At 37.3% G+C, this 72089-nt stretch overlaps 1 long non-coding RNA gene across 1 annotated transcript; it reads right to left on the reverse strand.

The window, feature by feature from the left end:
- Positions 1–11339: 11339 nt before the first annotated feature.
- On the reverse strand, positions 11340–46022 carry LOC123480686 (uncharacterized). Its single transcript, XR_006656765.2, has 4 exons — positions 45696–46022; positions 23118–23243; positions 14512–14647; positions 11340–12101 (listed from the first exon to the last, which is right to left on the reverse strand). It is a non-coding gene; the product is annotated as an uncharacterized lncRNA (long non-coding RNA).
- Between the last annotated feature and the right edge of the window lie 26067 nt (positions 46023–72089).

Genomic DNA, 72089 nt, shown 5'->3' on the forward strand with positions numbered 1-72089 from the left:
AAGGATAAGATTAATGGTACCACAATAGATAAATCAAATGTTTTTTTTTTTTCATTCCTCTTTTTTGTCTTGGAGTTAGATTTGTCACTATTCATTATTTTATTTTTATTACAAGTACTCTTGAAACTTGAATACTTGTACAACAGTCTTTGTTGCTTTCCTCCTTTTGCTCTGCACTGACCCTCCTGAGCATTAGATCTCAGCCTAAAGGCAAGGTTTCCATGAATGTCCTCTTTGATTATCTTCTCTTCTGTATTGCTCCCTGGACCAATATAGAATCTACATTCATTATTTCATCATCTAAGTAACAAAAATTCTCAACTCATCTTGCTCGCCATTTCCACACATTCCTTTCAAGCTCTAGAGAGTCAAACCTCAGCTCAAAATCTTCCTTTCTCAAATGTGGTTTGTCTCCAGTTTTCCCAACCCAAGTTATAACAAACTCAAGAGTTTATTTTGAAAATGGCATAGAATACAAACTCTTGCCACACATTTCTTTACATTAAATATCTCAGTTATGGTATATTCACAATGTTTTGTGAGCTATTTGGAAACTGAGTAAAAATAGAGTTATTCATATAAAACATAAATTCTCATGGTGTTGCAGACAGATTTTCATTTTTGGTGCAAATGATCATCATTTAGGACAAGTTCACAAGCAAGTTTATAGAAATTTTTCTCAATCCAAGTATTCAAATCATTAAGACAGACTCATTTCATATAAGACCCATAGATTTAAATTTCTTAAACTCGTTTAGTAACTTATGCTATATTAATTTTAAAGCATACTCTCTTTGGTGTAATTGGGTTTACATGCATGGTCTGTTTTATTGATTCTTTTACACAGTTCCGCATATTCTACTCCGACGTATCATTTACCTCCTCCCCTATCTTATACAAATCACCCTTTAATTTTCTAAAATAAAAAAAATGCAAAAATTAAAAAGCTTTAAGCTTTCTTTGTACATCAACCAAGTTTTACCTGCAATTTCTACAAAGTGCACACACATAAAACACACTTATTTCATTTTATGGAATAATATTTTAATCAAGATTCAGGCATATTAGATTTTATTCTTCACAACTGTGATAGTTAGGGGTTTACCTGAGAGCCATTTGGTCCTTTGCATGCAGCTGTAACCAGGTTTTGTAGAAAACTAATCTGTGAATCAATGCTTTTCTGCAGTTTGGGATTTCAATTCAGGACCACTAGCTAGCCGCCAGGTTTTCAGCACGATTACATTTATCTATATTTAAAGTACAAAGAAATCAACATACCGGAGAGTAATTGCTCTGCTGCCAAAGGGAAAGAGATTAGGAAAACTGTGAGTTCCAGGAAGAAACCGCCTGGGTAGTAATCCCTTTTATTACCTACTCTAAGCCCTAAACGATTCTATCTCTAACCTAACAGATAATTAGTTCATGAACTGTAAGGTCAGAGGTCTTTAGCAAGAATGTCAAGAAATACAACTATTAGAAAATTTCTATATTCCTAAGGTCACGTTATCCCTTTGGAAAGTTTGTATTTGACAGCACTGAGTGTAAGCAGATGCTAATGCACACAGCAGGGGAGAACGATCACTAAAACCATTCATTTACTAGGTGAGCCCTTAAGGCCTCTTCTAACTTTAAAATTCTATGTCTATGTCTAAATTAGGGTTATTTTTATTTGAATTGACAAAGCTAATCATATGTTTTAATTATGTTCCCTCATCAAATGACCGTGTGTGACATCAGGGAATTATGTTAGTAATAGGAACACAAAACTCTTCTGGGGAACTAGGGTCATGGAGCGGGCAATATTTGGGTAAGTGACGAGATCTCATAAAACAAGTTTGCTGGCAGAGCCTGTGCTAAGTCTTTTGTCAACTGGGCAGGGGGAGTAGACAAATTTATAGACAAGGCCAGATGGAACAAGAATCAGCAGAGGTAAACATGGTATAAGTAGGTAAAGCCAACTTAGGTTTCATGAAAAGGTAGACAAAGCAAGCTCTGGGGATGTGAGTCTAATCTTATTATAATTTTTTTTTTAGATCTCAGCTTTTTTCTACTTATGTGTTACTTCTAAGATGAGCTCCCTTAAACTTTTTAAATTCTAGATGATGAAAGTAATTTCAGATCCATTTCATAAATTCTTGATAATCATGCATAGAAATAATTCTAGATCATATGGCCAAATTATGAACACGTCATGAAAGTTGGGTTTGGGAGTGGGGTGGGTGTTAAAATTCCCTGAACTATGTAGTTACTAATAATTTAGTGACTTCTCTGTCTTCTTTTTTTTTTTTTTTTTTTTATCATTTTCTACTTCTAGGACTCAGACCTCCACTGTGGAGCTAAGATGGAATCCCAACAATCAGGTATTTGGCCAAAAACTACATTGAGTGAAAACAATTAGCTTTAAAGAGTGAATAAAGAGTTCTACTCATGCTCTCTGGAATGCCATAGTTCCTCTTTACCTCTATAAGGCCACCATTTCTCAAATCCCACTTCTAATATTAGAAAATTCAATGATCTTTCTTGATCGAGATAGCCTCCTCTAACTCTTCGTTCTGTGGGGGCAGAAAATAATTTTCCTCTTACCTTTCCAAATTCTTCTGGCTGGAGTAATAATGAAATTAACATGAGACAGATTAACAACAGAAAATGACCAACATGTATTATATATCTACACATGGTGTTTCCCTAAGAATATGAGAACTCCAGACGCATCAGGCAGTTGAAGCTTGCATACCGCCTTGAGCTGAGGAGAAGGGGGGAGAGGATTGTGGTTTGGGATTTCCAAGGGCATGAAGGCAATTCCCATGGAGCTGGAAAAGTAAATATTTGGTCAATAAATGTTTAACAGAGGGACACCAAGAGGACTGATCAACTTACATTTAGTCCATATTAAACTGTATTCATCTTGGTAACATCTCCTTCCTGCAGCAGGGTCTCTCTCTAAATTCTTGTGTGCAGTTTGGAAAAGGTCAAAGATTCTTCAGGTCTTTTGTTTCTTAAAAATAACCAGCTTCAAATAATCAATGTTCCAAAGAGGAATGTTTTATCGTGGCACAATAGCTCCGCCAAGGGGATTAGCTCTCCTCCCTTCCCCTCTCCAGGACTGCACTGTTGAGAGGCAGAGGGGGAGGTGCTTGAACTAGAAGCTTGCCAGTCTAACTAGGGAGCAGATCCATCAAGCCTGCCATAGCTTGGGAAGTTGATTGGCTATTTTGAAAAAGCTTCTGGTCTTTTGTAAATGCAAGATATATAATCCCAGGGGAACAAAAAAGCTCTTTCTCTCTTTGCTTCTCTCAGTGACCCACACTCTCCCAGATTTTTCACACACACTCTATTGTGCAGGAGTAAGTGGCCATGTGGGTCTACCAGCTACTGGGGCTCGCAGCAGATGGTGCTGGTTCCAAAGGACTAAGCTTTCATATGAGGCAGAAATTCTGGACACTGGCTTTTGTTTTGGCCTTGCTGAAGACAAGGTTGGACTTTTTCCCTGGCAGGATGGAGGGAGATGGGACCTTGGTAACACAGGGACGGATTTGCACTGGAATAAACCATCTTGCCGCACCACAATCTCCCATGCATGGGTCCTTGGAATGTTTTCCTTGCGATCCCCTGGAAGAGGAGACTTCCACCAACAAACATGTTGGTAGATATTGAGGCAGGAATCTGCATGCAAACAGTTTTTCTCTGCAGATCTTGCTGTTACCCATTGCCTTAATTTTACGTGTTATTTACCATAATGAAAGTAATGCTTTAAAATTTATTTTGGCTGAACTTTAAACAAAACAACTGACAGATAAGAAAATAATTTAAAGCGCTTTATGCCCATTTATATTATAGAAAAAGAGAATTAAAAATTTAAGAAGCATACAAAGACCTATTAGAGTTAATATTGGGAAGGGGAGAAGGGGGGAAACAAAGAAATGTTTTCTATTTTAAATAGCTCACCATGACAGCAATGTAAATGTTCATTTTAATAACGTTATTGTGAGAAGAACTTTAAGTAGCAGCATATTACAATTCCTCAAAAGAGAGGGTGCTTGGGGAAAAGAGGAAAGTACCAACATGAGAACTGAGGAGTAAATAAAGAAATTTAAACGGTAAAATTGGAGGAACCCAGGGATGGATAAGACATGGAAAATGAGAAAATGTGAGGAGTAATTGTGAGTCTCAGGCTTCTAGTTTTGATGCCAACATAGATGCCAGACCTATGATAATAAAGATATAGAAGAATCTCCCTGGCTGGTGTAGCTCAGTGGATTGAGCGCCACCCTGCAAACCAGAGGGTCATTGGTTGCATTCCCAGACAGCACACAAGCCTGGGTTGAGGGCCAGGTCCCCCAGTGGGAGCGCACTGGCGAGGCAACCACACATTGATGTTTCTCTCCCTCTCTTTCTCCCTCCCTTCCCCTCTGCCTGACAGTAAATAAATAAAACTTTTTAAAAAATGTTTAAAAAAAGATATAGCAGAATCCAGATCTGTTGTGTGTAAGGAATTCGGTTTGGAATGTTGTAAATTTAACATACCTATGTGTATTTCCAGCCTGTTTTGCTGGAGCAACATGTATTCAGTTGTCTGTCCATCCCTCCCACTAGTTCATCTCTCATATCCTTCACGATCAAAAATGCCAAACTGGATTCATGAGATCTCTTCACACTTCCTATTCCAAGTTTCCAGTGTCCCCAGTCCTGGCAAAGGGCTCCATCGCCCACCTAGTGGCCCAACCTGAATGAGGGCACTTCCTTCTCTTTACCCCGCCTCCCCATCTTCACATGCACGCGGTCACCAAATCCACACCCTTGATACAATTAAATAGTCAGTTTTCCTTTCCCCAATTATAAATCTTCATTATTTCTCATCGAGATTTACTGCTACTTTGCTAGATGAATAGGTGTTAACTGAAACACCTGGAACTTGCCCTCCTCTCCCATTAAACAATTTCCTGCTTTAACCCCCCATCACAAATCAACTCTGTACTTACACCTGGAACTCAGCTAAAAAGTACTTCTATTGGGAGACCCTTTCTAACTTCAAAGCTAGGGTAGGTTGCTCATTTCATGTTCCCATGGAACCTTTTTCTAACATTTAACACCTCTAAAATTATGTGCACAGTGTTTGTCTTTTCAACTAAATTCTATAAAGACATACTCTGTGTCTGTCTCCTGTCCCTCTGTTTCCCCAGTGCCTGGCAATAGCAGACGTTCAATAATTTATTAAAGAAAGAATGAAAAGAGGAGAAGCAATATAACAATGGAAAGGGTTCAGAACAGGCATCTGCCAAGATGTGCTCCTTTGGCATGTGGACTGAGGTGAAGACGGTTGAGACACTGAGGGCTCAGAGAAACTCTGACTTTGCCTTTAAGAATTTAAATGTGGGTCCTGACTGATGGGGCTCAGTGGATTGAGTGGCAGCCCACAAACCAAAGGGTCACTGGTTCGATTCACAGTCAGAACACATGCCTCGGTTGCGGACCAAGGCCCCAATTGGGAATGCATAGTCTCTCCCTCTCTATCTCCATTCTTCCACCATGCCCTAGAAATAAATAAAATCTTAACAAAAAATTTAATTTGGGTCTGTGCCAATAATAAGAGTTATCACCAGAAATAACTTTTTTATGTCCAACCTATACAGCAGGGAAAAAATTCAATTACTGAACATCTGTTTTTATCATCCTATGAATGACCCTCCTCCTCTCTGAAGATACAGGGCATCTTACCCCATCAGTCCTTAGCTCAGGATGTCACATATGCCTTATTTTACCTTTCTGCCTCTGAATCTTCTGATATGTATATAATTCTATTCAGTCATTTTCTCATGTTTGTGTCTCATGTCAATTTAATTATTAGACCAACTGAAAGAACCTAGAAAAGCAGATAAAAAATTATTTCTCCTCTACATAACACCAAATAGTTTCCATTGGCTTTCATATGATGAAAATTTTTGGTGATTTATGCAAGAGCAATTTCAATGTGGGAGTTGTACCAAGAGGCATGAAAGGTAAATAAAAGAAAAATAAATTAAATAGTTCACATACACTTCCAGGAAGCGACTGACATTTTAGATGAGTTGGAAGAAGAAATTTTAACAATTGATTAAAATGAAAGTACCTTCTGCTCGTTGAAAGCCATCCACTGACTTGCATGATTGAGAGCTGGCATGCTTGCAACCTTGTAAACAATGAGATCAGCAAGAAGCGCTGCAGTAATGTTTTGTTAAATTTCATTGAAAATGAAAATATCAATCGCAGATTCTCCTGATTCCCAGCTAGAGCAACATGGGAGTTATACCATCATTACTCATAATTATAATGCATTTGATAATGCTCAAGTGATTTCCCATAGTCCAAAAAAACGCTACAACACGGTAAGGGTCTGACATAGACATAAAGTAGTCATATTCGGATTAAAAAAAAAAAAAACTGCAAGGGCTTTAACCCCAAAAGACACAGAACAATCGCAGCTTCCCAGAGCCCGCGCAGTGGAGACATGTCTGGAGGTTAGGTCTGATCTGCTTTTCTCCCTGGGAACTTCACATTCAAGGCAGCTCCCAGATCCCCCCAAGCTACTCCTGTCCCAGGAGTCGAGAGAATAGCACAAAGCATAATTGATATTTCTTTTCCATTAAAGTTATTTCCAGGACAAAGTGATCTTAAAAGTAGTTTGTACAATAAATATTGTTCTCCTTTATTTAAAAAAAAATTTGTGGAGCCTGTTCTTTTACAAGGGAATTTTAATGTGTAACTACAGCCCTTGTCCTCCAATAGAATAGTGTTGAATGTAGATTAACATAAGTCACTCAGAAACAGAAAATCTAAATAAAAGAGGGTCATTTAAAAATAAAATATTAGCTCATTTTGAATTTTGTCTCTCTGTGGATCTGGGCTAGATAGACACTCCTTTTAAAATCGTATATTAAGGGATTTCAATTTCATTCAACATTCACTATCTCAAAGGGAGAATTAAAATGCAGCAGAATTCTGAGTATATTGGAATGAGCAGAACAGTGTTACTCAGGAAACAGTCAATGGGGCTAAGTTTTCTGCATAATGAATATTTTTAACAATCGTGTGGAAATGAAATGAATTAAGTGCTATCATTTAATAATGCAGAAATGTGACAATGTGATTGCTAGTCCTATTTCTAACATTCAAAACCTAAGGGTGGGAGCAAGGGAGTAAAGGCCATTCAAAGACTTTCAAGTGGGTACAACTCCTGTGATTAGGACATTCAGTGTTCAAGTTTGTCCTACTTTATCTACCAATTATCTTTACAATTTCTCTCATTAACATGTTTTTATTTTAATGTACAAATGCAGATAAATACCTATTTTCCTCAGTATGGACTTGTTGAAACCAGGAAACTAGATCGTTTAGAGTCTTCAGCCAAGCCAAATTGGCGTATCGTATTGGAAATCGTGATGATAATTTCACTATCTATACAAATCCTTAACATCAAGTGCGGGCAATGTGTGACTTAGTATATACTTCTCATATCAAATAAGTTTTGGAGTTATTGAAAAAGAGATAACAGGCCCAAAATGCAGTCCCTTGGGCTAATCTCCAGATGAGCACACCAACATTTAATACTGAAGCTAATTTCAGTTGTAACCTCTCCCAGGAATGTAATCTTTAACCAGGTAATCTAGAATCACCTGGTCAGTGCTAGGGAGGTAACCTGCCTGATAGACCGTTTCCACCCTGCATAGGAAAGTGATCTTGTCTGAAACAATACAGTTTGCCAAACTACCTTTTCCCGCCACCTTCCGTCTATAAAAGGCTTTCATTTTGCACAGCTCTTGGGAGTGCCTTCCTGTTTGCTAAATGGGATGCTGCCTGATTCATGAACCCCTGAATAAAGCCAATAGGATCTTTACATTTACTTAGTTGAAGTTTGGTTTTTAACAGCCCAGCTTACCAACCTGTAGATAAAAGAGTTGTTAGAGAAATTCTTCGAGAATTTTTGTTGGAATGGAGGAATATTGTCCCCTACATGGTTTTGAAAATTACGCTCTGAGTTCTTTATATTGGCACAGAACTATTTTGTTAAGGAGAGTATGCTGAGTCAAGGGAAAAGATGTTACTGTGAAGATACATGTAGAATACATGAAGATACATGTATATACACGTAACAGCCATCCCGAATCTGTAGAGCTGTGCTGCAGTGTGTTACCAGTTTCCTCTCTCTCACGGCATATCTGACGGCGACTGCCCATTTCTCTCTCCCCACAACACTCTCTGGCTTAAGAACAATTTCTTTTCCACATAATTATGATGTGAATACATTCCACTGTGTAATTTTTAATCCTCTTTCTCATCACCAGTCATCTGATAACCTTGTATCACTTATTCTCTCCGATTTAATTAGTTCAAATTTCATTGAGAGTAATTTGTTTGTTCATCTTTTATTAAAAAAGCACCTGACCAGGTTTGGGATTCATTGTTCCGGGATTAAGTATTTGTTCTGGATTAGTCAGTGGTATCAAAGGTGATATAGGGTGATGTATGATAAAAAATGTGGTCACCAAGCTAATTATGCATAAAATAGATTAGTTCGATTTTAAGGGTAGACATCTTGATAAACTTACCTATTGCAAGAAGAAGGGATAGACTTATCAGTTCCTGTCAGTTAAATGAATTTCATGTAATTTTATTTAGATGAAATAAATGGCAATATTAAACAATAAAACATTTTGAATGAATGACCAGTTTCTATTATAAAAGACCTCTCCGTTTTTTGCTGTAATCAATTTTAAAACATTGAACATTCATATTTTGTATGTAAAATTGTAAAATATAAGTTACTTGAGTAACTCTATTTCCCTTCATCGTTAATCAAAAACTATGTTCCAAAGAGCGTACTGAGGGTGTGGCTGACCACCCTCTTTGACGAAGAGGTTAGAGTGGGTATAAACCATGGACCTAGTCCACCATCCAATAGAAGCCAGGAAAAGAGAGGAGACTATACCAGCAGAAATGCTGCCAGCAAAGAGAATAGGGGAAATGGGATGAAATGAGGGAAGGCAGTTGGAAGGACTTCTTTGACTTCATAGGACATGAAAATAAAGTTTTTCTCCTGTAAATTTGTGTTAATCTCCAGGAAAAGGGGAGAACAGCCCTGACAGTGATTCAGACATCATTAAGGCCAGTCGGCCTGAGATGGGAGCAGCAGAGTTGGGGCCACCTACAGTCCTGGGGTGTAAGCCCTGCCCAGCCAAATGTTATCATTTATATCTATACTGATATAATATTATTTTCCTGGCAAAAGTGTTAACAATCTATTTTTTCTCCTTTGTACCTAGAACTACAGAATCCAGACTTGCTTTATAAATATTAAATATTACAAAATACTTCATATTATTGTGAACAGAGGGAGTTTTCTAGTTGAATAAAAACTTGGCAGAGAATGAAATTATTTTTATTCTAGTCCTGTCTTTATCATTAATTATCTGTGTGATTTTCAGTTGGGCCCTGACATTCTCTCTGCCTCAGAATTTTTATGAGGACAATAATCCTTAATCTCTATATTTCCTAGGGCTGTTTTGAGCAAAATAACTCTGGTAATACAGTAATTTGGAAATGTGGTGAATGATAACATATAAGATCTATTATTACTGGTGTAATTTTAGTAGTTACAATAAATTCATCTGAGTAATGATAGTCATAGTTAAATATAGCTTCTTCTCTGCTGGATATGCAATTAAATTTGTTGTGAGCCTGTGAATGTTTTTGCCTTTTTGGTACTTTAGTGTTGTCTTATAGCTTAAAAATATTTAGAGCAGAAAGTGTTTTTGAATTATGTAAAAATTTACATTCCAAAGATAAAGACGTTTTAGCTTTATCTTCAGGAAAACTACTTATAATTGTTTGTTTCCCACCTGCTAATGTCAATTAAGGTATAAAGGATGAGCTGTGAGTTTGATTTTACATTAATCATGAAAACATCACCTTGACATTTAAAGGGAAAGAAAACATTTTAAGAGACTGCAAATGAACACTTCAGGTATTTAACCATCTTCTTGATGGAAAAAAAATGCTCTTCTTTTGTCTTTGAACTGTAATAGAGTAACAATTAAAAATGATTTAAAAAAATGTCGACTTTCCTCTCTATAGTAACATGCCAGAGCATCCTACACTGATGTGGGGTGAAGAAGCCAGCTCTTGATTCTGCAAATCATCATCAGGTTTTGCAGTAAACTAAAGCCATTTTTTTATCTTGCGAGATAGATCAGCAGTGTGAAGTAACTTTCAAAAAGTCTGCTTTGGGAATGAGGAAATTACGCTTTGGGGAAAAACGGTAGACGAAGCATGGAAGAGGTTGGAGTGGGCGGGTGACGGGGAGGTGAAGGGAGGTATGGGAGGAAGTCTGGAAACCGTATGCATGACTGTAGGCTGAATATCGTATTGTCCCAGCCTACGCTGATACACAGACAGGGTGTGGCAAAAATAACGCCCCTATTTTATTACAAAATCTTGTATTAAAAATCATAGGCATGTCATTCTGTAACATAACAATATCACACTCAAGCACAACATACAGCATTATAGGTGACATGTTCAAGTTGCTGTACATCTGGTGTGAGGCACCCTCCCAACCACATTCAAGCAAGCCTTGCTTCTGCTGGACTCTGTGTATATCGATTTGCTCTTATATACACTCACGTTTATTTGCCATTATCAGTTTGGTTAAACTGTTAGTACTAGAATTACAGTTGCTATCAGTTGAATATCTATATATTTTTTTAAGAAAAGTTTTAGCACCATTTAATTAATTAAACAAGGAGACCACTAGCCTGAGTTAGCTCTAATGCCTGGCAGCCTATTCAGTAAACCCAATACTAAGGCTGTAAATGCCTCCAGGATACAATTTGAAACCTAAGGACAACCAATAACAAACAGCCAACTAGGCTATAAACTACATGGTCAATTCATCATTTTCTTACTTTGCTTCCATCTTTTCTTTATAAAAGTCTCGCTCTCAAACCCCTATCAGTAGAGTACTCCTAACAGTTTCTAGTTTGGTGGTGCCTGATTTGAATTGGTTTTTGCTCAAATGCACTCTTTGTTTAATGCCTCAGTTTATCAATTAAAACTACTCTGTGAATCTAATGCTGATAGGAGGAACTGAGACGTTGCAGAGCTGGAGGAGGAAGTTGTCCATGCAAATCTACAAACAAAATATATTCAGATAAAGTGATCGTCCTTGGCACATATTAGGAAGATTGCTCATCGGAGTCCCCAAAGCAATGTTATATATGCTTAGTTTTGAAAAGGATAATCATTTACACATTCAATATGTTCACAAGGACAAAAAATGTAAACAAAATGCAAAATGTGTTCATACAGAAAGGGAGATCATATAAAATATCAATAACAATTACGTTTGATCATGAAACTATTTAGTCTTTTTCAATTTCCTTTTTGAAATTCCAATAAGTTATATAAAAAATACAAATTATTCTTACAATTGAAAAGAGAAAAAATTATTTAGGTAAAACAAAACACTGTGTGTACCAAAAATTGAGTCTACTTTTTAATCTTTTGATTCTTTACTTTTAGCTTCCCTTAGGTTACTATAGGATTTGCATTAATACAGACTAAGTTTCTTAGAACTGAAAAATGTTCAAATATTTATTTATTTAATGGTATTTATTAAGTAACATATATTTATAGTTACTGTTTTAAAGTACTTGGGATAAACTAAAGCATGAGACAGTTATGGTTCATTTACTTACAGAATTAAAGTCTAAAAAGATTATGGAAATTATAATTACAATAAATAGTACAATCAGAAAAGTAAAATATAAGACTATAGGAAAATAAGGAGTTGTAAGAAATATGTAAGAAATGACAAATATTTGAGATCCTTAATGTATAAAAAGCTCATAAAAATTGATAGCAAAAGCACAAAAATGTCCATCTTAAAAAAAAGCCAGTCAGGAATAGACAAAATTATGAGTAATGAACCTGGAAAAAGAGTCCAATGTTCAATTTCATTTTACATAAATACAGTGAAGAACAGCTCTCTCAATATCTCTCATTCTTGCTCAGTTGGCCAAGATAAGATCAATAAGGTAGCTTCAGTCTGGCTCCCTCTCACAAGCTTTCTGGAAAGCAATTTAACATTTAAAAAATTACATTACAAAGTTTGTTACAATATAAATAGATAATTTTTCTCATAAGTACCTAAGTACAAATTAGTCAGAAATTCAAACCGACATTTCCAACAAAGGCGTATAATACAGACTTAACGTGACTATTATAATTAGTGTGCTCTTTGCCTGCAGTTTCCTGTCCTGATCTTCTCCGCATTCCTGAGACATTCATCTCTGGGGAGGAGGAAAAAAGAGACAAAGAAGGTTGAAGGACATTGAAGCAGAGTCTATGATTTAACCTCTGGCACCCAAAGCAAGTTTTTTGAGAGTGTGTCAGACAAGTCCTTGAATACCAGACTTTGTGAAGAAAAACACATTTTTTTCTGAATTCCTAGGGGCGTAGCAAAAGGCAGGCTTCAGGGCCATAAACCATGGAGATTTTTTCCACTTGAGAAAACCTTTCTTCTGCCCTGAATAAGCCAGGAGGCAGCCGCAGGTACAGAAGAACCTTCAGAAGTGACGATATTGTTAACATCCTGTTGCCCCCATGTGGCCATCAAAGGACCTACAACCTAACAGGTAGCAGCTCTTCATCCCAAAATGACAGTGACACCTTGTCCTGCTTTAGTTGCTGGGAATCCAGACCCAGACCCATTTAGCCATTACGCTACAGAAACCAGGGAGACCCAGAGGACACCACATGCATCTGAAGAACTCTTTTCCACTTCCATGAAGAATCAGTAAGTGAAATCCCCTTGAAATCAACACAGAGTAAGATTTGATTTTTTTTTTTCAGAGAGCAGGCGCCACATTTAACAATCTTTTGTATTACTATTTTTGGCCATTTCCACCATCGGTTGTGGTCTTATTCCTGATTACAGTGGAATTGAGTAAAGTTATTTAGGTCTTTTATGGATTACCTCTTTACCCAGAGAATTATCTTTTTAAGGCTATAGTTGATAGGTTTTCTTTCTCTCTGTTTTAAAACAGTTCTTACAAATGAATACATTTTGTTTTATAATAAAATTTAGACATGCTCACTACATCCTTTATGTACTTGTTGACTTTGAAGCATGAATTATTAAAAATGTATTTAGGATGCAATTTTTCCCTTTGACAGTAAGACATGATGCAAGTATTTTACACTGTCCTTTCTGAGTAAGGTATTAGTAACACTTAACTTTGAGTTTCCACATCAGGATTTCAGTGTTCCATGCTACACGACTCTTCAGTGACAAAGGTTTCTGATGCTGCTAAATAATAGTACTCACTTCTACTTGATTGCATAGTTACATGTCACAATAGAATAATTGATTTCATAGTCATAAGTCACAATAAAATATTACTGAACACATGTTTTCATATATATTATACCATAATGAATACTTGAGCTTAATAAAATACACCTAAAATTGCAACATCATAATGAGTTGAAATTCATGAAGTAATGATAGTAACTTCTCATATGCCAACACTAATACAAACAACTTTTCTTACACTACTGAGAACTATACTTATTCTTGTGTGCAAGCTGTCTGTTTTAATGAAAATTTTCATTATCAGTTAATGTATTGGTTGTTATACAATATTTGTATACAAAGAAACATTGGAAAAATATGAGACCTAATCAAATGAATGCCAGAGTCACTAGAGATAAAATTTCATCTATCCAAAAGGAGAATTAAAAATGTGTCCTTGAAAGATGAATTCTCCCCATTTTAAAACAATGTGGACAGTAGAGTCTGTTCTACCACAGATTAATATCTGGTGATTACATAGCCCTTAGCCTTCTGACTTGAGGGATGGACCTCATCTCTTCAAACACAGGCTTTGATTAAAGGCAAGATTAATGAAAACCATTTTCATGGTTCTTTCCTGCCCATTCCTGAACTGACATACACATTTAAATTCCATTTATTTCTCTCTCTTAAGTGCCCATACCTCCTACCCTGGCAACATATTGCTGCTGTTCTTTCCGTCTCTGCGGTAACTCAGACCCGGTGAAAAGGGTGCAGGGAAGCATTGTTTCAAAACTAATTAGAAAAAGATAAAGAACAAAAAAGTTTCATGGAAGAATAAGCCAGAAGGAACTTGGATAAGAGAGAGGACTCAGGGGAGTCCTAAGTGGAACAGCTGGGAAGGTCTGGAAACAGCTTGCTAAGCTGTAGCATACAAAAAAGTTCTGGAAGAGCCCAGAGATGTTAGATCAGTATTCATGGGTTTGCAGTCCAGCTCTGTCACTTAGCTGTGCGCCACCTCCACAGGACTCCACAGGACTCCACAGGACTCCAGAAAAGCATAGAAGTTGAGCTCACTGACAACCCTGCTACATTTCTCAGAGCTTCAGGAGATCTCGGGATCAGCCAGATATTCACAGGGCCTCTAAGGTGGGTGAGAAGAAGGTGGAAGTAAAGGAACTAACCGAGAGAACTGCCCAGACCTGCAATGGCCGCAGCTTGGACAGAAATCCGAGAACGCAATGGGGACACCGCAAGACGGGTTTTTCATAAAGGTATTATTGAAGGTTAAGGTTCAGGGCTCCGAACTTGTGTGAGTTCCTGCAAAGATAAGGAATGTGTTGAAATGACCTTACTATTTTCCAATATTCTATTTAATTGAAGGAAAGTTATAAACAACATAATGTGCATACTTAAAGTATAAGTTTAATGAATTTTGATAAATGTATACCTTCATGTAACCCCTGATCATATCAAGATACAGAACATTTCTATCACCCCAGAAAATTCTCTGTGCCCCTGTCCATTACATCCCACACTCAAGAGGCAAACACCCTTACTATTTGCTTTATTTTTTTTCTAGATTGTTTTGTCTGTTCTAAGTGTATGTATTTCCATATAAATTTCAGAATTACCTTGTTAATGTCTTCAAGTAGACTTATAACTTGGCAGGAATTATACTCTAAATTCTGTCTCCTTAGTACTTAGTATAAGTTAGTATCTCTACTCAGTTCTCTCAGCCTTCAAGCTGTTGCAGGTCTGCCTCAATGTATGCATAGGTCAAGAGTAAGTCAAGGTTCTAGGAGGGAGATTATTTACAAGCTTGAGCCCCAATTTACGACCTCCTCTTTAATGTTGTTTCCTTTCTCTCCCAGGCCTTTTTTATTGAGGTATAATTGGTATAATGTTACATTAGTTTCAGATATACGATACAATGATTCAATATTTGTATATATTTTGAAAGGATCACAGTAAGTCTAGTTAATATCTGTTCCCTTACATAAGGGTTTTTTCTTCTGTTGAGAACTTTTAAGGTTTTACTAAGCAAGTTTCAAACATGCAAATTTATTTACTATAGTCACCATAGTGTGCATTACATCTCCAAGACTTATTTATTTTATAACTGGAAGTTTGTAGCCCTTGACCCCCTTCACCAACGTCCCTCACTTCCTGTACGGCTTGTTTCTGGTAAGCAGCGACCTATCCTTTAGTCCTTTTTGCAACCCACAGACAAGTCAGATCGCCTAGTATTTGTCTTCCTCTGTCGGACTTTCTATGGACACTTAGGTTATTTGCACATTTTGGATGTTGTAAATGAAGCTGCAGTGAACATAAGCATGCATAACCTTTTCAGGTTAGTGCTTTAATTTCCTTTAATAAATACCCAGAAGTAGAATTGTTAGATTGCACGGTAGTTCTATTTTTAATTTTGTGAGGGACATCCATGCTGTTTTCTAAAGTGGCTGCACCAGTTTACCTTCCCACCCACAGTGCACACAGGTTCCTTTTTCTCCATGCCATCACTACCCCTATTTTTTGTCCTTGATGTTCACCATTCTAACAGGTCTGAGGCAGTGTCTCATTGTGGTTTTGATTTCACTGGCCTGACGACTAGAGACATTGAGCACCTTTTGATGTACCTGTTGGCCACCTGTATGTCTTCTTTGAAAAAATGTCTATTCAGATATTCTACCGATTTAGAAATCAGATTGTTTGTTTTTTGCTATTGAGTTGTATGAGTTCTGTATATATTTGATCCCTTACCAGATATATGATGTGCAAATATTTTCTCATTTGGTAAGTTGCCTTTTTATTTTGCTGGCATTTTCCTTTGCTGTGAGGAAGTTTTTCAATTTGATATAGTCCCACTTGTTTATTTTTATTTTGGTTTCTTTACTTTTGATGTCAGATTCAAGAAATCATCAACACCCATATTAAGGAGATTGCCACCTGTTTTTCCATAAGTTTTATGGTTTCAAGTCTTGCATTCAAGTCTAATCTATTTTGAGTTAATTTTTGTGTATAGTGTAAGATAGTGGTCCAGTTTTATTCCTTTGCATGTGGCTATCCGGTTTTTCCAACACAATTTATGACGAGACTGGTCATTCCCTAGTGTATATTTTTGATTCCTTTGTTGTTAGCTAATTGACCATATATCCATGGATTTATTTCTGGGCTTTCTGTCCTATTCCATTGATCTATGGTATCTGGTTTTATGCTGATACTATATTGTATTGATTACTATCAGTTTGTAATATCATTGACATTAGGGAGCGTGATACCTTTCAAGAAAGGGCAAAGCTTTGGGGGGTAGTTTGCAGGTATTGAACACTCATTTATGACTTTCTCTTTTCTTTTTCACTATCTGGCTTCTTTTGATCTTGAACTCTGAACTCACAGGTCTTTACTGTTTACTTGCTATTTTACAGGTACTGGTTAGTGGAAAAAATATGGATAGATCTGGATTTCTCTCAGTCTCTTTCCCTTCTTTCAAGGACTATATACCTCCTGGTCCTTGTTTTGATCACCCCACAGTATCTTCACAGTTACTTTTTAAATATAGTTTGTCTAGCTAGGATGCATAATGGTCTTTGAATGATGCTGCAATTTGTATGTGATACTCTGACATTCTTCAGAAGCTGGACCTGCCGTCTAGTTTCCTATTCACCGAATGAACAGATTTTCACTGCAATCCGTTAAGAATGTCGCCCCTTTGCACACCGACTTGTACTCCACCACCCTTGCCCTCGTGTAGGGCAGCATTAGGGTGGTGGCTGACATCTCAGGGGTCTGGCAAAGGGAATGTGGAGTTGGCAATACCTATGGTTGGAATTTACTGTGGTAGATTTAGATGATTTTTAAATATATTATATTATTACTAGCATCCTGTGAACGTATGGCTCCCAGGAATATTCTTACTGCCCACTGGACTTTCCTCCGATGATATAGTAATTTCAGTGTGTAGTGCTAGAGGTTCTCTGGCTCAATAGATATGTAGGGAGTGGATGAGAACAAGATTTGGAACGTTTAAAACCAAAAGATATTTTCCCTTTAACACACTTTATTTTTAGAACAGCTTTTGATTTACAGGAAAAATTATGAATACATTACATAGGGTTTCTATATACCCCACCCTCAATTTCTCTCATTATTAACATCATATATTAGTATGGTATATATATCACAATTAATGAGCAAATACTGACACATTACAATTAATCAAAACACTTACTTTATTCTTAACCACTACTGGGCTTTGCTACTTTGTATTACTTCTCTAAGTGTGGAGGGGAACTTCATTAAATGTTAACTGATTAGTAAACCTCTGTCTTTCCATTTGGTTTTTGGCACTATAGGGATTCTTCTGGTCCCAGGTATAATGCATCCCCTTTATAAATCTTTAGGGATCCCTTCCATAAGAACCCCTAGAATATATATATATATAAAGGAATTTATATATATATATCCCTTTAGGCCCCATCAGGAATGGCAGCCTCAGCCTACCTGGGAGCACAGTCTCTCTGAGTCTTTTTCACACAAATAGTATTGGTTCTGCACATAGCAGAGTGACAGAATCATAAAATGTTGCACTGAAAGGGAACTCTTATGTAATTTTACAAACTCCAAGTAAGGAACATAAGGACAACATACTGAAATGAGACGCTCATAGTCATGCTTTTAGTTAGGAAAGCCAGCATGAAACAACACCCCCTTCTGACTTCCAATCTGTGTGCTTTCCACCATCTACTGTGGTCAGATGAGTCTCACACTTCCAATTCTATGCTAGAGTTTCCTGTCCCTGAACTGTGTGAAAAGGCAATTTCACTAGTCTTCTTCTGGAGCACTAGAGACATCCACAAACAAAAATGGGCACTTGATAGATTTTTTTTAATCTTCACCCAAGGACAGTTTTGGGTTTTTTTTTTCCATTGCTTTTAGAGAGAAGAAGGTTGGGGGGAACACTGACATGAGAGAAACATTGATTGGTTGCCTTCTCATACGTGCCCTAACCAGGAATCAAACCCATACAACCTGGGTATGTGCCCTAACCAGGAATCAAACTGTTGAACTTTTGGTCCATGGGACGATACTCCAACCAACTGAGCCACTCCAGTCAGGGCTAGATTTGTTTTTAATCTAAGGACAGTGATTATAAAAGTCCAAATGTAATTGACAGACTTTAAATTCCTAACTTTTAACCAGACTCAAACTGCTCACCAGGACCAAGAACATTTCCTGGGACCAGTAAAGCAATTATAGAAACAAATACTTTCTATTCAGTAAAATGAAAATAGGCCCAGGTAGAAGACCTATTTATATCTATTTCCCCTGAGGCTTTAAAAAAAAACATCCTGGAATGGGTTTCAAGGAGAAATACAGTTTGAGGATGGGATGACTCAATTATCTAAATGCATTAATTATGTATGGAACAGATTGTATTTTATATGTTTTCTTTTTCTTTCCACTTTCCCTTGTGACTAGGAGAATTGTTTGTAGGTACATATGTTTTCCAGGGTCCTAAGGTAAATACTCTAAATGTGCAACACTTAGAAATACAGTTTGATTCACTGTGTCTTCTATCGCTCCTCCAGGTCTGGTTATTTTGTAATGGGTAATACAATTTTAGTATCAGGGAGATGCTTTGCTAAAAGTGTCCATAGGCTTTTCACCTACTTTGAAAGCATTATACTCTTATGGCCTCATTAGCAGGTAATTAGACTTCAGTTTAGGCTAGAGGAGGTTTAAAAGCTGATAGTCTCCCTCTGCAAGACAGCAGCCAATACCATTTGTGAAAACCAAGTGCGTTCTTTGTCCTGTTGGTAAATAATATTGTTTGCACTATCACTTTTTAATCAAGTTATCTTTTTCTATATATGTAATATATGTGCATAAAGTAAGGTAGAACAATAATGCTACTGTATGGTTATTTTGGAAATATATAATCTATGCTAAAAAAAGGAATAAAAGTAGTTCTGAAAGTCAGAAAATGTGAAGAACCCCCTAGGGCTCATTTCAAACATGATTGTCAAGCAGAGGAAGTAGGTATGTGTGGATGCCCAGCTTCCTTCTTCTCCGCTCCTCATGCAGTGAACCAGCGGTCTTATGTCTTCATTCCTCTCTACCCACATTGAAACCTCCTCTCCAAATTTTGATTGATTGTAATGATAGAGCCAACTACTACTTCTAGACTAACTACTGTAGGACATTTTTATTTTAAAGGAGGAATAAACACCTTTAAATCAAAAGGATTAAGGTCCAATAGTTGAAGTTCAGCAGCCCAATTTCAGGAACTTGGGACATTTTTTGAGTATCTCTGCCACTCTGCTGTGTATAGCTACTTTAAGTTACAGCCTTCACTCACAAGGCCCCTGGCACGGTAGTCTCCACCCCTTTCCATGGGACCCTATGCTATAGCCACTTTCTTTCAGGACTACCATGTTCTGTACAAAGACTGATAAGGTTGGAAATTCAATATATTTATTCAACTTTTAACATACTGTCAATTAACATCCTGTAAAAATAAAACAGTGTCAATGTATTTTTGACCCCTGATCAGTTGTTGTCACCTTGGTAACATCAATTTTCAGAAGCTGTCAGCTACATTTCCCAGAATTCCTTTCCTGTACTGCTTGCAGCTATTTGCTATGGCAAGGAACCAATGAGAGATTTGCAAGGTGGACATAAAGCAGAAGCCAGGCTTCCCAGAGTGCCCAGAAGGTCACTAAGGGGGCAGGTGACCAGAACACTTCTCACCATGCGGCTTGCAGCCTTCCCCAAGATGTGGGCTTGCTTCCCCCACCCCAGGACTTCATGCTATTGTTGCAGTATCTGATTCCTGGTTGCCACCTTCCTAATCTTCAGAACTTGAACTCCTCCACGTTGGTGGAAACCCTAATTCCTACACGAAACTCTTTATTCCTATCATAGTTGTAGTAATGTGCTCCCAGCAAAACCCAGCCTGATACAGCTTTCAGAGAAAAATTTTAACATTTTTTTCTGTACAGAAAACTCCTTCCATATTTATAGGGGGTAATGAAGAAGGAAACATATTCTGTCAAAAACATAAGTAATTTTCCTGACGTATAAGTTTTCCACACCAGTTTGATTTATAATAAGGGGCAAAATTTAAAATGCTCTTATTTAGGTGTTTAATTTTCTTTTTCATAAACCTATAAAACTGAAGGAGCTTAGATATATTTAAAGATATAGCCAATAATATGTTTTTTTTAATTTCATACATGGCATTGGAATTGTTTTAGATTTCAATATATAGATTTTTATTGGTTCTATAAAAACCTGACATAATAATGTTCACATTTATTTCCATAATTTCTAGATGTTTTCTATTTCTATAGAAAATACAGAAATAGGATATATTTATATTTAGCTAATCCTTAGATATTTTCTAATATAGTTCTATGTAATATATGTAAATAATATTGAATATATTGATATCTTCTAATTCTTATTAAGCCAAAGCCAACAAAACCATCATTACCTCACTAAATGCTCTCAAACAAGGATTCTAATTTTAAACAGGATCAGTCTTTTCATTGTGCTCGAAGTCAATGGTATATGAAGAAACTGTCAAATTGGTGGCTAATACTAATCTCATTGGTCAGGATGAAGACAAGCGTGACCAACAGAAAGCTAAGCAAACTTACTTTCTTTATCAAATGCTAATTTCAAAGTTTTTTCACTTTTCTACTTTTCAAATGTTACCATCTCTCACAGTGCATGTGACAATAAAACCAGTTAAGAATGGCAGTTTTTGAGACTTGTGCTTTTATCACAGAAAGCTGTACCATTTTCAAAGGCCATTTCATAGTACATTTATATGAAACAAACCACCTATCAAATATTTCCTTCATGTGGCAATAATGTATTAAGCTAATGCTTCAAAAAGAAAGTCAGTGTTGTATTCAACTTCACCTTCTTTTGTTTCCATAATGAACCATAATGCATTGTTAAATAAGTAAATCCCATGTTCTAGTAGGATACCACACTATCAAAGTTCAGTACATAAAATTCAGTGTCAAAGACTAAGGGTTCAGACATGAAACAACTCTTTGTGTTCCTTATTCAAAGCATCTTTATACAACAGTGGTTTACCCGTTAGATGGTTTGCTAAAAGTGAATGTGTTATCTTAAAATAAATCAATGTGTCCTTTAATATGTACATTAAAAAACTTCTATGATAAAGAATAAATTTTAACTTTATCAAAACAATTTTACTTTTAAAATACTTAGTGGTCAAATTTTAAAAGTTCGATGAATTAAGTTCTTAACTCAATAAAGTTCTTAATTTCTTAATTCAAGAAATCGAATTACTCTTGCTATCTACTGTGTGATCAGTTACTCTTGCTATCTACTCTGACTTTTATACTTGCATAGCCCAAGCAGTGTTGGGTAAAAACTGGAGTGTCAATGCATTTATTTCACTGACTCTGGGTAGAAGAGGGTCTCCCTATTTCCAAAATCATGACAAGAGTTGGTATTCCTTCTGTATTTCCACCTCCCTTTCCATCAGAGGACCCTCTGATACTTGATCTTCTCCAACCACCTCCCCATCCAGTCCATCAATAAGTCCAGTTATCTTACTCCACAACACATCACAAATCATTCCAGTTCCCCATTACAAAAATATGCCTGTGTTTGAGTCGCCTTCATCTCCTTCCTGGACAAAAAAAATCCTGTAACAAGGAGAGGGAGACTTACTTACCTCATCTAGGACTCGTGGGGATCAACGCTAAGTTTCTAAATCAAGGAAGTCTGGAAGATGGAAATAGTTTAAGACAAGTGTGCACCATGTGTCATTGTTTCTCTTATTATGCATTCCTTTTCTTTTGTGGTTGCACGTTTAACTTATTCTGGACTTCCTGAGTTGAGGGAAGAACCTGCCTATGGCTTGGAGAGTACACTTTGCACAGGAAGAACCAGCAAGTTATTTTGGAGGCCTGTGAGGTTCTGCAACAGCTGTGGCAGCTCTGCAGGAGATCAGCGATTATTTGAACAGTTTTGTGAAGCAGGCAAGCACTGTTCATTAACATGTTTAAATCTTTCGGAAGGGAAACCAGTAGAAGAACAGACTTTAGTCTTCCTATTGTTTGCAACTCTTGGTGTGGAAACTCTGAGACAGCTTGGAAATGAAAGTGTTTATTTCGGTAGTTAGAGGGCTACTGAATTTGAGCAGAGATTTATCATGCAATATTCTGAATTAAGCATCACTGCTGTGAGCAATCTGGGAATATTTACAAGTTTACAGTTATTGATAGAAATAGGACACAACGAGAAATATTTATTTAAATGGCAGCCTAAAAAAATTAGAGTGTTCTATCAGTGCATCTTTAATCTCCACTACAAGCCTGTTTCTTCTACAGTTATGTCCCAGATGAAATGCCACCAGACTCATTTTGCAGCCCTGGTGATTAAGCTAAGACATAACTCAGTAAGCCACCTGGATTGACTTCTTCCATACCATTTGAGATGAATAGCTTCAATTGGTCTCTTAGAGACCTATCAGCTAAATGAACTGCCTTAGCATTCCTGCCATGGGGCAACAGAGTCTAAAGTTTAAACACAATTACAGGTTATGTTTCAGATATGTATAAAATCCTAAAGAACTGAATAATTTTGCTTTTAGATAGTTGAGAAATTTGATTTGATTTTCTTATTTTGGTCTGTAATTTGCAGTTAAATTCACTCCAGAAAAGTATTGCTCATTTAAAAAAACCTGCTAGCATTCAACTGAAACATTCAATTAAAGAGGAAAATAATAAACTATACTTACCTCAGCTATAGATTTTTCAACCTAGGATGATGAATCACAGTTTTAAAGGTTGTAAAGTTAAATTTCAGCTGGTGATTATGTGCTTCTCTTCGGACAATTATGCCAATGACTTTCTGCTTTATATCCCTGAAATAGGAATGTCCTCTTTAACTTGACAAAACAGAATACATTTCTATCTTCTATAAATATGTTTTTAAGGATACACAAAAGTAATAGGATTTGCTTTTAAGTAAGCCATTTTATTAGATAACAAAGGTGCAATAAATTATTTCATTTGATAAATATGTAGTGGTTTTCTTTCCTATGAACTCAAAATATTTTAAAACACCAGGCCAGAACTTTCAATATTTAAAATTTATTTTTAAAATATCTATACTTAGATTATCTTTAAAGTTCAAACATATAGATTATTTTTAGTAGGACAAGATGTCATAAATTACCCAGTGAAGATTTTATGTTCTTATAATAATATTACTTCGATCTTGTGAAAAGCCTGAGCTCACTTATAATAAAAGAAGAAAATCAGGCTGTATATGTATATATCACAACTCTTATAAACTCTATAAAAGGTGCTACTTCATTTTAAGTAAAGGGGATAAAAGAGACAGACAAGTTTAGGGGAAAAAATCCCTCAATACCCTCATGTATTCTAAGTTAAACAATCTGATTTTATTGGAAAACAATAAAAGACAGGAAGAAAGAAAGAAAGAAAGAAAAAGAGAGAGAGAAAGAGAGAAAGAAAAAGAAAGGAAGGAAGGAAGGATGGGAGGGAGGGAGGAAGGGAGAGAGAAAGGAAGAAAACCAGATGAAGAAGAGCAAAGCTTCTCAAAGCCCTTTTTAGAGATTATTGTCTAGTAAAAAAAAAAATCATTGCCAGGACAACTGCAGGAAAATCAGGCACAAACATGGGGCTATAGTTATAATATGCTCTACTACTTACTAAAGCAGAAGGCATCACAGTGGCCCGAGTGTACAAAGAATGAGAAGGCAAAGTGCCTACACAGTAGTTGATAACGTGAAATGTCAACTCTTAACCCCATTTAAACAACCATGCATGATTTCTCCTGAAATTACTACCCCAGGCTTGATGGTTTCTTCATTAGATTTCTTATTGCCACCTCTACATGGTGTTAAACCAGGGGTGAAGAATGGTTGCCCGGCAGCATCATAAAGCGGAACCCCTTGCTAACAGTCTCTCCTTAACCACAGAGCGAGAACACTGATTAGCTGTGCAGTGTTACTGCGAGGGAACTCAACTGGCAAACAATTTTGCTTCTATTGTCTCAGGTGATTAGAAGAAGTAAAGAGCAATATCATTTTCAGAGTGATTTTGTTGTCTGAAATATACATAAAATTTAGTGTGGCCTTAAAGTTTATGGAAATATAAATACTCTTTGGGGAAGCAAACACAAGGTAGTCTTTAACAGGAATACCAAGATTTATTTTGACCTTTAGCTAAAAGCTATTTCCCAAAAGCAATATTTCTGGAATGGAAAAGAAAATAATGATGATACTCTTGAGTATTAGTTTTTACTTCTGTTCAATTGTATTATAATATTTACTGTTACATAAGAAGTTATCCCTAAACTTTAAAGGTTTAAAACAACACATTTTTTTATTTAACTCTTTCATGTATTAGGAATCTGGGCACTGCTTAGGTAAGTTCCTCTGGCTCAAAGTCACTCATAAGGTTTCAGTCAAGCTGTTGGGTGGGAACGAGGGTGCCTCAGGGTTATTCTGCAGCTGAGTGACACTTCTCCAAGTCCATGCCCATGGCTCATGGGAGGCCTTGGCTTTTTACTATGCATAGTCCTCTTTAAAGGATGCCTGAGTAGCCCCTCATGACATGGCATCTGATGATGAGAGACACAGAGACAAGGAGGTGGGGGGAGAGAGAGAGAGACAGAGAGAATGCTAAGAAGCACTCATGACAAGAGCCAAGTCTTTTTGGAACCTAATCTTGGAAGTGACATTCCATCACTTATGCTGCACTCTTTTTGTGGGAAGTTTGTCACTAAGTTCAATTCACACTCAAAGGAAGGACATTATACAAGGGTAAGAATACCACAAGGCCAGGGTTATGCTTGCATCTATGCTTCTTTGTGTTTTTATTTTCAAATTTACTACTTTTATTTCAGGGAAAAGCAAATCCTTATTCTATCTAATGACAAACACTGAAACAAATTCTTCTTCCTAAAAATACCACATTATGAATGTATTCTTTTAAGAACATATAGCATAAAATGTATGACATGTTTATGGGCTAATAGCAAGTATCTATTATTATTAAAAAGTATTTTTATTAAAGATATTATTTTTGACAAAATAGTTGTGAGTAAAATTACATTTCAGTCTTCAAGAATTTTATTATTTTTCTTTATATTTTTACTCATTTGTTTTTAAACTGATGTCATCATGTGTAAGGTGGGTTCAATATCTGCACATCTATTAACATGATACAACATGTAAACAAAAAGAAGGATAAAAATCATATATCAATAGATGCAGAAAAAGCATTTGATACAATCTAGCACCCATTTCATTATAAAAACTCTCAGCAAATTGGGAACATAGGGAACATACCTGAACATAACAGAAGCTATATATGACAAATCCACAGATAACATCATACCCAATGTAGAAAAAAACTAAAACTATTTCCCTTAAGATCAGGGGAATAAGAAACAAGACATGAGAATGTTCACTTTCACCACATTCAACATAGTACTAGAAGTCCTAGCCACAGCAATAGGACAAGTTGAAATAAAAGGCATCCAGATTGGAAAGGAGGAAATGAAACTGTCATTATTTGTAGATGATATGATACTGCATATAGAGAACCCTACAGATTCCACAAAAAAAAAAAAAAAAAACCCTACTAGAACCGATAAATGAGTTCAGCAAAGTAACAGGATACAAACCAAGTATTCAGAAATCAGTTGCATTTTTATACACCAATAATGAACTATCAGAAAGCTAAGAAAACAATCCCATTTACATTTGCAAAAAAAAACCCCAAAACCAAGAAATAAATTTGATCAAGAAGGTTAAAGACGTATGCTCAGAAAAATCAAAGACACTAAAGAAATAAATTGAAGAAAATACAAATACATGGAAGCATATGCCATGTTCTTGGGTAGGAAGAATTAACATTAATAAAATGTCCATACTACCCAAAGTAATCTATAGATTTAACACAATTCTTATCAAAATACCATTTTTTATAGAACTAAAAAAAATGATCCCAAAACTGAAATGAAACCATAAAAGACCTTGATAAACACAGCAATCTTGAGAAAGGAAAACAAAGTTAGAAGTATCATACTGCCTGATACAACATTATACTACAGTACTGTCCTGTAGTGTATTAAATCAAAGCAGCATGGTACTGGTACAAAAACAGACATAAATCAATGGAAATAAACCCACATTTATATGGTCAGTTAATTGTAAGAGAATATAAAGTGTTGATAAATATAAAGTATTGATAAATATAAACATGTATGAAAAAATAATGAGCAAGAGCTAGAAGGATGAATAGATGTCCTTCTAGATGAATAGACACGAGTTGATTTGTCTTGTTACCCTGAGTATTGTCAACTATAACATTTTATAGGTTTTGGTTCATTGAGTAAAAAAGTTCCCATTCTTGTGACAAGAGAATAGATGGAATTAGAAGCATCATTTAATAACAGAGATAACAGGATTTATAGATATAGCCACCAACTGCTTTAGTCAGGACTGACTTTCCCAAATGCTGCTTTCTACTTCATTTTATTGAGTGTATTAACAGAAATAATCCCATTGTAATATTTTCTTGGAATTAATACAAAATGTATGTACATATTCACCAATTACTTTGTGTTAGTTTTAAAGAAAGACCTAAAATAAATGGAATGGTAGAAGGAATATGGTCCCACTTTAGAGCAAGATACCAGGAGTCCTTTGTGACAAATAGATAAAGGGGAAATATGTACCCTGCACAGTGATTCGATCAATATCATGATTAAAACTGCACAGCAGTATACTCTTTTGCTTTAACAACTTGCAATGTGTCTACTGATAAATGTGCTTCTTTTAAAATAATAATGATAATGTGACTTTGTCAGTAAATCAGGGCATTATTACATCTGTATTCAAAAACATTACATTTACCTGCCTAACTGGACCAATGGCATAATCCACAAATATTTCTTTGTCATCATATTATTTAAATTGATAGACTGTCCTCTTAATACATGAGTTGTCATAAACAAGATAACTTTATTTTTTCAAAGGACTCATTGCATAGCATCTCATAGTCATAGCATCTGGATAGCAAAATTTATGTCTGCTTTTCTCATTCTGTAAAATCGAGCCTGGTCATTTTAATTTCTTAATAGTTTTATTATGTTCTGAATAAATTTATTTCAAGGGAAATATTGTAAGTCCACACTGGATACAAAATGTAGCCTTCTATGTTTAAATACTTTAAGTATCTGTGTCTAGTAACTCATTTCCTGTTTTTGAATATATATTTACATATTTTTGTTTCTCAGTTAAAAACTGGATTCTTGCTAGAGCTTAATGTAGGACAAAAGGTTATTTTATTTTCCCTACTATTAAATAAGCTAACATTTCCATTTTCCTACAAACTGTGAACTGAAACCCAAAGCAAGGTCTCCTATCAGAACCCTAACACTGCAGTTTCATATGGTTGCCAGATACTTGTCCAGCCTGTGAATTTCTAAGCCACTCTTCCCATGTCTCTATCCTTTATCATGGGAAAATGAGCACACGTGCTGTTTCCTTGAATATCTTTGAAAACACATTGTTGCTTCAGGGAGAGTATTTTTTATAGGTTGACATTTATTTCTTCTTTTGCCATTTTGTATTTATACCTTCTCTTGTTTTTATTATCTCACAAATCTTTTCCCTTAGCAGATCCTTTATATTTTATTAGAAATACCCAGCTTTTTCAGAGAGGCACTTTTCTTATATCGTTGTGGAACAAAACGGGCCACCATTGTCCTTTTAACACATCAGCTTTTAGTGGATGAAATGGAGGCCTCGCTGTTCCTGAAGAAGCTTTGCTGCTCCCCCACTCTCTGATTCTCTTTTTTCCCCTCCAACGCTGCATGTTCAAATGCTACTTATTTTCCGGAAACAGCTCACATCCCCCTGAACCATCTTGTTAAAACAGCCCCCTGGTTTCTTGAACATCATAGAACCCTGTATCTCTCCTAAGAGGTAGTATGTCTATTTCTAGTAAAGCTAGCTAATAATTATTGATTTTAATCAATAATTATTATAATCAATAATTATTGATTATAATCAATAATTATTAGTGTATTAGTGTTTATTAGTTTCCATACATTATTCTTTATTCATTTGTTATCTTCTATAACCTTTAAAATCTCAAAAAATAAAAAGGAATAAAAAAGATTTTAATGATGAGGACATTGAGCCGTAGAGCATTTGAACATAGAAGAACTGGGTCCCAGAGCCTATGTTATTAATATTATGTTGAATATTTTAGATAAAGACATAGTGCTATAATTACCGCTGAGTATTAAATAATTCTTCAATAAACAGTTTTTGCTACTTATAAATAAGTAGCAAAGAACCATATGCAAGTTTTGAATTTGACCTACGTCCTTTCACGTTACAGCCCATTAATAGCTTTTCCAAACCAAGGAGCTATCTCTTGGTTATCCCAACGTTTATCACATTCTCCAAACCCAATATAATTCTAACTGTATGATGCCATGGGACTCATCTTGTTTATAATTTCTGAATGATTATCACTTTCTTCATGACCTTTATTTAATCTTTCTGAAATGCATAAAGCATCCATGTGCATCTCAATTTAGATATATACATTCATGGGAGGCTAATTGGTAGGAAGAATTAGTTATAAACAAGTTGAAAGGATGACAAATAAGTTTAATTATATTATAACAGTATTCAAAAATATTATATTGCATTTTTATCTTACTGTTTATTTTCAAAACTAAGTCACCAAATTTTATTATGCTATTTTATTTTCATGTGTCTTTCCCCAGATTGTGAGCTTCTTGAGGACAGAAAAAAATATCTTTTAAATCTATGCCAGCTACTATTTTATATATTGATAAATTGATATAGTGCGCATCTTCTGATTACTTAGCCTAAAGGAAAACTGCTCCTTATATCACTCTTTTTTCTAACATTATCCTGGTTTATTTTTTTAATAACCTAAAATTACCTTTTCCATTTACTTGTTTATCTTTGAAAATCTCTGTCTCTAATCTCTCACTTTTCCTTTTTGTGTCTTTTAAGAGCAGACACATGTCTTGCTTACCACTGAATGTCTAGACCAGTGATTTTCAACCTTTTTCTTCCCATGGCACTCATAAGCTAATTACTAAAATTCTGTGGCACACAAAAAATATATTTTTCCTGATCTGACAAAAATAGCTATAATTTTATTCATTCATACCAGACAGCTATTGTGTTGGTTATTGTCATTTTTTTGAGAGTCTAAGATCAGTGCCCAAGACTGAATAATTGGATACTGCATGTTATAAAAATTCTAGCTGCACATGGATTAAAAATCGTTGGCCTAGACAAAGTGTACCAGTAGGACCTCAGTAAATATTGTGTTATGAAACTATTAGGTACATAATAAGTTTGGAAAATATTTTATTTTTGTAAAATTAATGAGTGATTTTTTAAAAATAAATTTTATTATTTACATTATTACAGATGTCCCCACATTTTATCCCTTTGCCCACCTCTGCCCAGCTCCCCACCTCAGGCAATCCCCACACCATTGTCTGTGTCCATGGGTCATGCATATGTGTGCTTTGGCTAATCCCTTCAATCAGTCCTCCCCTCTCCCCTCCCCTCTGACAGTTGTCAGTTTTTTCCATGTACCTATGACTCTGTTTCTATTCGGTTAGTTTTTTTTTTTTTCTTAGATTCCATATATAAGTGAGATCATATGGTATTTTTTTTCAATGAATGGCTTATTTCATTTAGCATAATAGTCCCCAGGTCCATCCATGCTGTCCCAAAAGGTAAGAGGTCCTTCATTTTTACTGCCGCATAGCACTCCATTGTGCAAATGCACAATAATACCACAGTTATTTTTATCCATGCATCTATTGATGGGGACTTAGGCTGTTTCCAGACCATGGGTATTGTAAACAATGCTGCTATGAACACAGACCTTCATATATTCTTTTGGATTGGTGTTTTGAGATTCTTAAGATATATTCCCAGAAGAGGAAAATCTGAGTCATAAGGCAGTTCCATTTTTAATTTTTTGAGGAAACTCCATAATACTTTCCACAGTGGCTGCACTGGTCAACATTCCCTCCAACAGTGCACTAGGGTTCTCCTTTCTCCACGTCCTCACCAGCACTTGTTGTTTGTTGATTTATTGATGGTGGCCATCCCGGCAGTTGTGAGAAGCTATCTCACTGGGGTTTTCATTTGTATTTCTCTACTTTGGGCTAAAATATCCTGTAAACATCACTTAAATCCATATGATCTGGTGTGCAGTTAAGGTTGTTGTTTCCTTGTTGACTTTTTTTGCCTGAAGCTCTGTCCAACTGGAATTAGAACTGCACTAATTCTAGTTTCTTTTTTATGTGGTTGCTACTATGGGCTCCATGATGTCATACCACTCTATCCCATCTAAGGGAATGGTCGACTCAAGAGAAATGGCAACAGTCTCTTCCATCGAAGTCATGTCTTCCCCAGGATAGTTTGCAAAGCTGTTGCTTTCCAGGTTTAGTAATCAAAGCCTGGTACCAAAGAGGGATGGATGTAGGGACAGGGCTCGAGACTAACAGGAGAAAGCAGTGATAGAAGTAGAAGAGGCACTTTCAAAGGGGGAAAGTAGCTCACAGGAACCTCCTCACTAGTTCCTTGATCAAAGTGAAAGCTTTTGAGATTTCGGACTGCTGTGTATGTTGCTGGCCTGAGACCACACGTGGTGCCAGAAAGGCAGGCAGAAGTGATTGCAAAGAACAGGGGAAGAAAAGGATAACAGAGTACAATAATATCCGCTACATCCTTTCTTGAGGTGTGTAGCCCAAAATCCATTAGACATCACCCGTGTGGTCAGGACACAAGATTAGGGCTGCACTGATCACACTTTTTATCACTGTCCTGAGATGACTAACAAACTTTAATGCATCCATGATATTGAGCCTCCAGAGTGAAAAGTGACAACAAATACTCAAGAAATTGACTGCGGAGACATTACCAAGTAAATACAACTCTATAAACTGAAGAGAGTGAGGTTAGCTCACCCACATCTCATTTATTAGTGAAACACAGGTTTGGTTGTGTGCACAAGAAACCCCCAAATAACTAGCAAATCATCTGACAATCATCAGGAATGCGACTCCTTCTAACTCACCACTCTGTCTTCCCAAAGGCGGTAACTGTTTTCCTCAAGATCTAGGACCACATCCCATAGCACCAGAAACTATCTTAGTCAATGAGTGGGATGGCTTACACAACAGGAATTCATTTGCTCACAGTTCTGAAAGCTGGAAGTGCGAGGTCAAGGTGCCAGCAAGGTGGGGACTTGCACGTGGCCATCTTCTCACTGTGTTTTCCATGGTGGATTGATAGGGAAAGCAAGCTTTCTGGGGTTTCCTCCTATATGGGCACCAATTCCATCATGAAGACCCCACTCTCATGACCTCATCGAAGTGTACTTACCTCCCAAAACCCCAGCTCCAAATATCAACACATTGGGAGTTAGGGATTAGATGTATGCATTTCAGGGGAACACAACGCAGTCCCTGACCTGGGGACCACAGTTCCAGGCAAAAACTATTTCAGATATAGAGAATGAAGTACTGGGGCACATCCAACCATCCTGGGAGCTGAAAGTGAGCGACACTGATTCTGGGAGCACCGGCTTCCAAACACCAGATGGCTGAAGTCCTAACAGTTACAACTATGTCCTATTCCAAGAGTTTTTCATCTGGTCCCCTAGCACAGGAATTAGCAGAGGAAGGCCTATGGCCAAATCTGGCACATCGCCTACTTTTATAAATATAGTTTTACTGGAACACAGCCATGCCCATTTGCTAGCTCATTGGCAGTGGTGGCTTTTGTACTAAAGCAGCAGAGTTGAGTAGTGCTAATAAGATGAGGTGGCCCACAAAGCCAAGAATATGATCTGTCCCTTTACAGAAGAATTTTCCCACCCCTGTCCTGAAGCATCCATAAACATGCTTTCCAGGTTTGCGATCCCTGTGCAATTGTTACCAGAGAATATAGGTTCTGTGGTGTCATGGGAAAAGAATTTCAGGGGCACTCACATGGGAGGGGTTTTACAACAGTGGTAGGGTTTATTAAAGTGAAAAGCAACAGCCCACTGTCCCAGAGGAAGAGAGCAGGCAGGCTAGAGAGCAGTGGCTGCTCTGAAGTCTTGGTCGAGCTTCCTTGTATTTCCTTAAGTTTGGGAAAGAGCAGGGTTTCTTTCAAACTATCCAATCTCTTTCCTGGCTTTTCTGGGGCTTGGGCCCTTCCACCATCTGTTTTCCCTCCAGATTTTCCCAGGCTGGACTCCTCTCTTTTACAGTCACTAGTCTGTCTCCCACTGCACATGCCTGAGAGCTCTGCTTTGCCATTTGACTCTACTGGACATGTGCTTAGTGAAAGGCATTCCTCCTCATGGTTGTCTCTCTCCTCTCCATGGGGTGGACTCCCTGGGATGACTGAAAAGCTGTCCTTCTGTCCTTCCTGCCTCCTCTGATGTTCTGCTTCATTTGGCAGAATAATGATAGTTACATCCCGGGTGGCTGTAAAACTGTTTTCTCGTACTTCATTGGGCTTAACCAGATAATCCGGTTTCATTGGCTCCCTCGTCTTTTGGTAATACCCAACTAACTGTCCGCTCTAACAAAATGACCAATGAAATGATGTGTGCATGGGTATTTCCTGTGGAATGGGGCCAAAATGTGTACCGATTTCTGAACATATATCTGATCCGCTGAAAATGTTCATAACCTCTCCATGAACCTTGAGGGAATACTGAATAAGATGTTCACTTATAAGAACATATAAGGTACATAGAAAGACAATTGGTTTGTGAATTAACCGTGTATCTGGCATAATGGAGATTAGTGCCATAAAAGTAACTTTTAACAAATCTTACAATGTCATGTGAGACACCAATAAAATTTGAACTTAATAGAGCCATGATACACCTTTGAAAAATTATTTGTAGATATTGACATTTTGAGGTTATTAACTAAAGTTGCAAGAAAATTCATTAGCAGTTTTAATTCTGTAAGCATATTCAATTACTTTGAATCACTTCATTAGTTTAGGCAGTCCTTGAAAAATATATATAATATCATAAAAACAGTACTTTCTTTATAGTTACAATGATTGCAAATAGTTCCTAAGACTGATGTCTATCCTCCATTCTTTTCCTTTCATTTTTGTAATAAGATCAAGCTTTATTCGTTATACTTTGTTTCAATTTAGACAGATTCCTTTTTCTTCTGCTCTATTCACAGGCTTTATTTTTTCTTTTAAAGTAGATTAAACTATGGAAATGAGAGGAACCAATACTTTCACTTCCCAGAAAATGTGTCCTATATCCTGATTATTTCAAAATAACATCAATCGGCTCTGTCCTATGAAAGTATGTAGCATAACAAGTTCAAGAAAGAAAGGAAAAGCAAAGTCAAGATTAAATTTTTTAATTTCATAAGCCTTATTAAGTTTATTTTAGGCTGGCATGAAGAAAGGCATTAATGGATCAGAAAGATTATATCTTTTCTGCTAAGCTTCTAAAGATCATTTACATAAAACTTGCATTAAAATTTATCATTTCTGTAGTCTGGTAGGCCAATCTTTCATTTTTATACAATAATCACAACACCTTTGATTTGCATATCTTTTAAAAATATTTTTAGAAGTGGTTTCATGTCTGTTAACTCACAGCCACCTTGTAAACATGGTAATTTTGCTCTTTTTATGGATTAAAAATTTGAGATTCAGGGAAGTTAGGTCTGTGATAGAGAAATACCTGACTTGATACATCAAAATCTCCAGTTCCTTATTCTTTTCCTAAACTGCACTCTCATAAAGTGCTCTATTTTTATATATACAGAAAAACAAAGAAATGCTCACATGGTGACTATTTATATGCTTATGATAGTTAGGAAACAGAAAATATAATTATTGATCAGTGGTTCAACCGATACACAAAGAAAAATTTTGACTCACTACAACAACAAACATTGAATTTCAAGTTTCCTATTGAACATAAAATTGCTACCATTATTATTTATTTATTTATTTTTAAAAATATTTTATTGTTGTTCAATTACAGTTGTCTGCATTTTCTCCCCACCAGTCCTGCTATAGTTTTTAAACTAACATACCAGTCTATGGTATATTGGTCATTACTATTGCATAGGTATTTTGACAGATGGACATTTTAAATTCAAGTACTTATTTATTCTCAGTTTTATTTACCATTAGTGAGCATCTCATTTCCTTTCCATGTCTTCCATCACCCCAGTATTACCACTGATGGTAATGATGGTAAGAATGCAGCAATGGTGGTGAAGGCTGCCAGAAAAAAATAAGGTCATTGTCGGAGAACCACAGGGTTAGATACTTAAATCAGATCAATGTAAAAAGAGGCTTGATTCTGGACATTTACATTATCATGACTTTATTTTTCTTTATTTAAATGTAATGGGTATATATGGGAAATAGCACAGGCATATATAGTAGGAGAAAAAGGTCAATTATTAAGAGCCTCTGAAGATAATAGAAACTTGATACTGCTTTTAGTAATGCTAACATCTTGGCTCGGTCTGAGTATAAATCAACAGTCATAAATAAGGCAGCTTTGTTCTATTTTCTACGTGCATTTAGTTTTTATAATCACAATTTGTTCCTACAAAGCCAATAAGCAAAAAAAATTCAGCTATTTGGTTTTCTGAGTAATCCAAAGATGGGTCAACTAATTAGGCTATTTGAAAATACAATTGTAATTAAAACAATGTGCATTAAGGGGGTAATGTCTTAGTATTTACGGTTCATAGAATACCTGTAAAGTTACCGTAAATCCATAGCACCACAGGACTCAGTATAATAAAAATGTTAGAATGTACAAATATCATCAAATTCTTGTGGCCCACTTCTGTAAGAAATATGAATAATTCACAATGTCATATATGGAATTAGATTTTGCTGCCCTACTTCCTTTTAAATAAACATGTTTATTAGTCACCAATGTCATTTTTCTCTACTTATACATGGTGACCTTTCACTTATGAGCTGGAAAGCAATCAATACTGGGTAGGAATGAGATAAAGAAAATGCATTTAAATATCTACAGCAAACATTTATGATGGCATGTGCAAAGTGATTCCAAACACATTTTTGTTTAGAGAAAAAAAAGAAGTGTAAAGTCCATTCACTCCACAAATATTTATTGAGATGTTACTATGTGCTTATTTAGGCACGTTAAATGATTCCACTGAAAATTAGACAATAAAATATATAAACAACATATGGACAATAAAATGTCTGATGCACTTCATTTTAATTTTTCATTTTTTAAAGATTTTATTTATTTATTTCTAGAGAGGGGGAGGGAGGGAGAAAACAGCAATGTGTGGCTGCCTCGAACACGTCCCCAGCTGGGGACCTGGCCGCAACCCAGGGATGCACACAGGCCAACACTCAATCCACTGAGCCACAGCAGCCAGGGCAATTTCTCATATTGCATTAATTCAGAGAATAACTGCCAATCTATAGTGATTCCTCTGAATCTCTACTAATCATTTCTGATACACTCCATGCAGTTATCAGCAGACAGTCATCAGGATGAGTTGATAGGACATATCTCAAACAGGGAGGAGGTAATCAAGAAAACAACATTAAAACCAAAAGGAGATAGTTTACTGCTGATTATATCCACCATGTTTCTGTTCTCATACTTTTTCATTTCATTTAAAATCCATCTCAATCACTTCCATCCCTAATTTCCTTCATACCTCAATTTATTCTGGGTCTTATATCAAGAGTACATAATGTTCTACAAATTTGCTTGTGTATCTATCACAGAACCCACACTGCTTGGTCTGGGTATTGTCTTCCCTCATGGTGATGTCAGAATATGCCCTTACATCACGGATCCTTACAATGCTTGAGCAGTATTGTGCACACCATAGATGCTCAATAAAAAGCTGGGAAATGAACCAATCACAACATTCCTTTTTAGGAAAGACTAGGATGACTCCCCAATGCCAACTGCTGTAGCCTGGCTCCAGAAAAATTTTCCAAGCTCTTCCCAGTCACTCCACACTTTCTAAAACCCACAGACAGTGAACAACTTAATTGCCTTGTACTTTTCCATTTTGCTTTGCTCAAGCTGTTTTAATCCGTCTTAAATATATGCTTTCCTCTTCCTTTCCCTGGTCGATTCCATTCATACTTCAAGTGTCAACTCAGTTGTCATCTCTTCCATAACAGGTCCCAAACATTTCTTTGTCTACGTATTTTCATGCTACTTTATATTTATCTCTTATCTTGTAAGATCAACTGGAACTTAGAATAATATCTGATTTGCTATGAGCACCATTGTATGCAGGAAGAAAGCTGACCTTTCTCTCTTCAATATTGTTGTCTACTGAAAAAGACCCATGATCTAAAGTAATCCTCAGGTTTAATATTTGCATGTCTTGGTTCAGTCAAGCACAGAAAAGAGCACAAGGCTTAGATTCAGATGGTAACTTAGTCCCCTTTCTCACTTGTTTTTTGAGGATTTGAATGTTTTTATTTCCTTAATTGTTGCATTTATTAAAAATGTGACACAGGACCATTATGGTCCTGTGCTTCAATTGTTGTGGCTGTGTGCTGGCTTCCATAAAAACATCACTAATCATATGTTGTGACTTGGATAAGTCACATAATATTTAGGTGTTAGAGTGCCCTTATTTGCAAATCATCTCTATACTTTAATAAAACTAGAAAAAATATGTTCTAACACCCTATTACACCAAAAATGTGATACCTGTCTCCTTTTCAGTGTATACATGTGGTTTGGAGTCCGTTTAGAATCAGGTTACCCAAGCATAGATCACAGCTCTGCCTCTAAAGCCTTGGGCAATTTATTTAACTTGTCTGGGCCTTAAATTTTTATAAAACTGCTTGAGAATTAAAGAAAGTAATATGTATAAAGCACTTGGAACACTCTCTGATATACAGTAAATTTGAGGTACTAGCTACTGTTATTGTTCTTATTATTGAAAATAGGATCAACTTATTAACTACACTAAATTGATTAATATCATTACATGCAACTTTACAGAATTGTAACTCAAAAAACAACACAAATGTAAAAAGGGGGATATTCTTGAAACTGGGAAAAACAATAGGGATATCACTGGACCAAAGGGTCTTAGTTTTCCTGATGAAATTCAATACCACCGTAATACAGTATATATCATGCATGTAAGACATTAGCCAGTTTTATGGATTGCTTTTATTTTTACCTACTGTGAATAAACCCTCTTCACATGCTGGGGAATATACCTTAGACAGCCATGCTTTACTGAGAGTAAAAACGCAAAACATTAGGGTTTTTTCCTCTCAATTTCTTTATGTCAACACCAGAGAATTTACATGCCCACGTCTTAGATTAACCACTCTTCTTTGGGGAATGGGATAATCTGATTGTCCAGATAGGACTATGGTGCTTAGTTCTTTTGTTTACAGTCCTTCTAGAACCATGTACTAGATGGAATGGGTGCTTTTAGCAAAACAAAGAAAAGGGGATTTTATGTAAGCAAAAACAGTAGGTGCCGATTACATCTTCCTAGAAGGAAGCACAACTTGGAATGGAGAGAACAATCCCGACCTCATGATAAAGGTAGTAAGAACTTGTTTGTTCTCATCCCACTTTATCCAAAGCACCTGGTTTCTCCCAGCAGAGAGACACAATGGTTGTTGCTAAGCAGAGATTTAAGATTAATATACAATAATTTCTGAGAGCCTATGATGATAGAGGTTAGACCAAGCAGAAACTAATGATCACCTGAAATGGTGGTATTAGGGAAAGGCAATGAAATACTTAACAAAACTTACTGAAGACTTCACTATTCCTTCGCCAGTCATGTTTGTTTCATTCTTGTAAAGTGCAAGAAATATGAAACTCCTCATGCTTAACTATTGCTAATAAATTTGATCACAGTCAGATCTCACTCTCTAGAAAAAAAATCACATTAATAATACTTGCCAAATTGAAGAACATTGAATCTAAAGAATATCCCAATGAGTTGAAATACACCACATGAAAAAGGAAGATATCCAACAGATTTTGCATCAGTATAAAAGAACTAATCCCAAGAGATATGTTTTAACAGTACAGAGGGCATTTTTTTTTCTAAGTGATGGCAGATAATGTACTGTTACACTTCTTAAGACAGGCACTCAATAACTGTTTGTTGATAAATGAATTTATTTAGTTTGGCTCTCAATACAGACAGAGTAATTGAAACATGGAATCTGATAACAATGATATAGATAGGGGGTATATCTCTAGAAATCCTGCTACATCTCAACTACTGTGGAAAGTAATTTATTCTTCTGGAAGTGTATCACAGTAAACCAAAGGAAGTCTGATGTAACCTAGGTCGCAGTTCCTTATGAACATTTATTAAATGAGTATTTATCTCTCATTAGGGGAATAACAATAAAAATCCTCCTGTTTTTATCAAGGATTCGTGTGGACAGCTCTTCCAGTGGGAATGGTTACAATGGTGTTAAAATTATAACTGTTGCCGTGGACAGTGTGGCTCTGTTTTATGTTAGAAAACACCAGAGTCAGGACTATAAGAAAGGAGCTACCCTAATTCTATCAACCATTCCCAGGGATCTAATAACAAGGAAGTAGTGTAGGTGCCAATGACTGTTGGTAGCTGACTAGTGGTTCTGGCTGCTGACACTGGGCAGTTTCAGCCATCTGTTCCCCAAAATTGTTTTTTAGAAAGTTATATAAAATAATTAGCAAGTTGGGATTCTATGGACCTAGCCAAGAAAATGCAATTCAGTTGAATCTGGTGGAAAATAAGGTTCATTTTCATTAACAGAAGGAATAAAATGAAATTTGTCAGAAGCTGTTGGAGGTCAAAACAAACAACATATCAGTGGTGGAAAAATTCGGAAGAGAGAGATGGTAATCTCTGACAAGAAAAACTGTGTAGGCGGCTAGCAAACAGAACAGGGAAGGGCAATAAAAAGGACAAGGTTAAAATGTAAATAAGACAGTTCCAGCAGTATTCATAGTGTTTTCTTCAGAACACATTGCAATAAAAAAAGTCCTTCTAAGCAGGTTCTGTAATGTCACTCATGAGTCATACTTCATACTAAATAAGGAGACAAAAATCATTGAAAACAAGCTACTAAAAATCAGCCAATCTGCAAGTAAAATATGATGAGTAATCCAACATAAGTCTGTGTGGGACAGAGTGTACAGGGAGGTTGGTAGTAATTTATGTCACACAGCACTTTGGAAAATGGATTAAAAGATGAATTACGAAGAAAAATTTTGAGAATACAATAATAAATATTTTAAAACAATATTAAAGAGAGAATAGCTATACAACCAACATGCAGATAATACAAAGGACACTATTAGGAAAAGGCCCGTAAGACAAAGCTCATTGGACAGTAAATTTCTCCTCAATGTACCAAGAATAAAAGTCTGTGCACCTAAATGGTGGAATGGAGAGTTGGCTTATCAGATTTGTCAGCCACTTTAACATATATATTGTAAAATGGTACCACTGTGGCTGTCCTTGAAATCAATTCATAAAGTGTACTTAGTGGAGTTCTTACCACGAAAGACATGCTTCCTTAAAGGCAAAGTAAAATAAACAGACACACAAAAATGAAGAACATAAAGTATTTTCTCTAGTGTTCAAGGAGTAGAGGACCTGGTTTGACCCTACTTAATCAATAAAGTTAGGAAATACTGAAATAGATTTCTCCTTATATGTTTATCTGGTTCTTTATATTAGACACTACTGAAATACTTCTTGGTAGAGTGGATCATTATCTTCTCCACCATTCTGCTCAAGAAAGTTTCCAGCTACTTTCCTGAATAGAGTCTACTAAATAGATTCTTTCTTTCAACCTATCTTCCTTTCTTCTTTTTTAAACATTATAACGACCTAATGCATTTTTCATTAATAGTGGCTGGTGGACTCAATTGTTCAAATCAACTCTTGCCTTCTTTTAAATGTCAGCGTAAGTAACTGAAAGCTTTTTACAATCAGCAGCCTTCATGGTGCCTGCTTATTCTACATCTGGGCCCACATACCACCATGCATTCATCTAAGAATATGGGTCTAATAATTATAACTATAATTTTAAAAGTGTAGTTAAATCTTAAACAAGTTAAGTGTGTTAAGATGAGACGCATTGGAGAGCATATTATAATGATGACTTGAGAATATTTATTTTGTATATTTTTCCACTTAAGAACCTAGTGCTTCATTAGAATAATTAAGTTTAAAGTTTGTTCAATCACCTTGCTTCTGGTAAAAGTCACACTTTTAGACACTAGAAATTAGGTAATGAAACAAATTGTTTTCATTTAAAATGGTGTAGCTCTCTATTTCTCTGAACATATGTCTGTGTTTTTAAACCAAGAGAAAGGAGAAAATACTGCAAATTTGCTGCAGAATAAAGTCACCATTAAATATTTTAAGTTCATATTTAACAAGAACCTGAAGTTTCCCTGTCAAGTCCATGTCTTGGATGAGTACTTTTTTGTATAGTTTCTTTATTTTTTTACTTCTATTAATCTTGTTCTCTCATTTTCGCCTGAACATATTGCAACAATTTTACAAAACATAATTTGTTTCCTGAGCTGACAGCCTAAGTGCCCAAGTAGATTCAAGAAATATTTAAAATTTCATGGCTTCGATGGCTAAATATATTAAGAAGAATCTTTTCTGTGTCCTGAATGTGCATAGTGGTTAGTCATTCTGTCTGTTGTGAAACCAAAAAGTGCTACTAAGCAGAAATAGTCATTTATTTGTTTAACCCTCTTACTGCTGCTACAGACTGTTAATCATTATTTGACAATTATTTTATTCTATCAAACAATATCCTTTACTTAGCAAGACTATTTCAATATCCATGGTTTATTTCCTTATCTTGATGTGTTAGAGATGATATGACCAATTACATTACAAAAATAAAATGATTAAAATCTGCTTTGTGTTTGGAAATATTTTATCATTAGCAGTCATCAAAGTTAAAAGTGACTATAGATCATACTTAAGTATAAAATTAAACTTGAGCATATAAACTAGCAGAGACACTTAAAATCCTTTTGTTAGCCCTAGGTTTGAAACTTCCCAAGGTTATCTACTTTGCTCCATTTCCACAGCTACCGCTCCAGGCCAAGCCAGCCCACCTAGAAGCCTTTGGATGTGACTTAGACAGATTGCACCCATAACAGGATAAAAACCAACTATCGCTATGACATGAGAAAGTGCTGGATGTTTGGGGCTCCGTCTAACCCTCATCCATTTCCCATCACTTTTGCCTTCCCTCCTGCACTCAAGCACACAGGCCTTCTTTCTGTTCATCAAGCAGCCGACCTTCTTCCAGGCCAGGATTTTTATACTGGTCCTTCCCTCATCTTAGAATAGCCTTCACCCTTAACCCCTGTCAGCCTCCTTTCATCTGTCAGTGTCGCCTCCAAATTCACCTTCCCGGAGGGCATTTTGCTGATGCCTTTCATCCAATGTTGCCAATTGCCAAACTATTCTCCACCATAAAGCTTTTTGTTATATCTTACTAGTATTTAACAGTCTCTAAAATTATATTATTTGTTTATTACCTTTTCGGTTAATTTTTGACCACCCCCCCCCATAGGAGAGCGGCTTTTTTCTATCCTGTTCGCTCTTGTATCCCAAGATGCTGGCACAGTGCAGGCACATAGTAAGTACTCAGACAGTATTTGTTTAGGGAATGAATCATTTAGCATAGCGAATCAAACTGGAATACACACAGGGATGTTCAGGAGAAACTGTTCAAATGATTATGTAGATTTTTAAATCACATAGAGAACATTTTTAAAAAGGAGAACGAGGATTTCAGGTGCAGGATAACAACCTCTCGATGTCTAATGAAAACTCATAAAGAGAATAATGAAAAATGTCAGCAAGGTGGAAGGCAGTGTTTCGTGGGTTGTTTGCATTCCTGCACGTCTTACGAGAGCTTTTCTTCTGACTATCTTTTCAAGGATATTTGTATAGAAACATCCTTGGGAGATAGAGGGATATTTTTTTTTTGGAAACAACAAATTTGTTTGCTCTCCAAAATCATAAAAATGTTTTCCTCTAAGTCAGGAAGGAAGGAAGGAGGGAAGGAAGGAAGGAAGGAAGGAAGGGAGGAAGGAAGGAAGGAAGGAGGGAAAGGGCGGTCAGATTTGCTGTAAGCTCCCTTTATTATTTTTTCTTTATTGTATTTTCCATTACCATTTAGTTCCTTTGTACCCCCTCCCTCAGCAATATGGCATAACCTCAGAGACCCCCACCTACGGCACGAACGCACTGTAGGCGGTATGGGCCTGGGCCTCTGCGCCTCCCCCACGGACTTGCAGAGGCCAGGGAATGGACGCAAACATGAAGCTCAATCTGCAGTGCCTGAGTGACAGTGTCTCTGACACAGTGGTCTCATGTCTTCTTCCAGCACACAGAAAACTGTGCGGTGAACTTGTTAGCTTGCAAGCTGGGTAACTTTTAAGACCCTTCACAGTTCTTGACACAATGATACTATTAGCTGATGTATTTAAAAAAAAAAAGTGACCATACAGTAAATTCAATGAAAATTGCCATTAAAAATACCACTGATAATATATGTGTGTTACAAAGATATGCATATATATGTGTATACACATATGCTCATATATTTTATCACATATATATGTGATATATATGTTTTGTCTCACACACACACACACACACATATCGCAGGGACACAGACAACAGTATGGTGACAGCCAGAGGGAAAGCGAGGCGGGCGCAGTGCCAGATGGTGCAAGACGGCAAAGGAGGGATAAACAGGGACAGAGAGAGAGTTTGCTTGGGGCGGTGGGCACAGGATGCAGAGTGCAGTTGATGTTTTGTTGAGTTGTACACTTGACACCTGTATGATTCTGTTAACTAGTGTCACCCCAATGAACTCAATTACAACAGAAAATTAATAGGCATTTCCCTACAAAACACTAGTGACAGAATGTTTTTTTTAAGATACATTTGCGGGCTACACATTTCCCATGTACTGAATCACGTAAACAATCGTAACTCCCAACTCTCCAACTGGCTGTGCCTAGGCTGGAGTTTAAAGTCTCTGCTGATCCCTAAATCCACCCCGGAATTGCTGCCGAGGGGGCCGAAGCTGGGAACGGGCTCCTTCCCTCCCCATGCTCTCCCAGCAGAAACACTTTTCCAGAGACTACAGCTTGCTCTTAAAAAGCTGACAAAGGAGTATTGTGAGAGCCTCCAGTGTTTGGAGGCTAGCGGTCCAAGATCAAGGTGTCAGCAGGGTTGGTCTCTCCTGAGGCCTTTGTCCCTGGCTTGTGGATGGACCGCCTGCTCTGTGTCCTCATGTGACTTTCATTCTGTGCTCATGCCTCCCTGATGTCTCTCTGTGGGTCCAAATTGCCTCCTCTTTGAGGACACCAGTCATATCGGATTAGAGCCCACACCAAAGGCTTCATTTTCACTTAATCACCTCTTTAAAGGTCCTATTTTCAAATATAGTCACATTCTGAAGTACTAGGAGTTAAGGCTTCAATATATGATTTGGGGAGGATGTAGTTCAACCCAAGCATTCCTCTTAGAGTTAGAGAGAGACAGCTGGGGGTCAAAACCCTGGTTTTATCTTCTTGCAACAAAGTGATTTTCAATGTGCTAAATGTATGGGTAGTACTTGGTTTTTGGAATTATTTATCGTGAACCCCTGAAGTTGCAGCTGCTCCAGGAGGAATGTGGCTTGCCACGTATGCCTGGTGAGGCTTCCTGGCAGGCAGTGTGCAAGCAATGATGAAGGAAAAGAGGGGTAGCCTCCTCAGTCCCTGCCCACTTCAGCTTTGTCTCTGGCAAAGGAGCAAACCTCGGGCACGGGGTGGCCTGGCAGATGGCCTGGGACAGTGCAAGGTTTTCCCACACAACTGCTCTTTGTCTGTGAGTGCTCATGCTGCCTCCTTTGAGTCCTTCAAATCTAAGGAAAATCAGTGAAGGGAACATAGTAAGCCTTTTCTGCCCCTTTTAAAAATCCCAATGCTAAAACCAATTGGTATGAAATTAAAGGCCAGGTGGAATGCAGAGGGGGAGAGTAACAAGTCATAAATAGTTTCAACAGCTAGTGAACATGTTCACCAAGCATAGAAGGATTGTCTACTCAGGACGACAGGGGAAGCAGCCTAACAAAGCCTGAAGGAATGAAACCACAAAGTAAGGATTGGGAGCTGCAAAGGATTCACTATAGATAAAGCATCCGTCAGGGGTACAAATCAAGAGATTAAAGAGGAATTTAGGGCTTGAGATCACTGAGGGCTCTTTAAGTAATGCTAAGAACTCAGTTTCTTTTGGTAGTTATGGGATGTCAACTTAATGAATTTGCATTTTTGAAAATGAATCTCTGTGACCAGATGATAGACTATTTTAAGTGCCTTTTTTCTTTAATACCCAGAGATGATCTTTCAAGACATTAAACCAAGGTACTATAATCCAAAACACTTGTTTTATTGTGCCCTTTAGAAATGTAATGCTTGCAAATGTTTCAGGCAGAAAACAAGAAAATGAACGTGAAACAGTAATAAAATAAGGTGCACTTACCACATTAGGGCAGTGTGCCTTGATGCTTGGTGTGTCTCTGATCTACAATGTATGTGGACGGAGATTTTTCCATGGGCATGTCAGAAGTGTGCAAAGCTGCTTGTTAAAGCACAGCCAAGCTTGGATACAATGCATCCATCGGTAGCAGGATTTATAAACATTTGTGATATGTTCATACAGTTAAACCAGCGATGTACACATGTAAAGAAGAGAGCTCAAAAAATTAAGTGGGGTGAAAATTAAGTTGTTTCATGTAAACTGATGGCATTTACATGAATTTGTTAAAACTCATTGAATGACAATAAAAATTTAAAAAATAAATAAATAAGTAAATAAAGCTAAAAAAAGAAAGATGATATGTAGATTTTCAGGGGAAAAACACAGACAAGCATGTTCTGATGAACTACACAGAATGAGGTGAGGAATGAACTTTGAGACAGAAAAAGAGGGAAGCTACAGTCTTGAAAATAGAGACCACTGTACTTGAACAACAAAAATAAATTAAGTAATTAAAAAATGAATGAAATGACAAAATCTAAATATAATTAATTATTGGTGGGGAAGACACCATTTTTTCAGTCTCTGTGCTATTCTATAATTGTTTAAGCTTTTCAGAATTATTTTTTAAAGAAAGAATTTTTCTCACCAGACTTTATACTGCACCCTGCCTTCGTATACTCACTGCCTCATAACTTACCCATGAGATGCATGAGTTAAAGTCTCTTCATTGCTATTTCAACAACGCAGGCTCCAAGAGAGAAAGGGTCTCACCTCCACTTTTTCTCCTACGCACTGAAAGGAGAAGTGGAAGGTGGATTCCAGCATTTCTGATCCCGATGCGAGCGCCCTCCTAACCCTCCTGCAGCCGCAGGAGCCATGATGAGAACGTCTACTGAACGTATCCAAGAATCGGCAAAAGACGTCTTCAGAAATTTTAATGTGCCCCTCTGCTCAGCGTCCTCTACATTTTGTTTTGTCAAGAAAAGTTGAGCAATTCGTGTTCTGGCGTTTGGGGGTAGCACGTGATGCCTTGTGCTCTGCGGCATTCTGGCTTCGGCGGCTCTAGCGGCTATTTATTCACTATCTGCTTCAGCTGCCTAGTCGGTAACGGGTGGAAAATCATAATACCTGGGCAAAAGGTTGTTGAGAATGAACCGGATAACCCATAAGCGGTTATGATTGGTCCTGTGAGAACTATTACAGTGCGGGGTCACGGAAGAAAGTGCTGGTGTGTAAAACGCCAGGCTGGTAAGGGCAAAGTCCCGGGATTAATGTCGGGTGAGCAAGTTTACATTCTTTGTGAAATAGCTGTTGGCTTTCAGTCTCAAAAAGGGGATGGAGTAAACACTGTAAGTACGTAGACTGGCACAAGCACATTATACTGCTACAAAAAAGCACAGGTTCAGGTGAATGTGAGCTTCATTTTCTGTACGTTTTATTTTTAATTACAACATGTATGAAAAGAGGCTAGAAAAAGGGAGATCAAGGCAGTTACCCACACTCAGTCCCCCAACCAAAACAAGGAAAGAAAGAAATCTCATTAACTCTATTGGCCAGTTGATACTTTAAACTATCATAGCCAATTCTGTAGTGTATGTCACAGAACACGTTGAGGGCCCCCAAACAGATAAGCTGCCCATTCACCTCCGTGCATGTATGCGGTACCTGAAAAAGCTAACTCTAGCCATTGAAAGCAAATCAAGTTTTGAACCTTTCGGAATGCTTTAGAGCTCATTCTGCAAAAACAAATAAATGGGAATAGGTGATAGCAAAGCTCCTCCAAAATCTCTTCATTAGATGAGCATTAGAAATCCAAACTTGAAAAAGAAATCAATGATACACTTTCAAAGATGGAATCGATATTTTCTTTCAGAAAAGGGGCTGTCTGCATTGTTTTAAAGCTCTTGTAGAAACAGTATCACTTTTATCTCACTCTGATCTTCAAACGCAGGTGACCTTGTTTGGGTTTCAATAGAAAACTCTCTCATGAATTTACATGACCATGTTAGCTGCATAGTGGTGATTGCAAAGATATAAAACCAAATAATGCCATAAAACAGCCCTTCAGGCACATTGCCTTCTTTGCATAAAGATGGACTACACATTGTTATGTGCATATAGTTAAACTCCCAAATTCAAAGTTAAAAATAAAGTCCTACTTGGGTTTCCTAGGGCTCAAAAAACAACCTCTACAATAATCTCACAAAGCAACTTCCGGCGAGGAAGCAAAAGGAAATCATATCAAACCTGTTAAGCATTAGCATTTAGTTTGGTTGTTGAATATTTATCCAACACTAAAACCAACACTTGTCACCTAAAATAGTCTTTTATATAAGAAATGTGAAAATGTTATTTACATACTGGGATTAGTAAGGGAAGAATAACTAAAAGTACTGTAATTTCTCACCTAATTCTTCAAGTAGAAATTGGAAATAAAAATGAAGTTAAGCAATAAAATAATAACAAATAAAACACTTGCTCATTAGTCCATTAGGAAAAGAAAAATATTCCCATCCATGTGACTGGGATTTTTTCTGATATCTAAATGTCTTTTTTGTATGCATGCCATGTGAGTTCATATAACTTATGTTTCTGAGTCATTGCTGAGTTAGTATTTTAATTATATTTATGCAATTAGAGTTTAATGTGTAATTCTAGTAAAAATTTTAAGAGGGCTAAAATAAAGATGTCTTTAAATAGTTCACATATGATTGAATCATTCACAATAATTCATCATGGATTAGTATTATAAAACCATGACCATGCAAATAATTATGATAATCTTTCTTCCAAATTCTTTTACTTCATCCTTCTGGATAATATATTAGATTGATTTTCTTTTACTTTGTATCTACTACAAAGAAAAAAATATAAGAGATCCACTTCTTCTTTTAACTTATATGATCATGGACTATTAAATTTGCCTCTCATGGTGCCTGAGTCTTTTTTAAAAAATAAGGAATTTGCATTTTGATAATGGTATTCAGTCAGCGATGTTCAGTGACACTGTGAGTTCCTCAGCAGGACCTTGAAGATGGGTCATTCCGGAGGTAAAACGCTGAGGTCCTGCCACTTCAGGTCCCAGTCCATTTGAGCCACAGTAATTATACTTGTTTTTCAAAACACATATTAAATAATTGGAGTAAGTTATCCAATACTAAAAATAGCTATTAGCACTTTCTCCGAAGTTGCTAAGACTCTTCAGCAACAAGAATTTTCAAATTGCTTTTTACAGTTGATGAATTTGAAGGTGAAATACTAACAATAATAAAAAGCTTATGTATTTACATGGCACTTTCTAAACACAAGTGACTCTTCTTCCAAGGGTTGCAAATTAATTCATTTAGATTTCATAAAAGTCGTGTGTGTGTATATATATATACATATATATACACACATATATATACATATATATATACACATATATACATATGTATATATATATATATATCCAGGTAATATATCTGAAATTTTTTAATAAATATTTATTAATATTTTATACAAATAATATTCATATACAAAGATTATGCAAAATTATTAGAAAAAAATCACCCACCCAACCCTTCAAAAAGTCAACAAACTCATACTACTAAAATGTATTAGTATTCAAATTTAAATTTTTTAAAAATGTGTGAGTTACCAAATTAACAAATAAAAGAATTTGATAGTGCTTCATTCCAACGATATGTGGTGAAAAGGAGATTGTTCCAGTTTCTGAGGAGTGTAGAAAGAATTAAGTTTCTGGAAAGCAACTTGTTAATACATATCAAAGTTTAAAAAATGTTATATGTTGTAATACTTCCAGGAATTTCTCCAAAGGAGATTATTATATTTAAAACTATATAAGTACATGGTGTTTTATTGCAATGTTCCATCTAATTCCGAACTAACTTGAAAAAATCTAAATAGAAAAATTGAAAAGTAAAACTTAGAGCATTGATTTTATGAAATATTATAAATTAAAATTATCTTTACTTCCAATTTTTTGGAGTTTTTGAACACATTACAACCACATAAAAATGAAAAGATATTTTATACATAGTAAGAAGATCTCAACTGCATATGTGTGTTCATCCATACTCATACATATGAACCAAAAACAAATGGACTCCTGTTGTCCCTCAAACCACTTGTCACCTGAGAATCCACTCAGGAGACAGATCAAATTTGGATTTAACTCCAATGCCATGTCATACACTAGCCCAGATGAACCTGCCCACACAGCTTCTGGAATTTCTCAAATTCTGTACAATTTCTTCTCTCACGCTGTCCTTCGGGGTACTCTGTTTCCCAGTTTGCTGACACAGTTTCTTCTGCATCAAGCTAAACATGAAGCTCAACTCTTTTACCATCCCCTGGTCCCCAAGAAAATTATGTGACTATAATATTTTATGCATATTAATTTTACTGAATTTTGAAGAAACCCAGGGTGAGGTCATTTCATACTGTGCAAGCATTTTTATCCTTCCACCTTCTGCATCCCTACCTCGTCCCAAATTCCCTGTCTAGAATAACCAAGAAAGTTTCCCTTCCTCTCAAGTTATGGTTCTGCTGGGTTGAGATCCCTGGAAGTTTCAACTTAACCTTACTTGAGTTTGTTAAGAAATTTCTTCTGAACAAATACAGTAGCATCCTTGACAGGATTCCTGATAAATATATATTTCTTCAGTTCAATTTATCATTAACAATAATGATTTTCCTTTAAATGGTAAATACAGCGTATAGGATTAGTACAAAATAAGATTGTTCACCCTATTGAAAATGCTTTCTGATGCAAATAACACAAGCCCTTCCCCACCTCCATTCTTCTGTATACGGTCATCTAAGAAAGGCCCCACAGACCTGAGGCCGCGTGAACTGCTCTTGCTCTCTGGATGTGTAGGCGAATGATGTCTCACCTGCTCTCCACCAACCCTGCAGTTCAAACCAGTGAGCTCGCATTGCTATACCACAGACCCAGAGTCCCTTTCTCTCTCTCTCTTTCTTTCTCTTTTTTAAGCCAAGGTGCCATATTGTTGAATGATAGACTTGATGCAGCTAGATGGATACATCTAAACTGGCAGAGAAAACAAGATAGAAGAGCAATCTTCACCCTCCTCTCCTTGGCTCCCTCACAGCAGTATTTGGATTTCTTCAGACCCTGCTGTGGTCACCTTGCAATGGAGTCTGCTGCTCGCGGTCCTCCCTGTACTGCCCTCCCCCTTCTTTTTCTCTCTGTCTTCCCATAATAGCACAAAACCTACTTAAAATGTTGTTGTGCCTGCACACACACCCTTATCCACAGACAATGGCATATGCCATTTTAAATGCCTGCAGTTTATTTTGTTCATTAGATGCCACACATGAGTGGCATCAGATGCTGCTTGTCTTTCTCCGACTGGTTCATTCCACTTAGCAGAATGTATTTCCAGAGAACAGACTGATGGCTGTCAGAGGAGAGGAAGGTTTTGAAGCTCGGTTGAAAAGGTGAAGGGATTAAGTTAAAAAACAAAAAAACAAAAAACAAAAAACCCTCCTAGACACAAACAACAGCATGGTGATCATCAGAGGAGAAGGGGACGTGGGATGGAGGTAGGAGGGGGTACAGGGAGGATAAATAGTGATGGAAGGAGACTGGGCTTTAGGTGGTGACGCACAATACAATATGCAGATGGTATATTGTAGAATTGTACATCTGAAACTTGTATAATTTTATTAAGCAATGTCACCTCAATAAATGCAATTCGAAAAAAGAATTTGATTTAAACCTTAGTGATATTCTAACACCAGCAGTAACAGTATATTATAAATATTTGCTTGTCGGCCATGAAATGTTTTATGATCTTTATATTTATTATGTAATGACCATATTTACACATTACTATAGTTTTCTCATGAATGAATATGTTGATGGCTTTTAGTAAAGTTAAATCATTATTACGGGTAAAAAAAAAAGATAGATCTATAAATATGTAAGTAAATAAATGCTTGGAGTGGCCTAGCTAGCCGATCTTTACCTCCATGCCTTAGTCCACAGAAAGGAAAAGATGGCTGATTTTCCGCCCAAAGAGCTCTTGTATCAAGATATGAACATATGATACATAACTGAAATAGGCTATTTTAATGGATGCGTTTATTCTTGGATTAATACTTTACTCGAAATGTCTTACTACCTATATCCACTTGGGCCAAGTAATGGGGCCATGGCAATAGCCCCATCCCCTTTCCTTGTTTTCTGAACTCAATGCCTAACCTGATCGCTTTCTTCTCGATACTTCAGAATTTGAGAAGGATTTAAAAAATATACAGAACCCCCCCCCAAAAAAGAGACTGGGTCCAAATAATGAACTGTGCACAATGTTTGTTTTTTTTTGTTTTTGTTTGTTTGTTTGTTTTAATGAGAGCCTCCTGGCCCTACCTGAACTCTAGAAGATGAAGGAACGGGAGTGGGAGGGTGAGCCTCAGGGCCAGGCGCTGCAGCCCTGCACACCAACTCAGCTTTGGAGCTCCGGCCGCCTCACTTCCTCTTTTGCAGAGGAGAATATTTAAACAGAGAAGGAGTTGGAATGACCCTTCTGTTTTCAGAAAAATTCACAAAGAAAAATAAGATCTAAATGATATGTCAAGGAGGTAAGTGTCCAGGTAAGAACTGGAACAAAACCAAGAGTCAGAGTCGATCACATGATCCTCTGCTAAGGATCTGCTTGAAAGGGGGAAACAGCCCTACCCCCACTTCTGTAACTTACCCTTTTCTCCCATTCTATTCTTAGTAAGAGTAGAAAGAGATATAAGGGAAAAAGGAAACACTATCCATACGATATTGGACCATGTCAGTTCTTATATTTACAGCTTTTGTTTCCTGTTCTCATATCTCCAGACTCTAACTAAGAAGACCTACTCTCGGCTTCTTTGGGAAGTGAAGCTGTCTAAAACCCCTCCATCTAGGGCCTGGTTCCTCCCCCCTCCATGGCACTGTGCTTGGGGGTGGTCCTATTCCATTGTCTAACAGGAAGGAGCGAAGAACACCCCATTCCAAGTGGAACACAGGCACTGAGTTTGTTAAACTGAAGTTTCGAGGCGCTATCACCTCAACATCATGCTCAGGACTTTAAATGCTTTTCAGTAGTACATTCCCCAGGAACAGTCTGTGTGTGAAAGAGGCCTGCCAAGGATAGAAAGGGAGCATACCAATCATGAGAGATGTTTTTTATCTGAGGTTGAAATTATCGATTTACAAATAAACACAGACATGGTGAAACTGGATCATCTGCATTTTAAAGGGATTAGTATCAACGAAATGCTTCATAGGGCATATTTTCTGGCAAATTTGATCACAGCGGCAGATAGTGTTTAGACTGGGAATCTGTGTTTAGAGTAATTCTCTCAACGCAAACCAGAACGCAACACAAACCATTTACGGGTTCTCTCTTCACAGTTGCAATAAACCTTTTCATGTTTGACTTTACACATGTGTATGATATCAATTGCCAGAGTCCCTGAGGATTTATTTATCCAGGAAAAAACCCACTTTGCTTCATAAAGTCAATTTATATTGCAATTACTAACTTGGCAGGACATTTGGTCAAATGGTCATCACCAGAGCAAATAAGATCAATAAACCATGAGAAACATAAAATTAGGAATTTCATAACCCACCAATTATTTATTGGTTGTTTATTTCAATTTTATTAAAATCATTAATGAAAAGTTTAATGGGCATCAGAATGGGGAAAAATTACTATTTTCTTGAATATTCTGGCATCCATCAATGCAGACCTTATAACATAGAATCGTGAATTCATTCTAAAGGTAAACAACTTCTGATTGTGTATGTTTGCTCAAAACTAAGGATTGAAATACGCAAGTGGAATTGGTGCAGGAAACAAGTTTAGGTTTTTATATAGCCATACACTCATTCACGTATCTCTTAAGTGTCCATTGAAACACTATGCGATTCAAAGGGAATCCACACATATCTAAGACAAGGCAGTTTCTGCTAAGAAGTGCACAGTCAATTTAGGGAGAGAAATTCAATATAAAGTGAATTATAATACTACATGATAACTTTAACAACAAAAAACATGACCATTGTAAGATTGTCAAAGCCTCCAGAACCCTAGATAGTCAGAAAGGCAGACGTTAGCCCTGAAGGACTGAGAGGAGTAAGGCAATGGAGAAGAGGCACATTTCAAAAAAGAAAGGAAGGCATAATCAAAGGAAAAAAGCTAAGTCGTGTTATCAAGCATTGATTAAAAATCATTACAAACTGGGCATTTTCCAACAATAGAGGGTGAAGAAGGGGCCCGAGGCCTCTGTGACCCACTATCTATCCACCAGCTTGTTGGGAACTACCCTGCCTGGTTTCAGAGGCTATAACTGCCCATGGTTAAGGCTGAGTCAGAGTTGGGACCATAAGCCACTAAGGAGACAAAGCTTATCTCCCTGGCAGGGGTGCCACCTCTGCCCACTTCACCCTGCTTGGCCCTGAGCTTGGCCAGTTAGCCAATGACGGGTAAGAATCCTCAAGGGAAGATCACCCTAAGACAGGCTCTGGTCATGGAAGAGGCCTGCAGGGAAGGACTCAGGGGGCTGTGGAAAAAGGGGGTGATGGACCCTCGCCCCTCGGCTTTGAAATAGCCTGAGTCCTCATTCAGTCTGCAAGAAGTCTCCTAATCTCTTGGCTGCCTTACTTTCCTTGCCTGACTTAAGCCTGAAGCAATAACAGAGGGCAGTGCAGTCCTGTGCTGGGAGGGGCGGATTCCCTGGGGAATCAGGCCTAAGAAAAATACATACATTCCTGTGAAACCTACTTAATTTGTACCCTCAGTTTAAGAGATAAGGGTCCAGACCTGAGATGAGTCTGGCGCCTAAAGTTTTATAGCCCTCTAACTAATTGGCTGTAACTCAGAATAAGCCCTCAAGGTTCTCTGTAAATCCTGTATTGTTTAACCCTTACTGGCTGACAATGATTGATGAGCTTTATCCGTATTCCTATGCGAATGAACCTAATAAAAGCCCCTGGAGAGAGAGGCTCTGGGCCCTTCTCCCCTTGAGAGAAGCGGCCACCTTTCCTCCCCAAGCAGATCATGTCTTGGTAGTCTTTTTCTTCATCCGTGGCGGACCGGAGGGCTGCGTTAAAGCCCCCTGACATCTGGCGCCCGGAACAGGGACCTGAGGATTTTCAGGACCTGCACGGACCAGAGGCTTCGAGCCACCATCGCCACGGCTTCATCCGTGGTGGACCTGGGGGGCTGCGTTAAAGCCCCCCGACACCAGCTGTCAGCTCTGTGTCCATTCCATGTGCATAACTCCCTGTAGATATCTGTACAGTGTACTGTGGAAAAGAGAACTTCAGACTGAGGACAATGATACCCGAATTCTAGTGTAGTTTTTATACCCTAAGCATGCATCTACATACACTCTGGTGTAATAATGCCACAGTTAATATATAGCAGAAGACTCATGAAGGTATGTCTGTTACCACCAAATGGTGAATCCGTCACCTATGTCTTCCTCTGCTCTTCTATATTTAACCTATTAAGTGAGGAATTTAATTATCATTATTAAAATAACATTGTAAAAAGATAGGTGGAAAATTTGAACACAAAAAATTTGACCCTCTTGGGGAAAAAGGTCATTACATGAGTGATATCTTTTCTGAGAATAATATTGCAAAGTTTTACATTAGAGGTAATTCAAATGATCTTCTAATCTATTCAATCTGCTTCATGTAGACTGTCTCTCAGTTTCCACAATCAGATTTCTGGAGAAAAATACCTTAAGGGTCAGGCCTACTCTTTTGATTGTCTTTTTAAATTTTGTCTCACTTATGAGAAGTGATTTTTCTCATGGAACTCCACTTCCATGTGACTGTATAATACACCCACACCTTCTTCCCAGGGGAACATTTATTCATACTTGCTCAAACAGATCAGCATTTACACACCAATAAACTCTTTTGATTGGAACCAGTTTGAATGTCATTCTAAACAGAAAAAGGTGAAGGGAGGGGTACAGGACCAAGGTAAAAATCTGGAAGTTTTATAAGTTAGCAAAATCTAAATGAAAAGATTTCCTTTCTTTCTTTCTTTTCTTTCTTCCTTTCCTCCTTCCTTCCTTCCTTCTTTCCTTCCTTCCTTCTTTCCTTCCTTCCTTCCTTCCTTCCTTCCTTCCTTCCTTCCTTCCTTCCTTCCTTCCTTTCTTTCAACACTGCACTGGAATCACTAAAATGCTTACCTTATAATGCTATCACACTCACAACTCCAGACTGAACACAGGAAAACTCTCTCAACAGCAGTGTGATCTGGAGGCCCACCCTTGCTGAACTCTTTCCAAATACCCTTCAGTGTGATATCCGACGATGTCAGAACAGAAGCAACAAGTGTATGCTACATGATCAGGAATTAGTCTCTTTTTTATTGCAGTGTGCTAAAGGCACATGGGTGTTCAAAATCCAGCCCCAAATGAGAGGTCCATAATCTACATTAACAGGGGGCGATGGAAGCTGGCTCTGGGAGACTGAACGCTAGGGAGTCTTAGAGGAGGAATGCAAGGCCCATGCCTCTCTCCCTGCTTCTATGTGTGATTACTGTCTGAACCAGGGACTTGCTATGTCTGCTGATGACATAGAACAAAAAATGAATTCATTCTTTCGCTATGCCAGATTCTGTTTCAAGTAGCAAATCGGTAGGATTTTTCAGTAAAACCACAAAATAAAAGAAAGTCTTCACTAGACAGGAAGAACAGGTACATTACTAACAAAGATACAAATCAAGTTCAAGATCTGGTAGAAATATGTTTCACTGTATAATATGTGTGGCCAGGACTGTTTATCCTCCCTTGTTAATTTGATTTAATATTCAACATATTGGTTCACAGTTTTCTTTTTTGTTTATACTCATTGCTATGGTGCCATATTTTCTAGTGTTTTCTTGCTCTTAAAAAAATGACTTTGTCTGCAACTATGAATGTCAAAGTAGATTTCCCTCAGTTTTAAGTAGAGACACTGTTCTTTTTGGGGGTTTTTCAGTACTTTGCAGAAAAATCTAACAGTGTTAAAATAAGAAAACCTATCAAATTTTAACTACTAAAATAAGGGTTAGAGCTACTTAAAAAATAGGAGCACTTCCAAAAATTATCAGAATTTCTAAATTTTATTTTCAGTATGCAACAGAATTAAATGGCTCTTCTTGAGCAATAGGTTATCTGTGTGTTCTATTACCCATTGTTGTGCTAGCGAGAACATATAGGAGTGTTTTGTTTTCTACCCATTTGTCCCTCTTATCAAATAAAGATTTATGTCTTGTTTTCGAAACAGCTTTGGCATACAAACTGTGTCTTTGGTTTCAGACATTTCAATAGAACCTTATGTAAACCAAATACCTTGGTTTCTTCAACCTCATCACTAATGTCAGTGCATTTTAATATCTTCCTTTTTATCCATTAAAGAAATTAAACAAATTAGTATATGTCCACAAGCCAGAGCCTTTTAAAAAATTAAGCCAAACCTTAATAAACTGGGCAACAAACCAAAAAGGACCACAGAAGTTCTTGATCTTGGGCAACGATATCATGTTCCAAGGGTTATTAGTGAATTGCAGAAAAGATTGGGTGTCTTTACATTTTAAAAAGTTACTTTATAATGTTTATTTTCTATGAAAACCTAATAATATTAAAATACCTTTAAAATTCAGCTCTACCAGAGTGTACTAAGAAAACTCAATGATGTTGCAATTTGGGATGTCAACCACATAGTCCTTCCTCCCCTGTTGTATTCTCAGCTGAGAAAGAGGTACATTTCCCTCTGATGCCCAACTCTAATAGTAGAAACATTTATAGTAGCAGAAACCAGAATTCAAAGCTCCAGCTGCGAAGGGTTTATTGAATCCCTGGTCAAAGGAGAGGGAGGCTCTGTGGTCGGTGTTCACAGGTCAAACAGAGAGTAAGGGAGAGTTTCTCAGCTGCTAAAGGAGAGAGCTGGGTTCCCAGTGCAATAGCACATATACAGTATTGCAAATATCTTATCTGTGTGTGTATTAGAGTTCTCCAGAGAACCAATAGAATGCATATGTGTGTTTGTTTATAAAGAGATTTGTTATGTTCAATTGGCTCCTGCGATTATGGAAGCTGGCCAATCCCAAGATCTACAGAGTGAGTTGGTAAACTGGAAACCCAGGAGAGCCAAAGGTTTAGTTCTAGACTTAGTCCAAAAGCCTGAGAAGCAGGAGAGGGGTGGTGTTATTTCAGTCTGAAGTTCCATCAGTCTGGTGATCCGGGAAGAGCCTATGTTTCAGTTCCATTGCAAAGGTAGGAAAGAAACCAATGCTCCAGTTTGAAGGCCGTGAGATAGAAAGGATTCTCTCTTACTCCCTGGAGGGTCTGCCTTTTTGTCCCATTCAGGCCTTCAGCTGATTGGATCACGCCCACCCACACTGAGATGTCAATCTACTTTACTCAGTCTACTGATTTAAGTGTTAACCTCACCAAAAAACCTTCATTAAAGTACTCAGAATTATATTGTATATTTAGCAAAATGTATATTTAGCATCCCATAACCCAGTCAGGTTGGCACATTAAGTTAACCATCACAATATGTCAAACGTCAATAAATCAGAAATAGAGGAACTATGTGTACCCTTGTTCACTTTTCAAAGATGTGTCCATTCTGTAGGGTAGCTGCTGTTGAAACCTTATTCATCAGCACTTACCACTGTGAAACCTGAGAGGAGGGGAACAGAAAATGAAGGTAACATGGTTTGCACACTGTTGGCCACTAAACCTTAGCTCTTTCAGAGCAGTGTACTCCTGGGCTGATATTACTTCTTGTTAAACTATGTAAATTGAGAAGAGTTTGGAGGCAGGTTTTTATTGTATCTTTTCAAGTGGTTCTGGTAATGAAAGCATTATAGTTGTAAGGAAAGCGAACATTTACACTGACAGCCGTCAGAGAGTAGACCTGGGCTTTCATCAGCTACACTACAGGTAGCTATTATTCATTGCCAAGGCTACTGTCAACTTGGAGTGTGAGACTGGAGAGGCTCACAAAAGAACCAATGCCTTCAAAAGAGAGAAACTTAGGTACTGGTAATAAAGTCACGACTCCCATTAATATCTTCTATCAGCAAAAAGTTCTGTATGTGATTGTATTCCCCTCTAGCATCTGGTTTGTCATGGGCCAGGGAGTGTCACTTTCTAAACTCTTGAACACCCAAAGAGCAGGAAAGAAGCTTCATGGAGATGGAAGAGCCCTGACCAGGGGTGGCAAACAACAGGCACCTGATTTTGTAAATACATTTTTAATGGAATATAACCATGCTCAGTCTCTTTTATTATTGTCTATGGCTGCTTTTGCATTGCAATGGCAGACTTGAGTAGCTGTGAAAAACTCATTCAATAAAAAAAAACCCTGGAAATATTTACTCTCTACATCTTGACAGAAAAAGTTTGGAAGCAGATTCTTGACCAATTAATTTTCAATGTTTACTATACACTCTGTGCAAAGGATACAGAAATAAGGAAACAAAAAGATAAAGATCCCTAACCGTTTAGAATTTACCTTCCAGAGTCAGCTCACATTCTATTATTCTAATGCTATCTAATTCCCTTCTAATTCCCTCCCCTCTTTATAAAAAGATTTCAGTACTTTAGAGTTGCTCTTGGTACCATAAAACTTACATTCGTGTGTCTTAGACCTATTTTGAATTAATGTCCAAGTTGTGTTGCTATTTACAGAATTTCGTGAAACTTGAAAGCATATAATATTTTCTGAAGAATTTTATTCTTTCTTAGAAAAGAGGATGAACAAGACAGGGGCATCTGCTTGGTAACAAAAAAAGACTTGTTTGCCACCTAGAGGCCAAACTGGGCATCACCAGCTCATTAAGTTCTCCATCGTTGCCTGCGGTGAAATAGAACTCCGAAGACTGAAATGAAGGCTAACGACTATGCCCATTATATGGTTTAGTACAAAGATTATAAGAGGATGGACAAAAAGTATTCAGCATAGTGACTGACATGGGCAAATACGCAATGAATATTTGCTTTAAAAATGTCAAATTATATGACATATTCAGATATATTTAAACCTAGCTTATCAAGCTACAAACCTCCCTGTCTCATTCACCATCTCCATCATTTTGCCATACAATATTCCTATTTCACTCTCCACTAGGAAATTGTAAGCTTCTTGAGCGTATCAGTTCTTGGTTTATAAAAGCCATCTGGTTATTAAAATGGGATTGTTTAAATGCACCATCGTTTTTTGATCCATTCATTTACTGATGGGCACTTAAATCAACAAAATGAACAAGCAAGCAAAGTATAACCAAAGGCACTGCAATTGAGAGCAGGCTGACAGTGACCAGGGGAGAGAGGGGAGCGGGTTATAGGGGAAAAGGGTGAAGGGTTTGCAGGAACTATTACAAAGGACACATGGGCAATAACAAGGGGGTGTGGTGGAAAGAAGGGAGGAAGGTGAGAAGGGCTGGGGTGGTGGAGAGGGGTGGGGGGAAAGGCTGAAAACTCTACTTGAACAACAATAAAAAATAAAATAATGTAAAAAATAATAAATAAAATGGGATTATGATGAAGTCAGCACACAAGGAATCTCTTTTGGAACAAACTGAATAGAGAGTGGAATTCATGAAAAAGAACCGAACAAATGCATGGTGGAGTAGACGGTTTCAAAGATCCGCACATCCTATTTTATGAAACAAACAAGGTCACTGTTTTTACTGTTATGTCACAAAAATGACAGGTGCTGAGTGTCTGCCATTTACACACAACGTCTTGTCACATGGAAGTCATGAGAGCCCCACAGAATTGAATCACTGCGACTGTGTTGTTATGGAATTGTTCACACAGTTGGCTTTGCCCGACTCCGGAAAGCACAATGTTGTCATGGTTGCCTAACAAGATGACATTACGAGGAAAATGAGATGCTCCGGAGGGCGTGGAGGCCGTGAGTTTTTATTTCAAGTTAACGTGACCCATTAATATATTTCAGAGTTTCTGGTGCATTGAAAATTGAAGATAAAAAAAGCTTCAAAAGTGTCTTGAGTCGTTTTAAAAGAAATTCTCAAAATTAAAGCAAGGGAGCCCCCTTGTGGACTCGATCTAATGCCATTTACAATAAATTCTCAGTCAAATCAATGATTTCACCAGTATGCAGTGGATAAATTCAATAGTAACTGAAATAAAAATAATTTATTTTCAGGTGAGCATCATCAAAAATGAATTAGAAGCAATTTTTCATTTATATTTATATGTACCTACTCAATGTGATGGAAAATAATTCCTAGCCAGCTTGGATGAATAGTAGACTTGGCAAAAACAAACTCTCCTGTCTCCATGTGGTTTCTCCAACAAAGCTGCCCCGAGGATTTATTCCAGAATCAATGGCTCATTCAAGAACACAAAAATGTAGTTGGCATTGGAAATCCAGTACATTTCTCTAGAAGATAAGGAATTTAAACACAGGTAGGTAAACCCAGTTTGCTTCACAAATGAGTTCCTGTTATTTAAAAACGTACCTGATAATACTACATAGAAAGCCACTGTAAAACATACATAAAATATGCTTTCTTATCTTAGGGAAACTTCTAGTCTTGAAAGTTCAGGAAAAGTATAACCAGATTTATGAAGAGTAACATGGAAACAAACGCACTTCCTTTACCCTAAGCCCCTCCACCTTTCCTCTCAGCAGCAGATCTTAAAGCAAACCTTTTATTTAAAGTCTAATTTTATTTTCCCCCATCTATCCTCATTTTCCCCATGTGCTGGATTTAGACCAAAGAATAAAAATCAGTGAAAGTAAATAGTTACAAAAATAAGAGTTGCCATTATTAATTTTTCACGTGTATAATACTATGAATAATCTCCCTGGATACCTTAAGAGGCCTGCATCCTCTAGTCACAGTTTATAAATTTATTGAATTTTAACTGCATTGGCAAGTTGTCCAGATGTTAGCAGGTAGGGGGAACTTAATTTGACTTATTCCACTGAATACAACTCCTGGTTTCCATTAGAAAGCTCCTCTGGTGTTCTCGTTTCTCACTAAGCCCCACTACCTGTCTGTGTCTTGTTGAGGAATGAACACGTGCTGCTTGGAACCACTCAAACGTCTGTGCTCACCTCTGCACACGCTATTGATGAGAAAGTCATCCTGTCGCTGGTAGGGGTTGCTTTTTTAAGTGAATACCTATTTTCATGAGGGGAAGGCAATGATATAATAGTGACAGAGTGGTAGCTAAACCATTCTGCATATGAAATTAGTCTAAATTCAAGGATTTGGAAACAGCCCATGGAGGAGGAGCTATGAGAGATGGTGAGAGTAGGGCAATATACATGCCATCGAAGGAAATGCCACTCAGTGTGAAATGTCCAGCTGTCCAGGTGAGGGTCAAAACTCTTAGGAGCAGTGATGGCTCATTTCAACTTTGGAGTTTTTGTTTGTTTGTTTCTCTGTGCTGAGCCACCCCTCCCATCACCAAAAAGCCTCTGCAGAAGTTACCAGACCCAAACCGTCTTGTGGGAGTGCTGCACTGAAGAAGGCATAGACCGCGAGCTGCAGTCCAGGACTACTGAAGCTCGGGACAGAGAGAGGCTCAGCAATGGGAAGTGCAGGGTAAGGGACCAACCATCCAACAGCAGCGGGAAGTCAAGTTAATCATAACCCCCAGAACATAAGAATTCAGAGAAATTAGGGGGATTGTATAGACTTCTCACAGAACATGGGTCATTGGACAAGGGAATCCCAGGGGACAGCTGAATTCCATAATTATCTCAAGTTCATCTAATCTAGGCTATTGCCACCTCTAGTCCCCTGTAAAACAAACGTTATTTTAAACCCCTGACTCAAGTGCTTCTGTGACTTCAAATCCTTCCTGAGATAAAGCCTCCACCTGTCCCTCTAGCTCCTCCTCATTCCACATCACCGCTTTGCCACCTCCATTTGTTTCTACTCCAGCCACACTGAGCTCTCAGCCTCTGGAAAGTGCAAATCCCATTATGTCTCAGACCCCTGGCCTGTGCTGTTCCTAGAACATCGTCACCCTTTGTCACTTGACCTACATGAAGTTTTTTCTCCACATTGTGCTTTCTTTCTAACTGACAACAAACTTACTAAGAGCAAGGCATGTGTTCCATCATTGGGCAACTTTTCAGTAACATATCATTTATCATCTATTCCACTGGCCCACCACAGGATAAATCCCCTGCATGCTTGCCCTCTCTGGTTTTAGTATTAACAGAATTGCAAGCAGTCTTCTGAAAGACTGTCACTGAGCACCTTCCTCTGATACTGCCTTGGCTCGTATGGCTACCTCTGGAAAGAGTATGACCGATGTCTTCACCTTACTGTGTTTCCTGTCAGACTGTCCCTCTCCCTTGCTCACCCACCGTCCGGGGTGCTTGTTCAGAAGCCCCATTTCGTGAAGCTAAGTAATCACTCACCCAGCTTGAATTGATAGTCTAACTTCCTTCAATTTTCAAGGCCAATTCCATCATACCCCATGGCCCATTCACACCTAACTTCTAGAATTCGCAACGTCCCAGAGCACTGATACTTCCCACCTTAATCTCCTGTGTATCCTTTAATCTGCGTTCTACAAAATCATTCCACACTATCCTCTGAAATGCCTACGGAATGACCAACAAACCTCTATATTCCTCAATTTGTTTAGATTTTCCAGCACCTTCTTACTGTAACGAAAGCTTGACTTCCATGAAAGTGCTGTCTTCCCATAGCCTCTCATTCCAGGTTGTGCTCAGACCCAAAATCAACATGGAGGATCTTCTTGTCACAAGACTTTAAGGATGCATTATTACAATGAAATGGGGGGATACTGAGTAGCAATTTCTTCCAGATATCTTGAATATTCTTAACATCTCTCGTTTTGTTTCTCTCCTTTTTTTTGCCCCCCACAACAAAAAAGGAAATAGATGTTAAATGCCTACCAATCAATAAAAAAATCTCTTAGTTTCTCTTTGAATCCACAACGATTTCTAAACTAAGTGGTATTATTGAGGGTGTCTGGCATTCTCGATGTGGATTCATTTTCAGAGTAGTTCTTTTCTCCCCGGATGGACAAAATTCAGCAGATAATGTCAATAACTTCCTTTCTGGCATTCAAACATAGACTATGGGAGGAATTACTTTCTCCTCATTGACACTGACTAGACAGAATAAGCAGTGGTTTTCACGTCAGACACAAAAAGGGAGGACATAATTGAAGCATCTCACACAAAAGTAGCAATAGGGCATAAGGTTAATCACCTGGAGAATTTATGCCTCCAGCCGTTATTCAGAAGAGGCTTGAATAATACATAAAGATGGAAGAGATTTTTTAGGGAGAATTGACACGGTTAAGCAACGCACTTGTAGTAATTGTTAAGACAGAGAATGGAAGGAGTACAGGAAACCGAAGTAGTTTGAAAATTGTTAACTTTCGGTAGGTAGGGAATAGCAAATACCTGTAATCCTCAGATTTTTACAGCTTTTTTCATCATCTTACTTTAATTGAAAATGGGCTTCTGGGAAAATACCATTTTCCTACTGTCCTCTCCGGGATAGGCTTGGTTTTCATCCCGTCTATGCAATTCAGAATCCGGAGGAGGGAGGGAGGGTTGTCCTACTTGTCCCTATTGCAGCTTCCAGTGTGTTTTTTTTTCCTCCAGTGTCCTTCAAACACACACTGTCCCGAAGAATTCACCAGGATACCCTTGCCCAGGTGATCGCAAACCGACCACTCAGTTATTCCTCTTCATTCACTGAAAACATTAACTCTTGCTCATTCTTTCTCTCTCAGCCCTCGTAACATCATTTTTGATAATACCAACATTTGTGGAAAACCCAGCAAGCAGTAACATCTAACACTTTGATAGTGCTTACTGTATGACAGGCACAGTTAAGAAGTTTATGTAAATAAGCTCATTAACCATTGCTACAGAATTACTCTACAGAAGAATCGCCATTATACATAAAAAAGAAGCAGAGGCACAGAAATGTTAAGTAACTGACTTGCTTCTTTTAATAAGAGACAGGATTTGAACCCAGAAATCTAACCTGTCTTAGCCACTAATACCTAGCTGAGAATCAACTTTTGCTATTCGAATATAGTTGTTGTCTACCTCCACACTCAGGCCCTTCAGGCAATGTAGCCTTTCCTGTTCCTGTGTGCCACAAATTCAAGAACCCTCGCCTTTTAATCCTTTCCAGTTTAGATCCCGTGTGCTCTTAATCTTCAAAAATAAATTATATCATTTCCTGTGTGATCGAATCAGAGCCAAGAAGAGTAGGGCAGATTTCTCTGCAGATGCGGACACTAATCATTACCAGTTTAACACAGTCCTAGCTTCCCAAAGCATTGTGGCATTCCTGATGAAACACATGAGGAGTGCAAAAATAGTTCGCATTGCAGTTATACCAAATATGGGCCATGAATTCCTCAATGTTTGTTAAAGTATGTTGTGACTTTGTCTATGTGGTTTTTCGCAGCCAGTATAAAGGAGTCATCCAAATGTGGTACATGACTCACAAGGTTCATAAAGATTAAAGAAGTCATTTCCTCTGAGGAAATACAACTTTTAATGAAAATGAGATGAGAGAAAGATTTTCCCCAATGGTTCCAATTAAGAAGACATTGTGAGATATTAGAAACAACCACCTCATCAGCAGCCATTTGCAAGTAATTCTCAGAGAGTCATATCATTTCTTAAGAGATTTCCCAAATACAAGCCAATGACCTTGTACCAACACAGGTATTAATAATGTTCTCCAAGGGACATAATAAGGGAATCTTTGTAAGTGCTTTTAATTCATGAAATTTATTTTTAGATCTCAGGTCATAGTAAAATTCATGTTCTTAATTAGTCCGTTTCAATATAGTAAATGTTTATTTCTTTATGTGTACCTTTATTAGATATTCGCAACCTAGATTTTGTATATTATGAGAAAGACTAAGAAGTAGCATTTCCAATTTTTAGTTGAGATAGTTTTTGTAAGTCATTTAATGACTATATATTAAATATTGTTTAATAATAAGAATTGAATTTTGAGACCTATGTTTAAATAACAGCTCACTATGTCAAAATTAAGACCATTTCTCTGAGAAACTACCTACATTTAAATCGAGACCGATGGCTAGCAGTTGAGTGACACTGGGCAAGTTTACTCCACTCTACCCCAATTTTCTAATTTGCAAAATTGAGACACTAGAGCAGATCTTATGCTCATTGTAGTAATAAGAAGTAAATGAGTTGTGATATGTAAGACATTTGGTATAGTGACTAGCAAAGAAAAGTCTCAACAAATATTATTTGCAAAGTTGATGCTGATGAATTTTCTGGTCGTTACCTAGCTTCACTAATTTTTCAGCTCTCTCATCAGTACAATAGAGATGATACTACTCATTTATAGAGTTGGTAAAAATTAAAATGTAAAAACACAACATATACCAAGTGTGCAGTTCCGTTCCCGGTGCATGTGAAACACTCAATAAATGACAGCAACTATTGCTGTTATTATCATCCATTTTCAACAAACTGTGGCGTATGTCTCTTATTAACACAGCACTTTGCTGGTTCTGTCTAGACTGATGTGAGATATGAATCCTGGAGGATTTTGGCCCACCTGATCTGTAGAGCACAGCAGATAACCAGGACCAACAGAATTCTAGGGCTCTGTCTGATGCGGAAAACGAAGCTGGCCTTTGCTTTTTTTGGGGTCCTTAGGCATTTGGAGGCAGAGCAGGAGAACACTACGTGGCCATTCCCTGAGTTGCAAAGGAGACTCGTTCCTTAGTAGGGCAGTGGGCTGGTTGGCTGGCTGGCTCCTACGTGCAGGCAGAGATCTGGTCAGTGCACAGCCGTTCTGGTAACACCCAGCTGCATCACTGTGCAGCGAAAGGGGGACTTGGGGAGGAAACCGTGCTCCCTGGGAACAAGAGGCCTGAACAAACCAGAGATCCTTTTTACATTTTTCTGAGAGGCCAGAACTTTGTTGAGCACATTCAGCTAGATTTTAACTCTAAGTTGAGGCTCATTTGTGAAACATTCAGGAATTTTAAAGAAACTGACAGTAAAAGAAGCCCATCTGAAAAGGCTACACACAAAAGCCAAAGGGGGATACAATCAAGAGTGGGAGGTGGGGATGGCTGGGGTAGGGGGGAGTGGTGGGAAGAAAATGGAAACAACTGTACTTGAACAACAATTTAAAAAAGAGAGAGAAAAAAGCTACACACTGAATGATTCCTACGACATTCTGGAAAAAAGCAAAACTGTGGAAACAGAAAAAAAGATCAGCAGTTGCCTGAGATTGACAGGAAGTAATGGGATAAATAGACAAAGCACAGAGAACATTTGGGTAGTGAAAATATTCTCTTTGTTATTATAATGATGGATACATGCCTTTATACATTTGTCCAGACTCATAGAATGGACACCACCAAGAGTAAACCATATGTAAACTGTGGACTTTGGATAATTATGATGTATCAATATAGGGCATCAATTGTAGCAAATGTACCACTCTGGTGGGGGACCTATATAATGGGGAGGGAGCTATGCAAGTTCAAGGGCATATGAAATTTCTATCCTTTCCCCTCAATTTTGCTGTGAATCTTCAATTGCTCTGAACACAAACAAAATCTTAAAACAAAAAAACAATTTAAAAATCAATAGGGTCACACAATTCATAGAAGAAAGATTTCAATGTCCAAAGCATGTTTATGTTTCAAAAGTCATTGACTCAACTATATTTTATATATGAAAAGTGAAACAATAGCATTATTTAGAAAACTCTACTACCATTGATGTAGTCAAACACCTTGAAAAATCTAATAAAATTGTGCAAAAATTGAAAGCAGCTGAGCATAGTGTGTGCGTGTCTGCATGTGCGTGTATGTGTGTGTCAGCACATGTGTCCACAAGTTTTGGGGAACAAGGTGCAGTTAGGAAGAAAATTAGGAAACTAGAGAGGCATCTCTGGCGTGCGCATCCTGCATCTATGTCACGCTGAAGAAACCGGGCTTGGGTACTTAGCTTACTGTTCTCAAGAATTATTTAATTTGTGTGTATCCAGGGAGATCATAATTTTAAACATGACTATGGCTGGCATTAACCTGAAAGATTCATATTTAATATGTCCAGGAAGAGACCTGGGCTTCAATCCTTTTTTTTTTTTTTTTTAGTTTTCCAGGTCTAATGTGTAGCCAGTGTTGAAAATCCATGCTTTAGACATTGAGAAGCAACATAAAGATTTTAATTAGCTCAGTAACATGATGTGATTTGCCTTTTAGAAAGATCTGTCAGCAGAGTCGGGGGAAAGGGGCACAATTGTACACAGTAGCATACAATTTATCAGAAACATCAAATTGTTAGAAAACAATCTAAAACCAATAACCAGAAAACAGTCAGTTGAGCAGAAATATACTTCTGACTCCATCTCTGTATTGTTCTTTATTGACCAGATAAATTGAATTGCTCACACATTACAGAAGACAATTCATTCGTATTTTGAATTATGTGACTAAGGTCCCCACAGACTCTGAGATATGGCGAATTTTAGTTCCTGAATTTAGATGTGTGTTTCTTGTTGAATTAGATGTTACACAGAGGTTAAGTGTTATATAATTAGATTTCTATACAATATATAAAATCATGATTTGCTCCTTTTTGAAACTGTTTGTGTCCATTGGACATAACTAACCATTGGAAATAAATTAAAAGTCACAGGTAGTAATAAGGATACCTGATTATATGTAACATTAATACATCTATTTTACCTAATTGTAGTATATTAAAAAGGATAGGAAAATTTATGAAGATAATGTCCTAACACTAGATTAATTATGAGAGGGTAACAATTATGTAAAGCCTTAGGTGATTTTTCACATAAGTAGAAATGCATTAATTTTTGGAAAAGTACATCTTTTCTAAAATTTTATTCTCTTCTAATCTTGCATTGAGAACGAAATGTTTACTCTTCATTCATTTGTATTAAGGAATTGTTCCAATTTTAATTGAATAAATGGTCAAGAAAGAGACTGTATCAGCTACTAAGACCTTACTATTATATGATTATTTATAAAATTACAGATAATAGAGAGTACATTGTTTTATACATACCACATTTAAGAAGCAAGTTGAAATGCACTAAGAGAAAGATTAGACATGGAAATCCAGGCTCTCAAAATAATAAAAAAAAATCCCAGATAGAGAAAATCACAAGGAATATTTTGAAAGGAAAGAGACAGGTGAGTCTGGAAAAGGAGGGAAACTGAAACCGAATTAAGTGGGTCCTGAAACCAACTAAAAGTTTTAGAACCAGAGAGAATCTTGGAGATTCTCTAGACATTGTGCTTATAATTCCTGAATCAGCACTTGGACTCCAACTTCAAGGCTTCTCAAATCCAACTTCAAAGGGCTTTTTATAACATGTTGCCATCTTTATGGCATATAAAATATTCTTTCTTGAAATGCATAAACACACACACACACATCTGGGCTTGTTTTAGGCCAGATACTTACTGGTTATAAAGCATAGAATTACGGCTGAAAACATTTTCAGGGCTTCTCTCTCTAATGCAGTATAGACTCAAGTCCACACATAATAAAAGAGGGATGATTTAGTCTATGTAACAGGAAAAGCATTCTTCTCCCCCAGGATTTTAACCTTTGTCCATTAAAGAGAAATTCCCCACTTTAGAATCATAGGGAGCCGGTAGGAAAGAGTTTCTGTTTTTGCTGTTTCTCACCTGGCTGCATGTAAATGCCACCACCTAAGAGGTGCTTACAAGACACTCGGTTGGTCCTAGATATTCTGACTCAACTGGGTGAATTGTGGTTGAGAATTACTGCATGAGTGGGCCAGGGAGAAAGGATCTGTATTTCCCTGTCTCTCCGCCTGCACACACGAGTCCCCTCTGCCCCTGATGGATGAAAGTATCTAAGTCAGCCATTGTTTGCGGGTTCTAATGACTCTCCACCGGGTCATCCCAAGGTCTGGGAGTGCTAATCAAAGAATGATATCAAATGTATTTATACTTTTGGTGAGATCCCATTCCTAACCTGTTCTTTCAGGACCTACAAGATAAAAAGTGGTGCAGTCAATCCCATCTCCACAACCCATTTGTTAAGGCCTTTGCCATTAGAGAAAAATACCCGGTAAACTTGTTAAATAGGATGTCACATGCCTTATCATATCTATACCAGTAGTTTACAACTTTTAAATTAGTATATCTAAGTCAAGTGTAAATGGAATTTCAGCCAGGAATTTAAAAAATCCGTCTTTATATTATGTCAAACTTACATATTAATTACAGCAACAGACTTTAAAGCCATCTCCTTACAAATGTAAAAATACTTGAGTAGAAGAATATACCTTTATCTACCATATCTTTCTATCTCCATATTGAGCAAGAAATGCAGTATTTTATTTCTCTCTTAAAAACAAATAAATGCATACTAACATATTTAAGTTTGTACCTTCCAAAAACAGTTATTGGCCAAATGATCACCATAAACAAGGAGACTATAACTAGAAAGAAGTGCTATCAAAATTATCCAGAAGTGAAAATTTGCATGTGCTAATGTATTGATTCTAAGGAAATCAACAATCCATGTTTAATCATTGTTTGTGTAAGGCAGCCTTTACATTTTTTTAATTGACTGTATTTATTCAGTTAATTACTTTTTTCTTTTTTTTTAGTGTTGTTCAGTTACAGTTTTCCTGCCTTTTTTCACATTGCTCCCCACTACCCCATCCCCACCCCCCACAGTTAATCTCCTCCCATTGCCTATGCCCATGAGTCCTCTATTCCTGTTCCTTGGCTTGCCCCTTCCCCTTCTTTCCCCCCACTACCCCACTCCCCGCTCCCAATTGGTCACAGTCAGTTTGTTCTTTATTTCCAAGTCTCTGGTTCCACTTTTAAGATTACATCTACTCTTTTACTTATTTTTCAGTTAAATATGTAAACCATATTAAGAATATATTATTAAACAAAGCACCCTTAATAATTTATACTGACTATAAAAGGGTCAGTTTATTTTTCTGGGAAATTAAATGCTTTAATAAATTTGAATTTTAGTAAATTGTCCATAACACACACTCATTAACATAAAATATACATAGTGTATTCAATGATATCAATTTGTAGGTTTACTGTTGACTTAAGTTTGCTTGCATATCAATAGACACAATTATCTATTTTTCTAGAAAAATGACAAACAATGTATACATATTTGTATATAAAAGTACATATGTATTTTATGTTAAAAATGCATATGTATTTTATGTTAAAAGTGCATGTTAGTGCAAGTATATAATTCTGGTTTTTGCATACACCAAAGCTCTATTAATGTTTGCAAATGCAAGGCCTTAGCTTAGGAATTCATATTTACCTTGGAAATAACATTTATCAAAGACTGCTTTGGAAAGGCATGCATTCATTACTTACTGCTCGGCAGAAAATGTTTCCCGGCCATCGCCTTCCCCAGTTCCAGTCCCCCCACACTGACCACTTCAAGTTTATGCTTCACGGCTCCAAAAATGTAATTCTCAGCAAAAGGTCAATCCATTTCTCAACAGCATCTTCATAATTAGTGTCTTATTGCTTAAAGTTAAATCGCGGCACTCGGGACAGACGCTGGTAAAACTGAGACATCAGTCGTTAATGCCTTCTCTCTTTTGACTCTGAAAAAGTCTCTCCTGATCTGAGGCCTCTTTCTTGGTAACTCTCCCTGCATTGCCAGCAGAAACCCAGCGCTGCTTCCTGCCCAGCAGCCTAGAGCCACGGAGACTTACCTCCCACAAACCCGCTTTCTCTTTAGCTACACATACACTACACCTTATTTTGTGTGTGGCCACTTTCAGCCAGCTGTGACACTGTCCAAGATATGGAAAATGCGTTTGCTGGAAGTAACATATTTCAAAATGCTAAACCGTGTAATATTAAATTAATATCCCCATTAATTTCCTGGTGTGTCTGTGTGAGGACAGGAGGTGGACAGGAGGGAAGTTTCTAAAAAGTTTGAGAAGTTTACACTCAGAGCCCATAATAGCATATCAAAAGCCTATATGTTTCTAGAATCAGTTTAAACTTGTACGTTCAATGTGTCCTAAAAGAACTTGCCTATAATTTTTTTCATCTAACACTTATCAACATCCTTACAAGAAAAGGTTACATGTGTACTCTTTCTCCAATTAACATAATATCATTGCTTCCAATACTGTGTTATACCATTTACTCTACCCACCGTAACATCTGACTAATCTCACAGAAGACTCCGTTGGAAGCCTGGAGGAAATGAGCTCCCTCCGTATAAATCTCATAGATGTCACAGTTTATTGGGATGTGCTAAAGGAAGAATTCTCCGCAAAGCCTAACAGGCTCAGTGATGTGGGCTCCTTCGGACTCCCAGTTCCCCAGAGCAGACATGCTCGGTTGGTGATAATGGCATTCCTCTCGTCTAGAGAGAGGGCCTGCCACACCCCCCTTCTAAGAAGGAGCTTGCCAAGATTCCATGCTTCTAATCTCTCCAAGTGGAACACCTACCTTTAACACTCTGCATCATCTGGATCGAAGATTTAGATATGAGGTCCAATTTAGCCTCCAGTGGCTTCTTGTTTTCTGGACCAAAAATTAGGCAACAATGACTAGAAATCATGCATGCCCAGTCACATTGCTAATTCACAAGGCAAATCGGCTCATGACTTGTGCAGTCACGTGATCCATTATTTTGAAGGCTTGGCAGACGGGCCGGCAGCCAGTCTGGGCATGGCCTACATCTGTCCACATGAGAATCTTCTCTGCGGATTGAATACCAAAAAAACCACACCATTATCAATCCTAATATTGTTCTTTTTTCTGATGAAAGCTTCATCACATTTTAACAGAGCATTTTCATCTTTTCCTAATCTGACAAGGAACCTGGAAATAGGTTTTATGTTCAGTGGAAACAGAATGTTTTGTGTGCTTGATTTTCTGTTTTGTTTTCTTTAATGAGGTACCTCAAAGCATGTTTATTCAAAATTGCAGTATGTAAAAAACTCAGACAGCTCAGATCTATTCTGAAACAGAGAAATGAGAATAAAACAAATGAGAATATAAAATT

The sequence above is a fragment of the Desmodus rotundus genome, chromosome 13, assembly GCF_022682495.2.
Source record: "Desmodus rotundus isolate HL8 chromosome 13, HLdesRot8A.1, whole genome shotgun sequence".
NCBI classification, from domain to species: Eukaryota; Metazoa; Chordata; class Mammalia; order Chiroptera; family Phyllostomidae; genus Desmodus; species Desmodus rotundus.